The sequence below is a fragment of the Chrysemys picta genome, chromosome 6 (genome assembly GCF_011386835.1).
Source record: "Chrysemys picta bellii isolate R12L10 chromosome 6, ASM1138683v2, whole genome shotgun sequence".
NCBI classification, from domain to species: Eukaryota; Metazoa; Chordata; order Testudines; family Emydidae; genus Chrysemys; species Chrysemys picta.
The window spans coordinates 84,118,818-84,190,906 of NC_088796.1; the positions used below are offsets into that span (position 1 = coordinate 84,118,818).

The following is a 72,089-nucleotide window of genomic DNA, read 5'->3' on the forward strand; positions in this document are numbered from 1 at the left end:
AGTCAGTGAGAGTTCAGGGTGCTCAAAACCTTAAATGATTGAGCTCTGGATTTTCAGCCACTGAAACAGTAAATATGGAACCATGCTATTTCAATTTTTCAGAGTAATTCTTTAGAATTCATTCATTCTTTAGAGCAGAATGATTTACAATCGGGCTTAGACTAGACTGTCAGGCACCCAGAAATTTGCCTTTGAGATGGGCACTAGCACGGACTGAAGGACCATATGGTTACTGCTGATTCCTCAGCAGCACCAACAGACACATTGTGTGAAGTGGTTCCTTTGGCAAATCACAGTGTAAGGAAGAAAAAGTGAGTGAAGACAGGGAAACAGGAAGGAGAAGGAAAAACAAAATCAAAGAAGACATTTTTTTAAGTGTATGGGCCTGATTTTCAGAGCTATTAAGCCTTTCTAATTTTCAGGCCTGGTCTACACTATGAGTTTAGGTCGGATTTAGCAGCGTTAAATCGAATTAAGCCTGGACACGTCCACACGACAAAGCCCTTTTTTTCGACTTAAAGGGCCCTTTAAACCGGTTTCTTTACTCCACCTCCGACGAGGGGATTAGCGCTGAAATTGGCCTTTGCGGGTCGGATTTGGGGTAGTGTGGATGGAATTCAACGTTATTGGCCTCCGGGAGCTATCCCACAGTGCTTCATTGTGACCACTCTGGACAGCACTCTCAACTCAGATTCACTGACCAGGTAGACAGGAAAAGCCCCGCGAACTTTTGAATTTCATTTCCTATTTGCCCAGCGTGGAGAGCACAGGTGACCATGCAGAGCTCATCAGCACAGGTAACCATGATGGAGTCCCAGGATCGCAAAAGAGCTCCAGCATGGACCGAACGGGAGGTACGGGATCTGCTCGCCATATGGGGAGACGAATGAGTGCTAGCTGAACTCCGTAGCAGTAAAGGAAATGGCAAAATATTAGAAAAAGTCTCAAAGGCCATGAAGGACAGAGGCCATAACAGGGACGCACAGCAGTGCCACATGAAAATTAAGGAGCTAAGGCAAGCCTACCACAAAGCCATAGAGGCAAACAGAAGGTCCGGGGCAGAGCCGCAAACATGCCACTTCTACATGGAGCTGCATGCCATGCTAAGGGGTGCAGCCACCACTACCCCAACCATGTGCTTTGACTCCATCAATGGAGAGTCACGCAACAGGGAAGCGGGTTCGGGATACGAGGAAGATGATGATGAAGACAATGAAGATAGCTCACAGCAAGGAAGCGGAGAAACTGGTTTCCCCAACAGCCAGGATATGTTTATCACTCTGGACCTGGAACCAGTAACCCCCGAACTCACCCAAGGCGTGCTCCCAGACCCTGAGGGCACACAAGGGACCTCTGGTGAGTGTATCTTTGTAAATATTACACATGGTTTAAAAGCAAGTGTGTTTAATGATTACTGATTAATTTGCCCTGGCAATCGCGGCCAGTACAGCTACTGGAAAACTGTTAACGTGTATGGGGATGGAGCGGAAATCCTCCAGGGACATGTCCAGAAAGCTCTCCTTCATGTACTCCCAAAGCCTTTGCAAAAGGATTCTGGGGAGGGCTGCCTTATCCCGTCCGCCATGGTAGGACACTTTACCACGCCAGGCCAGTAGCACGTAGTCTGGAATCATTGCATAACAAAGCATGGCAGCGTATGGTCCCGGTGTTTGCTGGCATGCAGACAACATCCATTCCTTATCTCTCTTTGTTATCCTCAGGAGAGTGATATCATTCACGGTCACCTGGTTGAAATGGGGTGATTTTATTAAGGGGACATTCAGAGGTGCCCGTTCCTGCTCGGCTGAACAGAAATGTTCCCAGCTGTTAGCCACGCAGTGGGAGGGAGGTTGGGTTTGTGCTGCATGTTAACCCGGAAACTGCAGCCCCTCCTTTTACATTGCAAACCCATTTTAAATGGCCAACCCAAGGGGTGCTTGGTATGGGAAATGAGGGCGCTACTGTTTGAAACCATTCCCACATGTTAAGAAGGTTAAAAAAGCCAAAAGACTGTGGCTTACCATGGCTGCCTGCAAGCTGAAATCTGTTGCCTGGCACGGCATGAGTGATCTCTCACACCAAACCAGCAGGCCCTCAATATAAGAGGAGAAATGTGACCTTGTAACGAAAGCACATGTGCTGTGTAATGTGAACAGCAAAATTTAACGTGAAAGAGTGTACCCATTGTTCTCTAAAATGTGTCTTTTTTCACCACCTCTCCCTTCTCCTCCACCAGCTGCAAATGTTTCTCCTTCACAGAGGCTAGTGAAGATTAGAAGGAGAAAACGGCGGACTCAGGATGATATGTTCTTGGAGCTCCAGATGTCCTCCCATGCTGACAGAACACAGCAGAATGCGTGGAGGCAGTCAATGTTAGAGTGCAAAAAAGCACAATATGAACGAGAGGAGAGGTGGTGGGATGAATCGCCCGCTGACGAGAGCAAGTGGCGGGCTGAAGAGGATAGGTGGCGTCAGCTTGCTGACAGAAGGCAAGAGTCGATGCTCCGGCTGCTGGAGCATCAAACTGATATGCTCCAGCGTATGGTTGAGCTGCAGGAAAGGCAGCAGAAGCAGAATCCGCCGCTACAGCCCCTGTGTAACCAACGGCCCTCCTCCCCAAGTTCCATAGCCTCCTGACCCAGATGCCCAAGAACGCGGTGGGGGGGCCTCCGGCCATCCAGTCACTCCACCCCAGATGATTGCCCAAGCATCAGAAGGCTGGCCTTCAATAAAGTTAAAGTTTTAAAGTTTTAAACTGCAGTGTGTCCTTTTCCTTCCCTCCTCCCCCACCCCTTCCAGGCTACCTTGGCAGTTATCTCCCTAGTTGTGTGATGAATTAATAAAGAATGCATGAATGTGAAGTAACAATGACTTTATTGCCTCTGCAAGTGGTGCTTGAGGGGGGGAGGGGAGGGGGGGTTGGTTTACAGGGAAGTAGAGTGAACCGGGGGGGGCGCGGAGGGTTCATCAAGGAGAAACAAACAGAAGTTTCACACTGTAGCCTGGCCAGTCACAAAACTGGTTTTCAAAGCTACTCTGATGCGCACCGCACCCTGCTGTACTCTTCTAACCGCCCTGGTGTCTGGCTGTGTGTAATCAGCAGCCAGGCGATTTGCCTCAACCTCCCACCCCGCCGTAAATGTCTCTCCCTTACTCTCACAGATATTGTGGAGCGCACAGCAAGCAGCAATAACAATTGGAATATTGGCTTCGCTGAGGTCTATCCAAGTCAGTAAACTGCGCCAGCGCGCTTTTAAACATCCAAATGCACATTCTACCACCATTCGGCACTTGCTCAGCCTATAGTTGAACAGGTCCTGACTACTGTCCAGGCTGCCTGTGTACGGCTTCATGAGCCATGGCATTAAGGGGTAGGCTGGGTCCCCAAGGATAACGATAGGCATTTCAACATCCCCAACGATTATTTTCTGGTCCGGGAAGAAAGTCCCTTCCTCCAGCTTTTGAAACAGACCAGAGTTCCTGAAGACGCGAGCATCATGTACCTTTCCCGGCCATCCCACGCTGATGTTAGTGAAACGTCCCTTGTGATCCATCAGGGCTTGCAGCAGCATTGTAAAGTACCCCTTGCGGTTTATGTACTCGGTGGCTTGGTGCTCTGGTGCCAAGATAGGGATATGGGTTCCGTCTATCGCCCCACCACAGTTTGGGAATCCCATTCCAGCAAAGCCATCCACTATGACCTGCACGTTTCCCAGAGTCACTACCCTTGATATCAGCAAGTCTTTGATTGCGTTGGCTACTTGGATCACAGCAGCCCCTACAGTAGATTTGCCCACTCCAAATTGATTCCCGACTGACCGGTAGCTGTCTGGCGGTGCAAGCTTCCACAGGGCTATCACCACTCGCCTCTCAACTGTGAGGGCTGCTCTCATCCTGGTATTATGGCGCTTCAGGGCAGGGGAAAGCAAGTCACAAAGTTCCATGAAAGTGCCCTTACGCATGCGAAAGTTTCGCAGCCACTGGGAATCGTCCCACACCTGCAACACGATGCGGTCCCACCAGTCTGTGCTTGTTTCCTGGGCCCAGAATCGGCGTTCCATGCCATGAACCTGCCCCAGTAACACCATGATTTGCACATTGCTGGGGCCTGTACTTTGTGAGAGATCTATGTCTATGTCAATTTCTTCATCACTCTCGTCGCTGCGCTGCAATCGCCTCCTCGCCTGGTTTTGCTTTGGCATGTTCTGGCTGTGCATATACTCCAGAACAATGCGTGTGGTGTTCATAGTGCTCATAATTGCCGCGGTGATCTGAGCGGGCTCCATGATCCCAGTGCTATGGCGTCTGGGCTGAAAAAAGGCGCGAAACTATTGTCTGACGGAGGTTGGGAGGGAGAGAGGGAGGGGTGAGTGACGACATGGCTTACAGGGAATTAAAATCAACAAAGGTGGCTGTGCATCAGGGAGAAACACAAACAACTGTCACATAGAATGGCCCCCCCAAAGACTGAACTCAAAACCCTGGGTTTAGCAGACCGTTGATTTCACGGAGGGAGGGGGAAGCAAATGAATACAGAACAAATCTGGTCCATCTATTTTTTACATCGTAAGCTGGCAGCAGACGGTGCAGCATGACTGATAGCCATCGGCATCTTCTGGGTGCTTGGCAGAAAATGCTGTATTACAACTGCTAGCCATCATCGTCAAGACGGTTCAATAGGACTGCCGGCAGGACTGAGTCTCCAGGAGACAAAACATGTCTGCCCAGGTGCCTCTGACTGAACTCACTGAGGAGTATGACGACGACGGATACCAGTCATATCAAGCTGCTGCTGTGTAGCAATGCATCCCCACGTCTGCCAGCACCCAGATAGCCGATGGCGGCTACCAGTCATACTGCACCGTCTACTGCCAAAAGGCAATTAGCTGCTGCTGTTTAGCAATGCAGTACCACATCTGCCGGCACCCAGATGACATATGGTGATGGTGAGCTGAGCTGAGCGGGCTCCATGCTTGCCGTGGTATGTTGTCTGCACAGGTAACCCAGGTAAAAAGGCGCGAATCGATTGTTTGCCGTTGCTCTGACGGAGGGGAAGTGGCCTGATGACATGTACCCAGAATCCCCCGCGACACTGTTTTTGCATCATTAGGCATTGGGATCTCAACCCAGAATTCCAATGGGCCGCGGAGACTGTGGGAACTGTGGGATAGCTACCCACAGTGCAACGCTCCGGAAGTCGACGCTAGCCTCGGTACTGTGGACGCAGTCCGCCAACTTAATGCACGTAGAGCATTTTATGTGGGGACACACACAATCGACTGTATAAAACTAATTTCTATAAAACTGGCTTATATAAATTCGACCTAATTTCGTAGTGTAGACATATCCTCAGTGAAGTTAATGGGAGTTGTGGGTGCTCAGCGGCTTTGAAAATTAGGCATCTTTATTGATTTTTAAAATACATGAGTAACACAAAACAAGCACCTGTTGGAGTACAATTAAAAACAACTAAATATCAAGGTCCTAAAACTGAGACACACCCTCAAAATGCATTCACAGGAAAATTTATAATTAAGTTTTTTTGTAGTGATTCACAAACAAAACTGGACTTTGAACAAAAACCCCATGTTTACAGAAGATAAGAAGTGTTGACATTAAAGAATCGTCGTGGTTTTCACAACTCTCCTTCACTTTCCAACAGTTTAAAGAGTAGAAGGGAGTAACATATATTGATTTATAGCACTGAAATATAAAATGAAGAATTGTTAATTGTAAAATTAAGAGCTTTGACATCTATATTTTTAATTATGGATAGTGAATGAGTACAGATGAGGTAACACTTAGGCCAAGGCCTTGCTGGCATAAGTGTGGTTTTGCCAATTTTTCTTTTACGTAGAATTGCTAATCTGCTTGAAGTGATGTTATTGCAGATAGAACAAAGATAATGGTTTCCTGGAAGTTTAGGGGTGAAAATAAACAAATCTGTAACAAGAAGCCTCTTTTTAACTGAGAAGACCCAGGACAGGATGACACAAAAAACCAACATGACACTGAAACTGCAAAATCAGCAGACAAAATGCAGAAGTTGGATAACTGACTCTTGCCCATGCCTAATGTATGGGTTAGCTAAAAAGCCAAAGGGTTGATGAGTTAAAAGCCAACTGGATAAAAATTAAGTAATCTGTAATGTAGAAATGAATAAAAGACCTAAGTTAACATGGGCCTAAATTGGAGAAACACCAGACCAGAAACTGAAGGATGGAACTGAAGATCAGACAAAGAGATCAGGGGAGACAACAACCATCAAGAAGTATAGGAAGACTTCCAGATGCCTTGGAATATGGTAACTTGGGCCCTTTACTAATTCTGTCTTGTCTGTTATTATTTGTCTGGCATAAATGTATGTCCAGATACTATAGCTGATAAATAATCTTTCTGAAATTGCATAAATAAAGGCAAAATTGATTAAGCCTAAATTGGCTGGATTTGTGACTCAGTTTCCCAACTTTTACCCTAACACACTATACAAAAAACAGCCCCCTGATCTGCTACATAACTTCCTAAGTGAACTCATGTCCAGGGCCCTTGCACATCTGTTTTTCTTTATATAAGTGAAAAATTCTTCCCATAACACGACATTCTTTATTGTCATTACACAGAAACAAGATGCTCATGCCGAGCAACTTCTGCCAATTCAGTGCATCAATCTTTTAAAACATCTAAGCACTTATTCAATGTTTGTTATTTTATAGAAAAATCAATGCCAAAATGTAATGATAAAAATACATGTAAATAACACACTGCTTATAATATGGCCCAGTTCTGATGTCCTTAGTCACATTTAGTAACAACTTACTCCCTAACTAGTGCCATTGAAACCAATGAGATGCTTATGGGGAAGGTACTAATCAAGGAGAGCAAGGGTGTTACAACTTAAAGGTTCAGCTGCCCACTGAACAGCTTGAGTCATGGCCCCCTACCCACAGGCAGCCTCCCCCCTTACCTTCAGTGTCCACTTGCGGAAGCAGCAGTCCCTCTCTGCAGTGCCCAGCTGTTGCTCCTGCCTCTCTCTGAGGGGCGCAACTCGCAGTGCAGCTCACTCAGCCTCCAAGGTCACTTGACTGGCTTGGCTCTGCCAGCTGCCATGCAGGGAGGGGGCCTGGTGACATCATGTGACCGAGCGGGGCTGGCTGTTAGTCAACAGGAAGCTCACACATGGGTGTAGAGCAGCCCTGCCCCAAGCCCCTGGAGGCTGTGTGATTTCTAGCTGTGGCTTCCAAGGCCCCCCTGGCTGGGGTCTCCTGAACATTAGCCACTCCATGCCCTGGTTAAATTCCCCAGGGTCTCTGTGTCAGACTCGAATGAACCCCGGGGCAGGTACCTGGCCCCATGGGCCAGTTGTGACCCCACAGTGGGTCCAGCCCTGTAAGCCTTAGGCAGGTGCAGAATTTGCCCCCAACGTGCGGCCCTGTTGGCCTGTCTCAGTGCTTAATTTATGCCAGGGCTGAGCCCGGGCACCTCTAGGCATGGTAGTTCATAGCTCCAGCACCTCTGGGCTTGCTGCATCAGTTATGAATGTAATATAATTGCTTGAGCCCTGGGGCCTCTTTAATTACAAATTAAGCACTGGCCTGCCTGGAGGGTTGCTGTGGGTCAGACATGAAGGGAAAAGTAGGTGGGGGTTGAGTGGGGAGAAAGTAGATTGACAACCTCCCATACGCTAACCAGTGTGACGGTGGCGTTATATGTTGCTGGTATAAACAAGTAGCAAATTATTGCCCCTTCGCCCAAGCAAAGGGGGAAAAGGTAGGAAATTGTATGTCTTTGGGCACAATGTCTTTTGGCGTCGTGTAATTTAGATCCCGCCTCTTGTTCCAGGCTGTGTCTAAAAGGCACAGTCGAGGCTTAACTGAGCTTAAATGCAGAGATCTGTGGTTCTGGAACAGAAAAACTCTTCAGTTGTCTCTTCACTGATAGTCACATAACCCATGCAGCCATAGAACTGGTACAATTACAAGCTGATTTCCTTAGTTTCTTTTCTTGGCCAGAAAGGGCCATGGAGAGAGAGAGAGAGAGGGAGACAGTAAAAAGATATTATTTATTATTACAGTTTATTTAAAACAAAATACTGTAAAACATACCAAAAATATGTTTAAAAATCCAAACATTTTATGTTTATTTCCCAGTCAGCTGTCAATCATATTTAGATTCAAGTGGACCAGGGAAGAAATTAAAAGCCAAAGCAAAGGGCCCCTCACTGAAAATGTCTTGCCACCAGCCCTCAGATTTACATCAGGAAAATATTGCTGCCTCACGTAGCTCAGATGACCTCAGCTGTTGCAGTTACCCATTACTACACACAAACACACACAGAGGCAATCTCTCAAACAGCGGAACCCTAAGCTCCCAACTCAGTTAAGTCATGTTTCACTGAATTCTTACATTGGCCTAGGTGACCTCAATAACGCATCCCAGGCTTGCTGAAAGGTTTGTAAATCTTGGTGCTTCTGGCATGAGTTTTAGGTGTGGATTGCAACCCTAACAGTAGTATTTGGTGATCTTGCATATGGCATGTCTTTGTCCAACCATCTCATACTGAGCGTTTGCTTACACCATGGGTGGCAGGAGCAACAAAAGAACAGAACCACCTTTATAAGAAACAGAAATAGCAATAAAATCAATAATGCACCTCTTTTTTGTGTATTCAATCCTTAATTCATGCACCTATCTACTCTTAGCACTGGTGGGAACTACACATGCACAAAGAGGGGGTAAGTACCCTAACTCTTCAGATGCAAAAAAATGGTTTACACCCATTCTTTTGCTTCAGCACTTACATTATTATATCATGTGGATCTCCAGACACAGTTCTCCTTGTCCTGCAAAGAAGCACAATGTTACACTGGAAAATAATTTGCATCAGATCTTTGTATTTGGAGATTTGTTTAGATATATTGGAATGCCAGTTTTGTGCAGTGAAATGACTATATGGTTTTTGTTTAATTTCCAAATTCTGTTTGTAGAAACAGAACACAATATGTTTTCCTTTTCAACAACTGATTTGATTATAGTGTACAAATTATAGGCCCTCTGTTTCGTGACCTGGAAAGGACCAAAATTATAGCCAAGACAGCATTCTTCCCTTTTTCCCCAGCCCAACAAATGCACCTTCAGTTCTATTGGGAATCAGGGAACCTGGATTCCACTTCTAGCTCTACCACTGACCTGCGATGTGACCTTAATCTCTGTGTGCATCATTTCTCTACCTGTAAAATCGGGGGGGTGGGGTGGGGGTGGGGAGAAAGTCTTCTATTGTAAAATGCTTTGAAAGGTATAGATGAAAAGTTCTATATGGAAGCTAAATATTAGCATTAGTAGTAGTACTCTGCATATTCAGGGCTGCATGGGTCTTGGAAGGACAGGCCTGGGGTAGGTAATCTTGAGGCAGGAGATGAGGTGCTCTCTGTTGCATGCTTCTTTAAGATCATGTGGATTTCCAAGAAATCTGAGCAGGTGATAATATTGCTAAAACAACATTTCCTCCCACACATAGTCTCCTCAGTAGCTTTCATTGCACATTTGTGCATAGGGGAACATGTTATAAGATCTGTGTTGTTTGGCTCTCTGTTTGGTGTTTCTGATATTTAGTTAAGTGTGAATTCTGGCCATAGGTTTACAAATGTCCATGTTATTATTTTTAATGAAATACTGCCACTATATTGGTTTTTATTGGTATATCTCATCCCTGTATCTCCCTGCCTCATACAGTGGCTATTCCTACTGGCTAATGGATGGGCTGGCATCAAAATAGTGTAGCAGTCTGTTCTCATGTTATTCCCAGGAGTAACTGGACCGGGAACACAAAATGAAAGTGGCCAGGAACTAGTCTATTTTGAAGTGGAGGATATCACATGATCAGGAATGAAATGAGTCTGATTCAAATTCAAAACATTCTCTCCTCTTTACATTATAGTCCAGGCTCCATCAATGTTCATATTCCATATCTGAATTTTCAGGGTTTTACATCTTGTTAATAAACATTTGCTATGAGCTGAAACTTGGATTATTATATGGTCTTTTCAACATGTCATAAAAATCAGAGCAAAGTTGCTTTCTTCACATCAGTGTTATTTAACAAGCACTACTAACATAACTTTGAGTTTCCTGACTTTGTTGGTTCTTGTCACAACTCTAATGTTATTTCAAAGCAGTTTGAAATGGTGCAAAACCTTCCTGTCTGCTTCTCCTTTATAATAATTTTCTGAAAGATCTTATAAAAATAAAGAATTGTACATGAAGGCTTTTTGCCTGACAAAGGAATTCTGAATGCTACATAATTATTTGGAAGCTAAAATTGATTGAACTACCAGGTATTTAGATTTTCCAAACAAAGACTGGAGTGCAGCACTAGGAGTTCCTGGCTCTATTCCCCACTGCTCTAACTGCTCTACTGTTGCCTGTCTCAGGCACAGCACTAAAAATGTGAGATCATTGTTTTTATGACACTGTAAAAGCAACATGCTGTCTCAACAGTGCTCTAAGAATTTAGCAGCAGTGCATGCTCATGTGAAAGCAAACTAGTACTGTAAAAATATAAGCCTATGTACTTAGCTAGGTCCTCACTCTAGCATCATTCATGTCAACGGATTTACATCAGCTGAAGATTTGTAGCATATATTTTATTTAAAAAAAAGAAAAATACATTGTTTTTCTTAGGAACTGTCACCCTCAGCTCTTGTGACCTTTGCCCAGGAAAGTTACAATGGATTCTTTTAGGTCTTACTTGATGTACATACCATATGAGAAGTAGTGGAAAGTGATGCATAATAATGAATGACAGACATATATGAAATGGGGCAACACAATTACCTAATGTTATCTGACCCGAAATCCTTTATTATTTTAGTTTAAAAGCTGAGTTGTATGATCACAATTGTTATCCTTCACTAGCTAATTGTTCCCTCAAGCAGCGAAGCTTTCTACATTCCCTCAGTGATAAGAAGTTTGTAAAGGCTCATTTCTTGAACATTCTGTTAAACTTTTGACCTCATCATATCAGTTAAAGCTCTGTAATGTGTGGGCAATGCTTGTTTGGTGTATCTTAAAATAGGTTCTGTTTGAATCAAGTTCCTCATGGTATCTGAATGGAAAACCAAAAATGATCTGCTAGTGCCAAAGAAAAGGAAATGATGCCCTGATTTAAAAGCTGCTGTTTAATGTGGCAACACTCCAGATAGATCCATTTAGCAGCTATTTAAAGAAAAATGAGTCTGAACATCTGTTTAGGTGAATGCTGTATTGTAGATGCTGTGAAGCTGCAGAAGTATCATCCCTTTACACTTCATATATAAATATTTTTCCCTCTAGGAGATTTAGGAAAATGTACCTCCCCTACTCAATTTCATTTTACCATAGAATCATAGAACATCAGGGTTGGAAGGGACCTCAGGAGGTCATCTAGTTCAACCCCCTGCTCAAAGCAGGACCTAATCCCAACTAAATCATCCCAGCCAGGGCTTTGTCAAGCCTGACCTTAAAAACCTCTAAGGAAGGAGATTCCACCACCTCCCTAGGTAACCCATTCCAGTGCTTCACCACACTCCTAGTGAAAAAGTTTTTCCTAATATCCAAGCTAAACCTCCCCGGCTGCAACTTGAGACCATTACTCCTTGTTCTGTCATCTGCGACCACTGAGAACAGTCTAGATCCATCCTCTTTGGAACCCCCTTTTAGGTAGTTGAAAGCAGCTATCAAATCCCCCCTCATTCTTCTCTTCTGGAGACTAAACAATCCCAGTTCCCTCAGCCTCTCCTCATAAGTCATGTGCTCCAGCCCCCTAATCATTTTTGTTGCCCTCCGCTGGATTCTTTCCAATTTTTCCACATCCTTCTTGCAGTGTGGGGCCCAAAACTGGACACAGTACTTCAGGTGAGGCCTCACCAATGTCGAATAGAGGGGAACGATCACGTCCCTCGATCTGCTAGCAATGCTCCTAATTATACAGCCCAAAATGCCGTTAGCCTTCTTGGCAACGAGGGCACACTGTTGACTCATATCCAGCTTCTCGTCCGCTGTAGCCCCTAGGTCCTTTTCTGCAGAACTGCTGCCTAGCCACTTGGTCCCTAGTCTGTAACAGTGAATGGGATTCTTCTTCCATCCTAAGTGCAGGACTCTGCACTTGTCCTTGTTGAACCTCATCAGGTTTCTTTTGGCCCAATCCTCTAATTTGTCTAGGCCCTTCTTTATCCTATCTCTACCCTCCAGCGTATCTACCACTCCTCCCAGTTTAGTGTCCCTTTCAAAAGCATCCTATGCAATGTCTCCATTCTCCTAATGGGGCTGGTGTGGCATGTAAAATGAGGACAAAAGTATCCATGGGGAGGATAGAACCATTTTGGGAGGGAGGAGGGAGGACTGAGGCAGTAAGCTGCATAATTGTAGCTGTATCATGAAATAATTACAGGATGCACAAGGGAATATCTGTCCAATGACCATCACTCAAAAGAATGATCTGAATAACAGTACTACAACTGTGAGGGAACTGGATGGCTTAAGGTGGTTGACAATGGGGTGAAAGAGACTGTGCTGCAGTGAGTTACCAGCAGACATGTACATCTGTCTCTATATATACATCTGGTGGACAGCAGAGTGCCTCAAAGCATGGTGCTTGGAGGAGATTGTGTAGCTATTTTTTCTCTGTTTTCTGTCCCTTTCTCATACTCTTTTACAGAAAAGGCCCAGCAGGCTTTGCTGGTGGGAATTGTCTTTTGATTTTCTCTCCCTTCCAGATGGTTCACTATCCTCAACACCTATTCTGGTTCTGTAGAATTGTGTTGGTTTTCCTGTTCAAACTTCCATTCTTTTTTAGGATCTTCCTTATTCATTAGTAGTGTTGCTGAAGCTCCTGAATGCTTCTAACTGAATTCAAAGCCCCTTCATGCTAAGCATTCTACACACACATAGTAAGGCAGTTCTTGCCCTGAAGAGTTTGTGGTGCTAATCTAATAGAAAAACTAATGCTGAATAAAAAATAATGTGATAAGTAGAGTATAAAAGAGAGAGAGAGAGAGTGTAGTTTCAATTATTATTGTTTTTTAGAATGTTTAGCGTATGTGTCACAAAAGACAATACAAATAGATACCATGAGCCAGATTCTAATAAGTGCAAATCAGTGTAGCTGAACTGATTTCAGGGAAGCTACGGCCATTTACACTAGATGAGGACTTGACTTTATATCATGAGAGATTTGAAATGCATCTTACACTAAAGTTTCTTTTGGTTAGTGTATGAACACTGGGGGCTGTTGTTCCAACTTAATTGTTCATTTGAAAGCCAAAACGGTCTGAAGATTTTAAAAAGGTGACACTTTATTCCCCTCAGTCTATTTTGTTATTTGTACTAAACAATTGGAGGGTCACAAAGTGTTTCATTGCCTTTCTGTTGTTTCCTATAGGATCCTGTTAGATCTCTACTGTTTACTAAAAAAGCCAAAGACCAGTTCCGGTGAGAGTTTCAGGTCTATTTAGAGCAAATGACTTATATACCGGTTTGCAAGTTGGCTGAGGTGATAGAAATTTTCAACATAATATGACATGAAAAATTAACTTACCTTAGTTCTCCTAGCATAGATTTTAAAAAGTGATACAAACAAAGTCAAACCATCATAATAAATGATAAACATCTAGGTCTGAATATCTTTCACAATTACAAGAAGCCCTATACAAATAATTGGAATTAGGCATACTCCAATTCCGGGGCTGGCCCAGTATCCTGTGGGGAGTGCTGCATACTGCCATATGAGAGAGACCTTTGTTCAGTTCTTGGATCTGGTTTACTGGTCCCTAAACTGTTGGGGATGTGAACTTGCCATAAAGGTAACTTGGTCAGCCTTTGCAGAGGAAATGCACGGTGCTACATGCAATGAACCACCTTTCTGGCCAAAATAGGAGTGATCTACATTAATGTTGATATCCCTTCCAACCCAGCCCTCTTCACTTCCCTGCAGGATCAGATAGCATGGGAAAATGGACTGTGAGGAAGCAAAGCAAAGCCTAGATCAAACACAAATATATTCAGAAGTTAGCAAATGTGGCATCCTGTGTAAAAGGTGTGAAAGGTAAATAAAATTAAGTGAGTTACTTTAAAGTTCTCCTCAGCATAACAATTACTCTTCAATTCTGTGTACTTCATAACCTGCCCTTCGAATAGCAGAGATGACTGAATGGGCACATGGTGGCACCATGTTGTTTATCACAATGATCTGCACACAGCTCTGGAGCAGGAGAGAGTTTTGCCCTGGGAACTGTTAATTCTGACTTTTTGTTTGTGGAATTGGTGATCATTTTTATACAGCTTAGATATAAAGAGAAACGACTCCTCAAAAACATGGACCTTCGAATTTGATTTCATTTTAATACAATAGAAGGGGAGGTTTGATTTAACAATAGGTATAGTCTTCATGTCTTAAACTCTGTTATTTGGGCGATAAATTTTGCCCTCTTGAAGGGTGTGTGGAATGTGGTTTGGAAGAATGCCTCTTCTCAGATGAACTCTGGACTCAGGCATTCAAATGTCTACATAAATGCCAATCTACAATAAATTTCAGCCAGAATGCAATTACGTCTGAACCTCTTTCTTCCTGGGAATGTGCTTGTGTTAAATATTTATGGAATTTGATCTCAATGAATCACAGATGTTACAGATTTACCCTTTGCCTTAGATCCAGTGCTGGATGGGAACTAACAGGTTTGAATAACTCTCAAAAGCTCTTTTTATGTATGATGAGGACAATGGAATAAATGGCAAAGAAGAATATAAATCTCTTACGTATTACAAATACTTACTGCAATGTACTTCATTATGACCAAGCAAAAAATTAATGGAAAGCATCAACAGCTTTCCAGGGAGTCCTGGCAAGAATTTCCTTCCATGTTTTTGTAAGCTGACCTGGTTCTCACATAAATGAAACCAAAGTAGGCTTCTTTCCTGGTCATTTGGGGATTCATTTGGGAAAATTTGGAATTGATTTGATTTGAAACAAATACAGATGGGACTGTTGCCTTTCAATCTTCAGAGATCCACAAAGAAATGATTGTGCTGATCAGTGCCATGTAAAAGAATGCAACTGGAAAAGTTTCTTTTACATTTTTAATGTATTATGGATTTTAAAATGTATTATGGATTTAAGCTTGTAAATATCCACCAGCTTTCAGACATATTTGCAATAATGTTAAACAGTACAGTTCCTAAATAATTCATATCTTGTTTTACTCACCAGGACATACTACAGAAAGGGCATGTCTTGACTAGGAAAATTGGTCATGTTTAAAAATGGGCTGGTTAACTCATTTTAATTAACATGTTTTCACTACTAGTGAAGAGAACAGCAGTTCTCTTTAACACCTTTAAAACATGTTAGCTGGTCTTAGTTAACCTTAGACTCACACATTTTTAAGTTGCTGAACCCTGTCTACCAGAAAAGGGGGAACCAAGGCCATGGCCTCACCACTTTTAAAAATGGGTGGCACAGGGGGCGGGGTCACAGTTCTGGGGCCGGTAGCCCCCTCCACTTTTAGGAAGCCTCCGCTGCTCCTGCTTGTCTATACAAGTGTTTAAAAACATATTAGTTTAAATGAGTTAGCCAGGAGTGGCGCCAGAGTTTTTGCCGCCCTAGGCAGCAGCGCTCCTCCTCTGAGCATTCGGCAGCGGGGGTCCTTCCGCTCCGCGGCACTCTGGAGGCGGGTCCTGGAGCGGAAGGACCCCCCGCCGCCGAATTTCCGCTGAGGGCAGCAAAATGCTGCCCCCCCCCCAAATCCTGCCGCCCTAGGCGACCGCCTAGGGTCGCCTAGTGGAAGCGCCAGCCCTGGAGTTAGCTAACATATTTTTAAAGATGACCTATTTTAGACAGGGACCAACAGAACAGCAGTTGTCCTAGTAATCAAGCAAACAGTATGTGTTTTAATACAACTAAATGTAAATGTATTCATCTAGGAACAAAAGAGCATAGGCCATACTTACAGAATGAGGGACTCTATATTGGGAAGCAGTGACTCTGAAAAAGATTTTGGGATCATAGTGGATAATCAGTTGAACATGCGCTCCCAATGCGATGTTATGGCCAAAAGAGCTAATGCGATCCTGGGATGAATAAATAGGGGTGTGATGGTTGGTTCACAGAAACTCCCTCAAGACTGTCACTAGATGTGCTGGGATACCACTGAGAACAAACCCCCCTGCCAGAGAAGGCTTCCCTCCACTCCCGACTTGCTGAGTTAGACACTTCAGTCAGCTACAGCACAGACCAAGAGGTTGGGCCACGCCCCTCTACAGTTCACATAACCTAATATTCACTTAGCCCAGAGGCTTCTCAGTTAACAAGGACTTTCCCAGCATCCAGTATTCTGTCTTTCTGGGAGCCTAAACCCCAAATTAATCCATTTTACTCTGTATAAAGCTTATACAGGGTAAACTCATAAAATTGTCCACCCTCTATAACACTGACAGATATGCACAGCTGTTTGCTCCCCCCAGGTATTACTTACTTACTCTGGGTTAATTAATAAGCAAAAGTGATTTTATTAAGTATAACAAGTAGGATTTAAGTGGTTCCAAGTAATAACAGAAAAAACAAAATAAGTTACAAAACAAAATAAAACAAAACACGCAAGTCTAAGCCTAATACAGTAGGAAACTGAATACAGGTAAATCTCACCCTCAGAAATGTCCCAATAAGCTTCTTTCACAGACTAGACTCCTTCCTAGTCTGGACCAAACCTTTTCAGAACAACGTTGTGGCTTATGGTCTGGGTCCAGCAATCACTCACACCCCCGTAATTACAGACCTTTGTTCCATTTTATCCGAAGCATCTCTGATGTGGAGAGGCCATCTCTTGAGCCAGCTGAAGACAAAATGGAGAGACTTCCAGGGCCTTTTATATTCTCTCTTGTGGGCAGAAACCCCTTTGTCCTTCTGTGCAAAATCACAGCATCAAGATGGAGTTTGTAGCCATCTGGGCAAGTTACATGTCCATGAGTGAGTCAGCTTTTTGCAGGCCGATGCCATTGAATGTTAGTTTGAACATTCTCAGGAAAGCTCAGATGTGGATTGGCATCTCCCAGAGTCCATTGTCAGTTAAGTGTTTCTTGATTGGGCACTTACTCAGAATAGTCCTTTCTCAAGAAGCTGACCAAATGCTTCACTGAGGCTACTTAAAATCAAACAAATACATAGCTAATATTCATAACTTCAAATACAAAAATGATACACACAGCATAATCATAACTAGCAAATTACAACCTTTCCATAGACACCTTACTTGACCTCCTTTGTACAAGATTTGGTGCAACTGTAGGACCTTGGTTGCAACAATGATCTATATGGTCACAGTTCATGTCACTAACATCACAAGAGGAACCTTAAGTAGGAGTAGAGAAGTTACTTTATCTCTGTATTTGGACTGATGTGACTACCCCTGGAATACAATGTCCATTCCAGTGCCCACAATTCAAGAAGGATGTTGATAAATTGGAGAGTGTTCAGAGAAGAGCTACAAGAATGATTAAAGAATTAGAAAACATGCCTTATAGTGATAGACTCAAAGAGATCAATCAATTTAACTTAACAAAGGGGTGACTTGATTACAATCTATAAATATCTACACAGGGAACAAATATTTAATAATGGGTTCTTCAATCTATCAGAGAGAGGTATAACAATCCAATGGCTGGAAGTTGAAGTTAGACAATTTCAAACTGGAAATAAGGTGTAATTTTTTGATAGTGAAGGTAACTAACCATTGGAACAATTTACCAAGTGTTGCAGTAAGTTCTCCATCAAACAGTCAAACATCAATCAAGATTGGATGTTGAAAAATGTGCTCTAGGAATTATTTTGGAGAAATTCTATAGCCTGTATTATACAGGAGATCAGGCTAGATATCACAATGGTCCCTTCTGCCTTGAAATCTATGAATCTATGTGATGCAGTTGCAAAAAAAGGCAAATATGATTTGTGTGTGTGTGTGTGTGTGTGTGTGTGTGTGTGTGTGTATTTTAACACTACAGTTATATGCAAGACATGGGAGGTAATTGTCCCACTCTATTTGGCCTCAGTAAGACCTCAGCTGGAGAACTGTGTCCATTTCTGGGCACCACACTTTCAGAAAGATGTGGACAAATTAGAGAGAATCCAGAGGGCAGCAAGAAAAACGATAAAAGTTTTAGAAAACCTGACTCATGAGGAAAAACTGGGCAGGGTTAGTCTTGAAAAAAGGAGGCTAAGGGAGGACCTGATGACAGTCTTCAAATATGGTAAGGGCTGTTATAAAAAGAGTGGTGATCAATTGTTTTCCATGCCCTCTGAAGTTAGGATAAGAAGTAATGGGCTTAATCTGCAGAAATGAGATTCAGTGTAGGTATTAGGAAAAAAATTTAACTATATGGGTAGTTAAGTTGTGGAATAGGCTTCCAAGGAAGGTTGTGGAATCCCCATCATTGGAGGTTTTTAAAAATCAGATTGGACAAACACCTGTCAAGGATGGTCTAGATTTACTTGGTCCTGCTACAGTGCAGGAGGCTGGACGAGATGACCTTTCAAGGTCCCTTCCAGCCCTACATTTCTTTCACGGTACATAAGAAATATTTATAAAAGTAAAATGTTTAACAAATATCAGTCATAACTAAAAAGACCATAAATTCTACACTGTGACCTACAAAATGTATCAGTTTCTGCATTTTGGACATGCCTAGCTAGTAGTTTGAAATTAGAAGTAGTCACTAAGCAGTGATTTTAAGAGTACACCTCTACCCTGATATAATGCGACCCGATATAACATGAATTTGGATATAACACAGTAAAGCAGCACTCCAGGGGGGCAGGGCTGCGCGCTCCAGTGGATCAAAGCAAGTTCAATATAATGCGGTTTCACCTATAATGCGGTAAGATTTTTTGGCTCCTGAGGACAGCATTATATCGGGGTAGAGGTGTAATAGTATTGCTAAAAAATCTTGGATACACATCTCTTCGATCTTTTATAGCTCTCCATCCTTGCTCACCACTTTTTAACAAGACTGGGTAGGAATGGATTCATTTATCTAGCAAATACATCCTCAATGGATATTTTAAAATACATCAGGCCACATTTTCCTCTGTTTCCCCATTAAAGTCAATGGGATTATTTTGGCACTGAGAGGATAATTTGACCCATCCTGATCATGTTAGGTTGAACTGGCAGTTTTTTGTCCTTCTCAGTTGCATATATTTGGATAGCATCTGAACACCACGAATGTGCAGCACAATTCATCTACCTTAACAGCAGGGGATATGAGGATATGCATGATGTACTGATACATGAAAATTGCTTTGTTTTTCTGCTCTTAGATTCCACTGTATGAATTCTTACCTGTCTGCCTTTTGGTATTCAGTAATTGGCTCCAGCCAAACTACTTTGAAAGGTGAACTTTAACAACATACCACTGTGTATATCTCCCATAACCATCAGAAGCTTACATGAAGGCCAGAATGTGATGCAGTAAGACTACAAATCCAGAATTAATCCACCAGAAAACCATCAGAATTGAGTAAATTTCTAGGTTTCTTTTAAGATCTATCTTAACTGCCAAAAATCTGCCCTCCCTCTATCTCTGCTATACTGATTCTCTTGCCCACTCTTTCACTCTCCTCCACTCTTTATGCCTCCTTCCATTACTTTCCCTGTTTGAGATTCCTGTCAAAGCATTGTCAGAGGTCTACAGAGGGACTTGTTAATCCTATGCAGGAGAGTCATGTCCACAAGCACCATGGAGATAAGGGTGGATCAGAATCAAGACAGCTAACTCAACAGAAGGCTGTTGCTGTCCCTACTGCCATGGTACTGCAGCACAGGATAGCCAGAAAGCAAGATCTGCCTTTCTTGGTTTAATTTGATATAATACTACTTCAATCAAAGAGAAAAGATATAAAAGTGCCTAACACGTCACAAATCCACAGCATTATCCACTTTGCTCTACATATGAGCATTTTCTCACTGCTCTCTCAAGTTCAGAAATATTAAACTGTCTATAGTAATACTTTTGTTTGTTTTTCTTCAAATGAAAATAGTAACACAAAATCAATAATTTTAGGGAATCAAAAAAACCCCTTTAATTTTGCCAGAAATAATTGTAAATGGAAAATGGGTCCCAAGATAGTCTTATGTAATTAATGCAGGTTACATGTCCTATTTGCAAAAAGCAGTCTGAATTACTTTTCAGAATCGTAGGGGGTTTATTGATGCTTCAAATGCTCTGCATACAAAATGCTAAATGAATGGATAGCAATATGAAAAAAGAAAAATGCTAACTGCATTTTAATTTTGATTCTTGACATAAGATCTCACTCTCACAGCCCTGGGTGTCAGAGGCAAAGATTAACATTTTCATAACCATCAAAATAACAGGACCTTAAATCCCATTTTCCAAAGTGACTTAGACACTGACTCAGGCCCTCAAAGGGATTTAGGTGCCTTACTGAATGAAGTGCCTAATCCCCTTTGAGGATCTGGGCATTGGGCCCAGATTTTTAAAGGTATTTAGACATCTAACTCTGATTGTTTTCAATGGGAGTTAGGTGCCTTAATACCTTTAAAATTCTGGTTCTTATGAACCTACATCTCATTGAAGGACAATGAGATGTAGGTTCCTATGTGCCTAAGTCTCTTTTGAAAATGAACTTAGGTTCCCAAGTCACTGAAGTGCTCTTGAAAACTTTACCCCAAAACAGTTTCAGTAACAGAGCCCCATTCTCCCCACCTGCTTGTTTTATATAAACTATAAGGGGTCACTTCCTATGAAATTATAATGTACCATGTATCAGTCTAACAGTTTTCTTCTACCTTTCCACAATGGGTAAGATATTACTTGTTGGAGGAGGTATCAATAACTTTATATGTCTATGGTAAACCACAATGGCAGACTAATTTTAATTATCAGAGTTAGATTCTGGAACAGGGACTACGCCATTATGAGAGGCGCCGATTATGGAGCAAGACTCCAGACAGTGGGGCAAGACACCTGGTCAGTGTCATAGTGACTGCTGGCCAATGGCAGCCCTCCTTTATTAAAAGGTCTGCTATTGACCAATCCCAGCACTCTTGACATGGCATGATAGGCAGTGCTGGGTGGCCTCTTCCTACTTCACCCTCCATGCTGCTCTGGACAGAGTTGTTTAAATAAAAGCTTTGATAAAGTTGCAGTCATTTGGCCAAAAGTCTTGTCTTCATTCTCACTGGCCCCTTGCCATTTGCAAACAGACATCAGGATTATGGGAGTTAGCAGTCATATAAGGAAATCATAGCTGCTCTCCATTGCAGAGATGTTTATAAAAAACTATAATGCTTGAGCCATAGACCTTAAGCCATGGCTGAGTTCATCTGAGAACTGCAACAGATACTGAACAGTCTATTTCTTTAGTTTTAACAATTGGTTTTAATCATGGAGTGGCAGGAAAGCTATAGATCTAGATAGTGATACTTTTCTGTTCTTTCAGTTCATAAAATCCTCCGAATGCTCATCCCACAAGGCTTTGGTCACCCTGACATCAATTCTACACCCTTCACAGTATAAGTCACATGTCATACAATGGACTCACTCTCCAGCCGCAAAAACCAACAAACTCCTTCCCACAGAAGTGAAATCCATAAACCCACCAAAAGCCTTCCAAAAGCCACACAGCCATCTGTCCAAAAGTACAGAAAACAAAGATGGGGTTACAAGGTTAATGAAATCAGTCTTGTCAGATAAAGAGAGGAGCTGATCTCAGCTGAGGCCTGGTCTACATTACTGATTAAGTCGATGTAACTTATGGGGCTCAGGGGTGTGAAAAAGACACCCCCTGAGAAAGGCACGTTACAGCAACCTAAGTGCTGTCCACACCGGCGCTATGCCGATGGGAGACGCTCTCCCCCTGACATAACTTCTGCCTCTCGCGGAGGTGGAGTAATCATGCCGAGGGGAAAGCACTCTCCCAGATGCGCTACAGTGGCACAGCTGCATTGGTGCAGCTGTGCTGATGTAGCACTGTAGTCTAGACTTCCTCTGAGGCAGTAGGGCGTATGAAGATCTCTAAAGCAGCCTGATTCCAAACCAATTTAAGCCTTGATAGATCACAATCAACACCTTGGATACCATTGGCAGCCAGGGCACTAGAGTTATGTGCTTTTGGCATAAGCGATCACTTAATTGTCAGAGTGAAACTGTATTATGATGAAGTTAAAGTTGTGAGTACATATCTTTAATTTAGGGTAAAATGTACTATAGGAATGTTGTATTATCCAAAAACAAAGCATCATAAAGCCAGGGAATTCAGAGTCAAGATTAAATTTAAAAGAAATCCAAACATGGAGCACCTAAACAACCTTAAATCTGCCCTGTAGTGATCTAATACCATGAACATATAATTATCATTAATGAATAATAGTGTTTGTAGTCCCAAATTATATGAAGCAGATATTTAAAGACACATTTGATTTTTTTCATTTTTACCCTTGATGTCATTATAGGGCAGAGCTAAGACTGCTAGTTTGCTCCAGAATCCTCTGCAGCACTTTGGAGGGCATATCCCATAGTCATTAGTTACTAAGTTTCTCTGCTTGAATCAATATTTCCCAAGCAACTTTACTGGGAGATTATTTTTTTCTTCAGAAGGGAATGGAGTGGGTGGATGCCAAATTTATTTAATTATTCCACATAAACAATCCTTCACCCCACCCAAAACAACTAAATAAAACATTAATCTGATATTAAACATGAAGGTTCCTCAATTATTCATTAAAGGTTAAGCTTGTGATAAATATGCAGAGTCTGTAATGAAGTGTACTTCCTCTGGGTATGTCTTAAAATGATGCAGATTGAGGGGTGATGACCACATCCTCTCTGTGACAGTCCTTAGGTCATTTGAGGGTTGTTTGTGACTCTGCATTGTGTATATATCTTTTCAAAATGAAACTCTTCTGGCTTCCTTGCTTTGCTTAATGTTTACAAAAGTTGCAATTGTGTGACAACGAGGGAAGTCATTCATAAACAATGTATCTGCATTGAAACTGAGCCAATACCTTTAATAAAGTTCTTGCAGAAAATGAGTAGAGCCATGTTGGTATGCAGCCCACTCAAATTAGCTGCATATAGTTCACCAAGTCTCACATTCTTTCACACCTCTTTCTCAGTCTTTGTTTTAGCTGTCATAATTTCCCTGCTGTATAGGTCTACCTGGGTACTTCATATGTAGCTATCAATGTACATTACAATATACAGCAATATGTGGTTTGCATTGCACTGTCCATCCCTCATTTGTAGTGGTTTCTCGTATTTGTTTTCTGGTATTTGCATCATTTCTGGTTTTTATGTTCCAGGATGGGTTGCAGTCCCATTCTGTGAGGGCTGCCACTGGGGAAAGACATGCAAATAGATGGGTGTGTAAACTGATGGAATGACTTGGCAAACAAACAAAAACAAATAAAAACCAACCAAACAAAAAGGTTCGATAGGATCTTTGTCTTCAAGAGTTAATGTTTATAGCAATAAAATAAAATAATTTAACATAATCAGAAAGTAAATAAAAAAACACTCAAGTTTATAGCACAAGCCAGTCATCTGACCCTGGGTGTGGACTGTTGTGAGAATTGGGTATGTCTTTGGGATGTTACTTTTGTACTGTCACAACATTAATAGTATTTTGGGTTAAGGGTTTGGTTGAGAGGGACTTGGATATTCTTGTTATACATCAGCTAACAAAAACTCTTCAACATTCATTCAGCTCACATACAGAGAAAATAAAAAGTAAACACTTAAGCAGTTCAAAATGAAAAAATCAAGTAAATCAGAGTTTTAACCATTTCCCTTACTTCCTCACTCTATACTTCTATAGTCTTTCAGCTGGAAAATCTCCTGCTTAACAGTCTCTCAGAGGATATTAAATCTCCATCTTGGAAAAAAGAGAGGGTCCATTTTATGTGGTTGCTTTTGGCTTTCAGATTTTATTATTACTGTTTAATATTTATATTACAATAGTGACTAGGGACCCGAAGGAAATTCAGGGGCCTACTGTGCTAGGCACAGAACAAACACAAACAGTCCCAGGCCCTGGTGATTGAGGCTTTTGTTTGTTCTGTTTCACCTTAAAACAAAACAAGACCATTGCAGACAAAGAGGGAGAGAGAAAAGACTAGAGGAAAATGCAGCTTCTGTCTCTAATGCTTGCAGTTCATTTGCTGGATGAACACAGACCCAGCTTACGGGAAAGGCCCAATTAGTCACTCTCAGAACTAGCATGGGGAAATTCTGGGCAAGGTTGCTCTTATTTTCCTGTGGTCAATCTGTGGGAGGTAACATTTTTTTAAAACCAAGCCTAGCTGCTCAGAATGGCTTTTGGTTTGCTAAATGGGCCACAGCAAAGTGTTGCAAGTCGAACTCCCTAATGAACAGTTCAGACAACCTCGGCGGATGCTATTCTTGGACCCCATGCTGGGCTTTCTTTCAACAAGATTTTTACATTACATGCTTATATGATTAAAAGACTTCCTGTCATCTTTCACCCAGCTGGGACAATTGAAGATTTTAACTATGGCAGAGTTCAGCACAACAGGAGCCCCTCTTGCCTTCCCAAAGGCAATTCTCCTCCTTCCCCCATATCTCCCAAGCAGCCATTCTTCTAGCCCTTCCCCTGAACACCATGCAAAGGGAGAGGGAAGCTCATCTTGAGTTAACCCTGTGTTCACCAGTAACTCCTTCACCCTGTCACTGGGTCCTGCCTGTAGCTCTGAAGAGGGTGATATTCAGATCATCCCAATATCTGTGAAGGGAATTCATAGTCAAGAATCTGCTGCTGAGGAAACCCTGCCTTATCCCTGAGAGCTTCATCATATCAGTTTTAGAATCCTCAGCAAATTCACCTGTTAAGGTAAGTTGCAGACAAAGAAGTGAACTTTGAGATAGCCAAGGGCCCTTTCCAAAGAGGCCTGCACAGGTTAGAAATCCTTCCATTTATCTTCAGGCTGCTTCTTCCTCCTCTTCCTGCACTGCTCAACCTTGACTGGTGACCAGTCATCATCTCTAGGATGTGGCTTTTGGGTTAGCCTCTCATGTTTATGGAAAAAAACAACGAAAAGAAAACATGGAATTGCATGATGAAGTTTTGGCTGAGTAGACAATAATTTAAAAAGTAGAATTTGCTTTCAAATGATCTTGTAGTACAGTAGCTCACTTTGTCATCCGTCATTGAGCAAACTGCCTTTACATTGAAATTGTAGCAGATCAGAAGCAGACTTGAATCATGAAGAAGCCTGTGGGATGACGTAAGCTATGGTCAACTAAAATATGTGTGGCTCCTCATTTATGGACTTGTGTGACTCTAAACTTTTTAGAATGGCCTGAAATATGTCTGCTAATGATTTCTTATATATGCATGTCTAATATTAGATCTGAGTCCTCAGTGATGAATAGGTTATATATACATATAAATAAATAGCGGGATGGTGGGACTTAAAATTCTCCTCTAGCTTGCACCAATGCAACACCAATGAAATGGGATTTCCCTTTATATTGATACGGAAGCCAATGGACTTGCATTGGTGTAACTGAGAGCAGAATCTGGTCACCAAAATGGAGAGAAAGATAGAGATAAATATTAATGAAGAATGAGGAAAGGATCCGGATGGATAATGAGTGTGAAAGTCAGATAAATTAAAGTTGATTAAATGGAAATTGCTCCACAGAGCACCTCCAATAATTGTGTGTCTCTATCTAAGGCTTTTTTACAGCCCCATTGCCATAAAAGCTGAATGACTAATTCCCAAGGGAATATGTCAGGTGAATGCAGACTCTTTAATGCAAGTGAAAATATCGAACGAGGGATTGTGTAATAGCACCGGCCTTGTGACTGTGGAAGTTCAAAGCAGCATCAGAACTCATCAAGGAAGAGATAGGACATCATTCTGTGTGGACCAATCCCAAAATACAGGATATTCTCCTAAATGCTAACACTGACTGTAGTAAGATATTACAAAGCCTCTGAAATTCCCCTGTGGGTGACTGCATGTTAATATTGACAGACATATCCAACAAGGAACTTGGTTTACACCACATACAGGAACTAACAAGATGTGCAAAAAGGGAACAGGTTATCTATGCTGTGTGAAATGTGTCTTAGAGTATAACTTCTCTAGATCATAGCTACAAAAAAGGATAAAAATGGAAAACAAAGTACTATCCCAACAGCACCTTTTTTGGCTTAAAATCTGCAATTCTGGAATGTTTTTCTAAATCAATAGAGCTCAGAATGGAGCTTTAAACATTGTCTGAAAAGGAGCTGAATTATGTGTGACCAATAATTTGATTTTACATAGAAAAACACGTGAGCCCTAGTTCAAAGCCAGCAATAAGCAGGCCTCAATCAAAATATCTCTGTATGGCCAAAAGTGACAGAAAATTCCATGCAGTTGCTTTGCGTTAGATGAAATCTATTCAAAACAAACTTTACTAACATGCACCCAACCACAACTTTATTACAAACTTTAATACCTACGTGTTGGGTTCCTGGTGCTAGGAGTTCTAGTGGAGGAGGATTCTGAGGGATCATCAGATGAGCTAATCAGGACTGGAGACTACAGAAAAAAAGAAACAGAAGGTCCTGTGGCACCTTTAAGACTAACAGAAGTATTGGGAGCATAAGCTTTCGTGGGTAAGAACCTCACTTCTTCAGATGCAAGAAGGTTTGCTGTTCCTTATGTGCTTGGGAGACTTGGACTTTGTTAAAATATAAAAACATGGGAAATTTAGATGGGAGTTGGATTGACAGGAGCTGCCAAACCAGACCCCCATTACATTGAACCACAAATGACCAGAATGCCAGTCATTTTATGACTACGCAGGGCACAACAAACCTTATGCCTCATTTCATTGTTACACAACAATTCAAATGTTATGCGTAGTTTTCTTTATGTTCAGACGTTATCACTTTATCACTTGGCCAGAAGCATGATAAAATTCCTTTGTTTCAAACCTTCATAACTTAAATAGTTACAGTAGTTGCTAAAACCCAGAACACAACTTGAGCCAGGAGTTAAAAGCATATATAGTTTATTCACATTCCTTAAAATATAGGCAATTATAATTTTTATTATGAATTAATTATTAATTATTATTATTATAAACAGCCCAGGCTCATGCTCAGTGGTAGCTCTATGAATATTTGCCTGCACAATGAGATTAGTTCTTCTTTTCTCTGAACTTCCCTTATCATATTCCATATAGGACATAAACTTCAGTGTTGATAGCTCTTGCAATTTTGGTGTTTTTTGTAAAGCCTTAGCTCCTGAAGACATGCAATCTCAGCTTTTATTTTTTTTAAAAGGACATTTTATCCCTCATAGTTGCAGAAGAAAGTTTGAAAACACCACCTAATTGTATGTGAAAGGTTTCAAAAAACAGAAGGTAAATAATAAGAACCCAAAAGGTATTATATTTTTAAAATCTCATGATTTTTAAGTCAATCTCATGACTACTGAGGGCCTAACTCATGAGTTTTGAATGCTTGGGGCTGGGAATGCTGCTTTTTGATTTACTGCTCTCTCTGAATAGGTATGTCTACACTACACTCTTGTACTGCGAGTTAATTGTTAATCATTTCACTTGAAGTACTTAACATGTTTGTAAAGGCTAGTGTGGATCACCTCACTCTTGTTTTGTTTTCACTAGAGATTTAACTCATTGTGCACCAGGAGTTTTCTTTTTAACATGTTCCACTTTTAGCCACGAATCCATCTCGGTCAAGCTATAGTTGTGCCGCACCACAAGGCAGCTGAGATGGTCTGAGGTGGAAGACAAACCACGAGTTAGCTCGTCTCACTTTTTGTTAACTCGAGGTGTCTGAAATGTTTTGCTAACTCAAGGTGCCTGCAGTGAAAACACAGAGCCACAACCAATCACAACAATTGATGGATGATGGTCCTCCAGTCCCTTCCCACAAGCATCCAAGCACCCAGTCATGTGTCCTAACTTGCCATCTACCTGTGCTCTGTCCCTTAACTGGAAGTTGCTTACCTTCATATGCTTCTTCTCAGAGTCCTTGGTCCCACACTGCTTGCAGAACCTTCAGTTTTAGTCATCTCTGGTCTCCAATACAGCCATGAGATGCGTGTCTAGCTAGAAGCCCATATATCATGTGGCAGAGCTCTGACTTTGCCCCCGTGGGTTCTGCGCTTCTAGGCGGTTTATGCTAGCCTCAGTGGCTCACTGTGACCCTCCACATAGCCCTTCTCTCTCTGGGGCCCGGGTTACAGTCTACTGAGCCCTTTTCATCATCGGCCAGCAAGGAGGTTGGTGAGAGAACTCCCACAGTCTCTGTTGTCCCTGGGGGCTTATTTCAGAACAGTTTAGCCTCCTGTCCTGGCAGGGGCCTGACTTCCCCTCCCAGGAGATGTTCCTGTAGTGGTGGGTTGGGGGAAATCCAGGCCCGCCCTCTACTCTGGGTTCTGGCCCAGGGACCCCAATGGTAGCAGCTGTTGGTAGCCACCTTTCACTGCCAGAGTTGTTACATTCCCCTGGGCCACTTCCCCCACAGCTCTCTTGTTTCTCCTTTACTGATGGTTTGGGGGTGTTATCATTAACCAGCCCTTCAGCCACCCTTCTTCTCCCTTGGCTCTCCTCTGCCTGACTGGAGTGAGCCCTTTTTATACTATCAGCGGGGCCTTAATTAGAGTCAGGTGGTCACATTAGCTTAATAGCCTCACCTGACTCTTTGCAGGTTAATTAGAGTCAGGTGTTCTCATTAGCCTGGAGCCACCCCTGCTCTGGTCAGTCAGGGAACAGAAAACTGTTAATCCAGTGGCCAGTATATCTGCCTTCTGCTATACCCAACTGGCCTGGGTCTATCACAGTCAGTATGGAGCCACTGGGCTGGAGGCTGATACCAAAGCCTTGGACAACCTTTTAGGCTGAAGTGAGCTAAGCCTATGACTTTGGGACCCGGAGAAGGCATGCCCAGTACTATGATGATACTGCAGACTGATCCTGGGATCAACCAGACTGGACAACAGTGTAGGTGAAGCTATAAAGGGCCTCAAGGTAAGCCACTGGAGGGCTGAGAATAACAATTCAAAGTCCGATGCTGCCCCAAAAGAGCTGTCCGTTTTACAGAGAGCTGGACCATATGCTTAACAGCACCCCAAGCCTGGATCCCAGTTTCAGCCTGGAATAATCTGTGGAGGCAGGCTGAGGGTGGATTCAGAGCTTGGATGTCTGTGAGGACTTGGAGCCCACCCACTCAGCTGTGGATAGCTAGGTGGAGAGGACCTTTGTCCCATGTCACAGGATTCCCTTTGGTGAAATGCTTCCAGGACTCCAGGGAGCACAATGAGGTGGAGGAGCCCCACATAGAAGAATGAGAAGAGGTCACAGCAACTCACCCAGGTTAACTTGGTGCAGCAATTATTGTTGTTATTATTATAAAGGATATTATGAAATGTGTGACTGGGTTTTAACCTCTAATCTCAGCTCTCATTTAAGTTTTAGGTGGATGCAGTATAATTACGTAATTCCTCCTGACTGACCATGCTATTCAATATGGCAGACAAGCAGGGGGGGAAACTGTAAAGGAGTAACTTACAGCAGCTGATGAACAAAGCAGTTATTAATAGAAAAGCACTGCATGGGTGTGACTCACTAAAGTTAAAAGCTTTGCAGCCATTACCCTGGCAAAATATAGTCTAACCAAATACAGCCCTCAAAGACTCTACCAAGAATATTCCAGGACTGGACAGCATGTTAATGGAACATGAGGTATTGCCCGCTCATTAGTGCTGCAGCTGGTTGATTGCAGATTTCATTTTGCTTCAGTCCTGAGAAGTGATAAATTAAAATTTTTCACTCTGTGGAAGTCCCAGGAGTCTATCAGATTTCAGTGCAATGCAAGTCTCCCTCTGCCTCCCCTGTAACTCACAACCACCTCCAGTTCATCTGGTACAAGACACAAAAGATTTCCCTGGCATAACCAGGTCTCCATTCTGAGGTCTGGAATAACTGCTCTTTCTTCCATTCTGGGATCTTCACCCAGGATTACAATTGTCGAAAGCTACTAACAGCAGCCTGGAATAAGTTTGAAATAGTCACCAATGCTGCCCTATTTCATCCCTTCCACACCTTTAAAAAAAGTCTCGTCTGTGAAAATAAATATTTTGGGGAGTGCAAAGGTTCTTGTTACACACCATTCTTTTCCTGGAAATACTCTGCAACTGAACTTGGAATCCAGGAGAAGCTATAGGAATGGTATTTGAAATATAAGATACAATTTTTTCTTTCTGGCCACGTGGAGAAAATATATAACCATATGGGACTAACAGACATTCACAAACTGTTTTTATTTGTTAGGCAGCTCTGAGTCAGTTTCAGATTCAATGAGGGAAGGAAGGATGCCACAGAGACTGCTCTTTGTGACCCAAAGGTTGCATGTTGTGAGGGCCAAGTGACAGAGGACCGGGAACAATCTGCTGCTGGAGGTGCAAAAGGGCTGTTCCAGGAAGTCAGACCAGTTCCACGAAATAGAGCTCAGGCAGCAGCTGGAGGATATCCAGATGGCTGCAAAGTGAAGAAAGGTGGCCCTGGAGCTGGAGACGTGAACCTGAGATGAAAGGGAGGTTGTCAGAGTAGCTTTGATATGATCGGCAGATGTGGGAGTGAGACACGATGTTTCAGAAATACAAGTTCAGAAGACTTTTTGAGATCTTGAGCCAGTTGGCACAAAGCTCTTCTACCTAAACCCACCCATGTTCTGCCCACCCATGCCCTGTCCTGTTGCATCGCCTCCTCAGAACCAGGTCCTCCAATCTATGGAAAACTGTTGGAGGGAGCCAGTCAATGAGCCCTCGAACCTTACACCACTAGCAATATCTGCTGCATACTATTCCTGGTTTAATGAAGGGGAAAGAAAACGTATTCCTAATGATGAGCAGCTCCATTATATGTAACACCACATGTCATATTTTATTTTAGTTTGCTCTTTAGTGTTTGGAATGTTTTGCACTCTTAGACACTTGTGTGCATCTGTTGCTGTTTTGCACTTGTTTGTTTTACACACCTGTTCAACTTTGTAATGGTGATTGGGCTGCCCAAATATGTTTACTTTATGTAAAGCTTTATTTGGTCTCAGACTGAGGTCTGGAGTTACAGCAAATGGAAAATGACAAGTCCACCATAGAGACAAGGTGGGTGAAACAGAACCTAATGTTAAGCACCTAAATCCATATTCTGAGGCACTGAAATAAATGGCCTGATTTTCACAGATACTAAGCATCCACAGCTCCCACTATTGGTGCTTAAATATAGATTTAGATGCCTATATGTAGGCACCCAATTTTGTAAATGTTTGCCAAAGTTTCCTTTTGATTACCTTTAACCAGCATACAGATAACACAGCTATCATGAATCAAGGTTCCTTCAAACTGTGTTTCAGTACAAACATATTCATTGCTTTTTGTTATACCTTCTGTGGGCTAAACCATGAAGAATGTACTGAATTATTTGTTACTCAGATAGAACTCTCACTTAGGCCAATAAGGACATCAGGATTTGGCCCTAAAGGTTTTATTAAGCTAATATTTAACTTAAAACTATTTTTAACACGTGTGATTTTTACATTTTGGGGGGGAAGGGCATTGCTCATATTTTAGTGATAAAAATAAATTAAAAATCTACCTCCAGTGTCTGTTCCTATATTCTAGAGCATTTGGGAGCTTTTCACCCAACAAGCCTTCCTTCGTGTTAGTGGTATGGGGGGGGGGGGGGGAGGGAGGGGGAGGGGAAATCCTTAGCTTTTCACCCAACAAGCCTTCCTTCGTGTTAGTGGTATTGGGGGGTGGGGGGGGGAAGAGGGAGGGGGAGAGGAAATCCTTACACAAGCCCGGTTCTGCAGTGGTAATTCCTGCAGTGTCATACAAATCAACATGCTAGTTCAAAGACAGGTTAGGTGGTCAATATATGACACCTTCTCACAGATGTCTGTGCTGGGTTGAGAGGTAGCCATTGTTCTGATTTTTTTTTTATTACCAAACTATAGTCGTCGTCAAATTACATTAACATAATTTTCTTTTGCATAACACACTGTGGTAACATGGTATCCAGAGATTTGCACTGGCCACATATTATTTCATATCAGATATCATCTGCAGAGTTATGCCTTGACAGATAACCCTGGGACCACGCTAAGATTTACTCAGACTAGGGTTGTCGATTAATTGCAGTTAACTCATGCAATTAACTCAAAAAATTAACTGTGATTAAAAAAATTAATCACAATTAATCACACTGATAAACAATAGAATACCAATTGAAATTTCTTAAATATTTTTGGAAGTTTTTCTATATTTTCAAATATATTGATTTCTATTACAACACAGAATACAAAGTGTACAGTGCTCACTTTATATTATTTTTATTACAAATATTTGCACTGTAAAAATGATAAAACAGTATTTTTCAATTCACCTCATACAAGTACTGTAGTGCAATCTCTTTGTTAAAGTGTAAACTACAAATGTAGATTTTTTTTTTGTATCATAACTGCAATCAAAAACAAAACAATATAAAATAGCCTGCAAGTCTACACAGTCCTACTTCTTGTTCAGTCAATTGCTAAGACAAACAAGTTTCTTTACATTTACGGGAGATATTGCTGACTGCTTCTTATTTACAATGTCACCTGAAAGTAAGAACAGGCGTTCGCATGGCACTTTTGTAGCCAGCATTGCAAGGTAACTATATGCCAGATATGCTAAACATTCATATGCCCCTTCATGCTTCGGCCACCATTCAGGAGCGCCTGCTTCGATGCTAATGATGGCTCGTTTAAAAAAAATGCGTTAATTAAATTTGTGACTGAACTCCTTGGGGGAGAATTGCATGTCCCCTGCTCTGTTTTACCCACATTCTGCCATATATTTCATGTTACAGCAGTCTCGGATGATGACTCAGCACGTTTGTTTTAAGAACACTTTCACAGCAGATTTGACAAAATGCAAAGAAGGTACCAATGTGAGATTTCTCATAATAGCTACAGAACTCAACCCAAGGTTTAAGAATATGAAGTGCCTTCCAAAATCTGAGAGGAATGAGGTGTGGAACGTGCTTTCAGAAGTCTTAAAAGAGCAACACTCTGATGCGGAAACTACAGAACCCGAACCACCAAAAAAGAAAATCAACCTTCTGCTGGTGGCATCTGACTCAGATGATGAAAATGAACATGCATCAGTCTGTTCTGCTTTGGATCGTTATCGAGCAGAACCCATCATCAGTATGGAGACGTCTTCTGGAAAGGTAGTTGAAGCGTGACGGCACATATGAATCTTTAGCACATCTGGCATGTAAATATCTTGTGATGCCGGCTACAATAGTGCCATGCGAATGCCTGGTCTCACTTTCAGGTGACATTGTAAATAAGACGTGGGCAGCATTATCTCCTGCAAATTATAACCAAACTTATTTGTTTGAGTGATTAGCTGAAGTAGGACTGAGTGGACTTGTAGGTTCTAAAATTTTATTTTTGAATGCAGTTATTTTTTGTACATAATTCTACATTTATAAGTTCAACTTTCATTATAAAGAGATTGCACTACAGTACTTGAATTAGGTTGTAATAAAAAATAAATATAAAATGAGCACTGTACACTTTATATTCTGTGTTCTAATTGAAATCAGTATATTTGAAAATGTAGAAAACCCAAAAATATTTAAATAAATGGTATTCTATTATTGTTTAACAGTGCGATTAATTGCGATTCATTTTTTTAAATTGCTTGACAGCCTTAACTCAGTCAAATAGTAAACTTGTCAAAACACACAACTACTCTTCTCAGTAGTTGAATCTCAGCTAGACTGATTGTTTAGAAGCAGTTTTGGTTTGATTCTCAAAACACTTACACGCACACACAAGTAATTTTATGCAAGTGATTACACCCAATACATTCAATGGGATTACTCACATATGCACAATTATTCATGTGTATAAGTGTTTGCAGGATCATGATCATAGTCCATACAGTACCATAAGATACTTTTCCGTTATAAAGACTACATTATAAAGACTTTTATTTAACAATAAGAAATGTATGGTGTCAAGTTATGGTGGAAAGAAGCATCTGATGCTGCAAGTCCAGTTTCCATCCATTTTTTTGCAGCACTGAAAACAACAAAATACACTTCAACCGTATCTTATAAAACCATAGCCTCTCTCTCTCCCAGAACAAAACAAACCAAATTACAACTACCGGCAACATTTCTTCCCACTGGACCTGAGTAAAGACTCAGGTAAAGCTTTCACTGAAGTCGATGAAAGTTTGACCTGAGTTAAATATATTCAGTATCATTCCTTGTGCTATTTGAAATGGCTCAGGAATTAAATCTTGCAAAGCAGGTTTAGTAATGAAAGTCAGTTCAACCTTAACTCTCGAAAGGTGTTATCATCAGAAGAGGGAAAAGTTAGCATCTCTCAGGTAGGTTATTCTTAAAGTGTATGACATTGCTAATGAATATAAATCAAACACGTAAAACTCTGACCGTTAATGCTTTAGCTAATGGCTACAATGAGCTGTGCAAATCCTGGGGTTTGTAAGCAAAACCTTGGGAGTTCTGTCAACAACGATGGCAGCAAAACATTCCCCCTAGATTTGCTTGGAAGTTCAAAGAATTGACTCTAACCTGTCCTCTGCTGCCCTCTCTGCCAACACATCCCACGAGAGTCCAACCTTAGAATTGGGGGGCCTAACAGCCAGCTCTTATTCACTCTGGTCCTGGGGACAAGTGGCCTTTGCCACGCTCCAGAGTTTTTATGAGACATTGGGTGGCCACTCCCTCTTCCTACCAGGCTAACTGTCAATCAAGCATAGGCCACTTCTCTTCTATGAGGGTCTTCTGGAAGTAGAGTGCAGGCAAGCAGCAGCAAATAGGCTCCTCTTGTCGTCTCTGTCTCAGGAACTGACTACAGAGACAGAGATGCCATATTATTTCTAGCTCAATAGCTAGGAAACCTCAGGGGATTCCTTAGCAACCTTCCAGTGGGGATTATGGGCCATCTCTCAGTCCCAGATCGCCCATAATTATGTGTGTCATTTTCAGTGAGCATGCAGGGGTCCCCTGCTTAACAAGGTTGTGAAGCTCCATCAAGTGCACAGGGTTGTCAAGCTTTATTAATGGAAGGTTGAGAAAAAAAGCCTCATTGAAATACAGCAAAATCTTTCTTCATAAGAGGGAGACCAGCAAATGACCAAATGACTTCATTAACTAACCATTAAATGGTTCTGTGCCCCTTTTGCTTCTTTATAGTGTATAAAGCAGGCCTGAAAGGTTCCTCCCTCTCAATTCTGATGGTAGATGCTGCTCCTTCTGTACTACGACACTGTAGCTGAGAAAGTAGAGTCCAGTAATCCTTTCTTTTTGCCCCCCAAAAGCTTGGTTTAGGATAGGAGGGGCATGAATTTGTACCAAGTCCACTCCTGCAAACAGCATCATAATAGGAGAGGACAGCCACCTGGAATCCCTGATACATCAAAGATAAGAATGTAGGATCTTGGGTCTAGTAGGAGCCGGAGGGAGGCCAGCTGTGGGTAGAGAGGTTGTGTGAATTTGAACTTCAGCCCACATTCATAAACTTTTTGAGAACATGAGCTAAGGTTTGCAAACACAGGAAACCCAGCACTCCAGGCTAAAGTAGAGTGGGTCTTGGAATCATTGTGAATGAGTCACACAGTCCTAATTGTAGCAAAAAAGAGAAACTGCATATGGAGCATGTATGAAAGGGGAAGAGAGTGAAAACAGAGGAACTTCCATACTGGATCAGATCAGTGGTCTATCCACTGTAGTATCCTGTCTCCAGCAATGGCCAATATGTCAGGTAACTCAGTTTCCCAACTGAGTTCAAACTCAATAAGATTTTCTAATCAAGACAAGTCATGCAATAAGCTGCTTGGCATGCTTTGGAGTGTGGAGGAAAGGGGTTTGTACAAGTGATTGCCATCAGCTTGACTTCGTTTGATGTTGCCATGAAATATAAAGCTGTACACTTACAGCTCACCTTTTACCAGCGTATATAATAGAGTTCTATTCACAGTTAACTGACTGGATACTGAACGTACCTGACTGCTAAGTAATGCTTAGCATTGTGGCAGCTAACTCAGTTGTTCACAACTACAGAGTTTGTAGTGTTCACCAGGCCTCAGTGTCTTCTTGCTGGGTTTTGATCAAGGCTACTGTGTAGGAGAATGGGATCATCAACAGTTTGATGGTATTTACTGACCTGCAAGAATGTCACCTCCTTTTAAAGACAAAGGTCTCAAATACCTGTACTTTAAGAACAGGCCTACCTTGGGCCCTGGCCTTCACTAATTCAGATATAAAACATGATATCATAAGTCAATCAATTTTGCTACTTCTGTGTAAAGTAGAATGCAATATCTTTGCCCCTTCTTAGATGAACTTTATGGCTGTTCCAGATTTTCTTTCCTATCTTCTACTTTTCTCCCCACCTCCATCCCATTACATAGTTATCTGCAATTCCCATCTGTCAGTATTTTAACAGCTTGCAGAGCCTCTCTCTCTGTTATGCATCCTCACTTACAAGACTCACAATGGTAAGACCAGTAGCAAGAGGGAAGTAACTACTCCTTGCAAGTGCCATTACAAGCTGTGCTTTCAAACCTAGATTGTTTGAGCAATGAAATGTGAAAAATTGCACCTAGATTTAGTCATAGTACAAGAAGGAGAAAATAACATGAAACCTGACAATAGTAAAAGCACTAAATCCACTAGAAGTCAGATAAGAGATACCATGCATCAAAATGCCAAAAGAATTTCAGAGACAAGGTATGTGAGGTAATAGCTTTCAAACTCGCAAGCTTGACTCTTTCACCAACAGTTGGTCCAATAAAAAATATTACCTCACCCACCTTGTCTCTCTAATATCCTGGAACCGACATGGCTACAACAACACTGCATAAAAGAATTTGACACTGAGTGCTGTCTACTAATGCTACATTTTCCTCTACTGTCTCTCTACAGGAAAGATGCATTCAGGCTGGATGGCTGTAGCTTTATGACTTCAAAACAATGATATCCTGTTCTCATAAAAGATATTGCAACCCTTTCACCCTTAGGAAAATTCATATTGTATTTTTTTCTTCTTAAAAGAGAAATCAGTGAGAGATTTATTATATCAGCCTTACAAATACTGACACCCTCTACTCGTGTCAGTTTAAAAAAAAAGGCAAATTTATCTCCTTTTTACTAAAATGGTTTATTCCACTACACTTCTCTGTTGGGTTTTCATCTGCCCAGGGCCTTATTTGGGATCATTTATCATTCATAGCAAGTTGATTGAATGTATAATTTAGGAAATTACTCGCTCATGATATATCCTAGAAAGAATCACATAAGAATTTAATGAAGGAAAAAATAATGCTGTTAGAGATATAGAGCCTGACCCACCACAGTTCCTCACTTTGTGCAGTCTTTTGCCCCAGTGCAAAGTTGGTGTAACTCATTACCATTCTGATGTAGTAGTATTTTATACACACTTTACACTGGTGACTTTGCACATGGTATCCTAAAATAATGCTGGTTGAGAACACAGGTGTTCTCTAGCTTGGAAGCAAGGCCAATAGTTCAACCTTTACATGGTGTCGAGACAGAAGCAATTAGTGGCTGCATCTACTGTCTGCTGTGCCCATAACAGCTCAATGTCATGGAAATAGGGAAGTTTGCTGGATTTCACTTCTACATAGATACTTTGTACAGTAGACCGCTGTCTTGGGTTTCTGTATTATATGTGTCTGTCTTGCTTTACGGTTCTGCTTTAAAGCAGTCTAAGAGACTTGCCTCAGCACTGGAGTCAAGTCAATAAATAAATACAATCAATTAATACTAAACAATTTAATGTGGAAAAACGCTTTTAGTCACTTTGTTGATTATTCTCACTAACAATGACATTCACGTTAAGCCCCAGTTCAACTGAATAGCATTTCACAGAATGTATTCCAAAAGAACTTCATTATATATGTGCAACACTACTGCCATTGATGGGGTTGCACTGGTATAATTTAACCCCAAAATACAGCTCCATAGAGTAGACTCTATAGACTGTGACTCAAATGTGGTTGCATGCTGTGTTGTCTGCTCCTCATGGTAGAAAAGAGAAAGGACTCAGTTGTAAGGAATATAAAAGGGATTCTTTATTGAAACCGCGAGTCTTAGGAAAGACCTTGTAATTTTCCCTGTATCTCTAAGTTCCAAGCTAACTAAAAAAAAGAACAGGAGTACTTGTGGCACCTTAGGGACTAACAAATTTATTAGAGCATAAGCTTTCGTGGACTACAGCCCACTTCTTTGGATGCATATATATGTGGGCTGTAGTCCACGAAAGCTTATGCTCTAATAAATTTGTTAGTCCCTAAGGTGCCACAAGTACTCCTGATCTTTTTGCGGATACAGACTAACACGGCTGCTGCTCTGAAAGCTAACTAAAGACAGCCTATGGTTCCAACTGTCATCACAAAGGCTCTTCTAAATCCTGGCTTGGACTGAACAGGAAAGGAAAGGACTGTTTACTACACTTCATACATGTCTAATTGAAAGCAGAATATAAAAAAAAACCCTTTGAAATCTACTTTCAAATGCCTATAAATATACATACACATTTAGAATATACCCCATTTGCAGTGGCTTAAGTACATTTTATAATGTATTTGCAACATATTTGTTCATATTATAACTATTTAGTTACCTGATTTGTAATGGATTACAACGCCTGTCACTGGTGTCATTTATAGCTGTCTAGCATCAGAGTCTGGAGCTGGTTATGGCTTCCTGACATGCTGCTCCTATCCTCTCACTCTCTCCTGAGCCAAGTGGAGCTCTAGAGAAGGAGAGAATCTGGCTGACTGCGTGTCTGTGGCATTCAGGAAGCTGCATTCAAACGCTCTCACAGCTTATTTAATACCTGCACATTATTAGTAATGGAAGATTCTGAAAGATGCTAGGTTCCCCTCATTAGGGCCGGCTCTAGGTTTTTTGCCACCCCAAACAAAAAAATTTTTGGCTGCCCCCCACCCCAGCCCTGGGCTCCCCCCCTGCACCGCCCTGCTGCCCCAGTCTTGGACTCTTCCCCCCACACCCGCACCCCCTGCCACCCCAGCTCTGGGTTCCCCCCGTCTCCCTCCACCAGTGCCCTCCCCACCACCCGCACCCCCTGCTGCCCCAGCCCTGGGTCACTGGTAACTCGCTCCCAGGGTGGGTCATCAGCATCCCGCTCATGACACAAGCAGGGCCGGAGGCTGCATCCACCCGGCGCCCAGGGGGGCCCTGACTCCCCTCTCACCTCCAACCAGTCTAGCGGTGGCAGGGTCAGGGTAAGCAGCGGGGCTCCAGGGCCGCGCCTCAGCCCAGAGTCCCTCCAGCTGGGACTCCTGCCTCCAGGACCGGCCGGGAATGGGGAGGGCAGAGCTGGGGGAACCGCCCCGGCAGGGGGCTGAGGAGCCTGGGCAGGGCAGCCTCAGAGGGAGCGGTCGACAGGAAACGGAGCCCCAGAGAGTGGGATGTGGGCCCCGCATGGCAGCGCCCTGGGCACCAGTCCCCTCTATGGCCCCGCTGCTGCTCCTGGCCTCCCTGCCGCAGCCCCTGGGCGGCTCGGGCCACTTCGCCCAGCCCTGGCTGCGGCGCTGGGGGGCGGCCGCCCTGCGGCACTTGCAGGTGGCTCCATGAGCCCCGCAGGGCGGCCCCCAGCCCAAGTATCCCGCGCTCCACGTGTCGAAGCCCTCGGATGGCTCGGCTGTGGCTGGCGGCATGAACCACGGTGGCCCCAGGGCGCCTCCCGCGCACGACGTGCTGCTGCTGCTGGACCCCACTCCCGGGGCCAGCTTTGGCCACCCGCTGTGGCTCTTCCACCTGGATGTCTGCGTCAGCTTGGGGACCGGGACAGCGTCTACCTAGGTCAGCGCCCGCAGGGCCGCCCCCCCCCCACCACACACACACACACACACACACACACAAAAGGATGGCCCGAATGCCGCCACTGCAAATGTGCCACCCCAAGCACCTGCTTGCTTTGCTGGTGCATAGAGCCAGCCCTGCCCCTCATACAAAAATGTTCTTTAAACATTCTATTTTTCCCCCACCCCGCATCAGACTGATTATAGATTTAGGCTCAAAAGCACCTAAGTGATCTAGAAGCCTAAATCCCATTTTCAGATGTGACTTAGGCTCAGATCCTTAAAAGTATTAATAGATTCATAAATTCCAAGGCCAGAAAGACCATTGTGATCATGGACTCTGACCTTCTGCATAACACAGGCCATAGAACTTCCCCAAAATAATTCCTAGGGTCAGATCCCTGTTCAAATCCCTTCTTCTCATCAGGCAGAAAGAGGATATGAACTAGGGGTCTCCCTAGCATATCCTAACAACTGGCTAAAGGATATAAGGGATGACCTCTTCCTCCTCCTCCCCCCACCCCCATGCACCATTTTGTGTGGACTTAGGCAGCCTCTGAGCATGTATACTGGATTGGGCCCTGTCTGTGATTTAGGAGGGTGAACACCTATCTTCCCCTGGTTCATAAATCACAAGCAGAGCTAGGCATCTCCCTATAGCTTGGACTTAGACACCAAACTCTGAAAGAAGGGTGGGGTTTAGCCCACATCCCTCTTGTCAATATCTCCCATTGTCTAGTGTAGGTGGCTCCCTGCCTAGCAGGCTGGCTTTGTAGATCTCATTCTAGGACACCATTCACTGTATAGGAACCTAGGCACCTAACTCAGGCTTTGTGTGTCACAGTATTGTTCCTGTGATTTCCTAGGTGCCTGAGGTGATGCATTGCAACACCTAAGTCCCTTTGTGAATCTGGGTCCTTAAAAGGAACTTCCACTTTCAAGCTTATCTGCACAGTGAAAATGCTGGAGATGATTGTGCAAGACGCAATCTTAAATTATATTTAAGCATAGTTGGCTATAAAGAAACAGAGAAGATAGGATGAGATTTTTCCAAACATTAAAAGAAGATCTGTTTTGCCTCTCTTTTGGTCAGCAGCTCCAACTGGCCTTGGGAGAATGCATTAATTTGAAGCAGCTGTGGTCAGTTATATAAACATAAGATGTTAATAGGAGAGCATGGTCAAAGTTAATAGATCTGACCCACCCTGAATCCATAAGACATTTTAGATACAAACTGTAATGTAGCATCCAGAGGTTCAAGAAACAATAATTGAGAATTTGATGAAATGTAGATGAGCGGTGGCTGTTTGCTAGTTTGTGGCATATTTGATCCAACTGTGGTTTTTTTGTTCACTTAGGGTGAAATTCACCCTGTTAAGAGAGTCAGGGCAGGGGTTACACACAACTTAACAAGGAAACCTCCTCATTCCGCATGAACTTCAGGTTCTGAGTAGATATAATGGGTCATCTCATATAAAGCACATTGCGGTAATCTAATCTCAGTGTGATAAGGCATGGGTCATGTGAAATGGTCACAGACTTCTGGCCAGACAGATGAAAAAACTATTCTGGGCTTTGCTGTTATGTGACTATCTAAACAGCATCAGAGCTCTCCAGATGCAACAGTATCCCCAGACTTCGAAATATCATAACAAAAAATAAGCACACAACCTCAATTAAAGGGGGCAAATATCATTTTCACTGCATAGTGCTTTTCTCTTTTTATATTAGCCCTGTGTTATATGCATAGAGTTCAAAGTGAAAAAAAAATTGCTGAACACTTAAGTTGTTCATAAGACTTGTGTTGGCCCAGACACTATAGTGAATTTCATCCTTTGAACATTGAGAAGGATCCATGGAATATATTTACTATACTCAACAAGCCAGGTCAGTATTAACTGTGAGGAAAAGGCTTGTATACAAATATCAGTGAAAGGTTCTTCTTGGAAGGTTTAAAGAAAGTGATTCCAGCTGAGTTCCCTTTAATAAATCTTCAAGTTCTTTTTTAGGGCAAACACACACCACTGGAAAGCACTTGAGCAGAGCCGATCATTTTGTTTTTTCTTTCAATGGTGGCTATCTAGTACATCATGTAGAAGCCTTAAAATAAATCAGTCTTGTGCAAAAAGAATTGCCTTTCAAGTGGCAAAGATGAACAACCCCATTAAAATCCGAAGTGGGAGGAAAACATTCATTCATCAACATTTCATCAAACACTTGGTTAATATTGGGAACGGAAACTGCCACAGACGGCAAAGTGTAAGGAATTGGAGCACTCCTTATAGATATGTGATACAGTAACTCCTCACTTAATGTTGTAGTTATGTTCCTGAAAAATGCAACTTTAAGTGAAACAATGTTAAGCGAATCCAATTTCCCCATAAGAATTAATGTAAATGGGGGGGTTAGGTTCCAGGGAATTTTTTTTTTTTGCCAGACAAAAGGCATTATATACATTTTAAACAATTTTAAACAAGCAATTTAATACTACAATCATAACTGCTGAGTATGAAGCTTGGTTGAGGTGGTGGAGTCAGAGAGTGGAAGAGGTTGGATTGTCCGGCTGCTCCTCTTGCTGTTCTTGCAAGCACAGGCACAGACTTTGCTGGGGGTGAGGGGACTCAACCTGCGGCGTCCACTCCACCCCTTCCCCCAAGCCCTCACCCTTAACCCACCTCTTCTCCTCCCCTCCACCTCCTCCCCCTTTACTCCACACACCACGTCCTCGCTCCTCCCCCCTCCCCCCAGCCTCCTGCCTGCGGCAATCAGCTGGTTGGTGGCATTCAGGAGGCTGGGGAGGGAAGGGGGAGGCTGCGTGCCACATCCTTCCCGCTCCCCCCTCAGCAAGACGCTGTGGGCAGTAGGTGGGGGGGGAAGCAGGGGAAAGGTGCTGATCCATGGGGTCCACCAGAAGGCAGGAGGTGCTGGGGGTGGGGGCGTAGGGGAGCTGATAGGGAGGCTGCCAGCCGTGGACAAAGCAGGTGGCCAAACTACGTTATAGGGGAGCATTGCACAACTTTAAACGAGCATGTTCTGTAATGGAGCAGGGACGTAACATCGAAACAACATTAAGCGAGAGGACGTTAAGTGGGGAGTTACTGTACATGCTGTACAGGACACAACTGGAGATGGGAAATGTAATTGCAATCCAATAATCTTATTCCACCTGGAAATAAAATATTTATTATGGGCTCAGTTCTATGAAAACCACGTCCACAATTCCCACTGAAAATAATGGGAGCTGACAGCTCTAAACAACTTGCAAGCTAGGGCCCTATTGGAGGAGTTTCCTCCAAATACAATGTTGGCAGTTTAACCAGCTATCCTTTGTTCATATTTGTCAAATGCTAAATAACTTTATCTAATACTTCAGGATGGGGTGAAGACTCAATGACACGTGCTGAAATGACATACTTCCAGTAGGATGAGAGTTAGCACCTTTCATAAGGTGTTAGTAGCACCTCCTTTCAGACCTGTGCAATTTATTAGGAGAATGCTGATTCTACTTCTCATATTCTTTCACTAAATGACCCCTTTATACTGTATTTTCCCCCCTTTCCAATATAGGGTACATGTTTCTTTATTTCTTGTTCTTTGTTTTTCTCTTAATGACACTGCACCCATTCTGTGTATAGTTGCTCAGAACAGTCTTCATTTGCTGAATGTATCCCACCTTATTCCTCATTCAATAACTAGAACACAGTTTTGGTTCTTGATGGTTGCATCTTTTCAGTCCAACACCTCTTCCTGCACCACCCATCTCTTTTTACTCTTCCACAGCAAATTGAAACACTCTGTCTATTTTACATTTTTTAATGCAATGCAGAGTTAATCATTATGTGGTTCATCCAAGCTGTGAGGTACTGTATAGAGTATAATCTTACCTTGGTCCAAACGAGACACACTAATTTATGGTCCTCATTTTGCCAAGACTTATGCATAGGACCTATGTTTGTAGATAATCAGATGAAGATACAGTTAGAATGGACATAGAATCAGAAATCATTGCTGGTTATTGTGCACCAGTTTCTTAAACCTTAACTTCCTGTGGGAAAAGATCCATTCTTTTTAATAAAAAGACCTATTCCTTCTGTGCAATATTTTCATTATTTAGTTTTATGAGGCTAATTCTTTCTTGAGGTCTTGAACACCATCATTCCATAAAAGAGCAATAACTGTTTTTACAGCCTATAAAAGTTAACATTTCAGTGTGTAGACACATCCGCTGTTTGCAGTCTCTGGCAATTTATATTTCCCATGTGTGTCACATTGTTGCTTGAAGGCAGAAAGGAATTATAAGTGGGGGAAGAGTTATAAAGCTGCATTAATTTCTTAATAGGGTCCCACTTAGTAGACTGTAAAATATTCATGCAGGAAGTGTTAATCTTTGATTTACAGTGGCTCCTGCAATGCTAAGAATATTTACTGAAACAGTACTAAAGACAAAAAGGAGTTGTTTTTCTGAAAAGCTAGGACAAAAATTCTTATGTGTACATTTCTCTGTGCCCTGACTCTTCCCCTCAAAGTGAGCACACATACAGGTACAACAAAATACATGGTCTGGGGACGGGGTTTGCTTGAGGTTTTTTGATTGACATCTGCACATGATATTCCTAGTAAATGTCAGAAAAAGATTTTTTTAGGGGCGATCTAATTACTACATTTCAGATTGTCTCAATAAAAAATCCAGAAGATGTCAGTTACCTGGAAATTGACTATTTCATTAGCAAAGACATCTGTGTCTAATGAGGTGACAAGTCAGACTGTTTACCAGCTGCCTGTTGAATGCTACCTGCATTTTTCCTCTTGTGCCCTGACCTTACAATTGACTCCGCATGTACAGACTGCTGCATCCCCATGGAGTCAATTGCAGAATCAGGGCCTTAATTTGTACCATGGATTCTTAGTTTCATGTTTCAGTAATAAAAAGAACATAATAAACAGTAAGTGTTTAATACTGATCTAATAAAAAAGAAAAAAACACTCCAAACATTCACACCCTTATTTGGAGCTGCTTTATTTTCTCTCTCTGCCTCCTGTTCACTCACTCACCCCTCCCACCAATTCCTTGAGTTCCATGTGGTATATATAAAATGGGAAACAAGTTTGTCGGATAACATCCTGCTGCTGTTGCACAATCTTGAACACAGCCCCTCCTGGAATTGTTACTCTTGTTAGGCCCATAATGCATGTTCTTTGGCACGTAGTTTAGATTACTTATTGTATGATGCAAATGTGCCTGGAGGGAAAGAGTGACATAAAGGACTATTTTGAATTTGTAACCTTGTCTAGCTTTATCTTTACGAAATTAACAGAAAAGTTAATCACTTGCAAGATGAAATCACGTTACATACTGCTGAGTCTTTGCCTCTGATTCTGTTTACATGAGAGCATTGCATCTTGATTTACTCCTTCTGAACTATTTCTTTTGTGTTACTCTATACTCAGCATCAATAAAAGAATAATGTGTATGTCTACATTTTAAGAGCAGTTTATGAGTTTAAATACATTCCCACCTACCTTATCAATCCTAAATCCCCAGCTGCTCACTTACAGACTACCAGGAATAGATGTTTCCCAGTACCATGAAACTTCCTTCCTGCAAACATCTTTAATGAAATTAGTCTGCACAAAAATGAATTTGAGAGGGTTGTTTAGTGGTTAGAGAAAGGAATGAGGATTCCTAGGTTTTAATCCCAGCTCTGCTCATGGTAGGTGAAAGTCACTCCGGCACAAAGCCTATGCATTACTCAAGTCCAGCTCAAGCCCTCCATATTTTACCCTGTGTGACTATCACTGTCTCTTTTGACTTTCTGTGCCTCAGTTTCCCCCAAATGATTACAATTACATTTACTTAAAACAGTACCTCACCTGGATGTTGTAAGGCTTAATAGATGAAGATTTGTAAAGCTCCCTTAGAACTCCTTGGATGAAAAGAACAGTAGAAGTGGAAAGCTTTTCAAGTTTTAGCTTTTTAATAAAGTTGCTCAGATGAGTAATTATAGTGAATGAAATGAAGAATGATATTATGGTAAATGAAAACTGCTGGTGCAATAGGTATTTTAATAAGATCCTAGCATTTTGCAGCTACTCAGTAGTGCTATAAAACTCCAGGTAATTAGTATTAGTTTGCAGAAAATGACTGGAAGTTTACGTGAATGTAACATTAAATGTGATGAAGCAGAAAGTCAACAGGCACGTATTTTAAAAAGCACAGCCAGAACACAGAAAAGCAAATGCAAAGGTTACCACAGAATTTTTAGTGGTGAATGAGAGGAAGTCTTTCTTCTTCAGGGTGCTGCTACTGCTTCTTTTGCAGCCTCTAATTAGCTGTTGTCATGACAGTAGTAACTATTTTTGTATTCTAAATACAATTGCCCTGATTCTCATCTCAAATACACTCGTGTAAAGGAGGCATAAAGCCACTGCAGCCAATAGTTACATCAGGGTAAAACTTTGGTGAGATCAGACTTAGGCCCAGTATAATACTTTCATAACTCTGTGTGTCGCAGTCTGATGCTATAAGGCCAAATTCTGCCACCTTTACTCATACTGAGTAATCTCTTACTCCTCCAAGAGTCCCATTGTGGCTCTCCTATGATTAAAAGTTGAATGATTTTGCACTTGAGAAATTATAATGTACTCTTAACAATCCTTCTGATGAGGATAGCGTAGATGTGAAAAGCATTGAATGTGGTATAGGTACTTTTTCTCTTCATACCCACTGTACCTCATAACAAGCTTGTTCCCCAGGAGCTCAATCTTGTAAATGCTGAGCACGCTGACCTTAATCCATCAAGGCACTTAAGCACATGCTTAACTGTAAGCATGTGAATTGTCTCATTCCTCTGCGACTAGGCAGAGGACTTTACTGTCCCGAGACATCAAACCAGCACCTTTCATGAGCACTACACTCTGACGAGCATTTCTGACAATTTGTTTAAAAGAAATATTTAATTTTGCCTCTTTAACAGTTCAGTCTCACAAGATCCACTGACGGTGCTGGAGATTTAGGGCTGGCCAGTCAGCACCTTTCCAGAGCTGCTCAGCACCTCTAATATCAGGCCCTAAGTGGGAGGAAAGAAAAGAACTAAATGTTCACTGGTGGGTAAAATGTGTTGGAATTAATTAATCTGCTTAGCAATACCACCTCCTCCCTAAGCAAATCAACAGATTCCAAACGGCCAGATCATCATTTACCGGGCCAGCTGGATCTTATCCTGTGTCTGAGAAAAGTTCACTCCAACAAACAGCACAACTTCTTAGGGCCTAAAGCCTTGTTCAAAGAAAACTCCCACTGATCTCAATGGGGTTGTGCCTGCATGATGAGGAATCAGAATACAGTACTTGACTCTTTATGTGGGTGGCACGTAGATTACAGAAAGAATAAAAAAACCCCTCATAATTCAAAGTACTTTTCACATTCCTGCTGTAACAGTTCTTGAGGTGGCCATCTTGTTACCCCCCTGGCTCCCATGAGAGGGAGATTGGGTGTCAGCTCCATGACATTACTGCCTGTTAGCCACCCAAACAATCTTGTCTGGATTATGCATTCCCCGGTAATGACGGTTCCTTCTCCACTGAACACTCAGAGAAATATCAGTTCTGTTGCCCCCAAGGGAACAGCATACACACCATCTTTTATGATTCAGCAAAGGATCAGCACCTAGCTTAATACCACAGCACTGAGATAGATTTATAGTGAACACAACAATAAGTTTATTATCAAAGATTCAAGAGATAGTAAGTAGGGATAATGAAAACAAATGGATTATGTATGAAACAGAATCATAATATGCTTTCAAGAGACTAAACTTAACTCATCAAGCTAACCATCTATCTAAAGAAGTTTATTTCACCTTAAACCTCCTCTGTAGTGTTTCAACCAAGGCTGGTTGAGATCTCATTTTCATAAGTGTAAAATACTGCCTGTTTACTTCTAGGTGCAGGATAAAGGGATGTCTTTTTGCCTTCTTAAATCCCAAAAAATCATTGTCTGTCCTCTGAGTCAGGATAACCTTGTCTTATTTTCCTGTGTGCTGCTGCCCTGTTGATTTCACAACCCCCATGTGACTTCATATGTAGATGGATAGCCATTGTGTTGCCTTGCAATTTACACTAATTTACACATTGACAGTGGGACAGGTGAATAAACATCTTTTGTCTAAAAGAAAACCTGTGTGTTGACTCTGTCTTTACACAGGCTTTAAAACACATTTTAGTATATATACATAACTCCTTACATAGTATCTGTACATACATTTCACAATGATACTAATGAACAGTGTGACCCTGGCTTCCTTTTAAGATAAGATTGTTTGGAGAACCTGAATGTACATACTAGGACCAGGATATTCTTGTAATCCCCTTGTCAGTTGGCACTGAGTGGTTTTTGGGTCACATCTGCACAGTCACATGCCCTCTGCAGTCAATGTATGCAAGTGTTCTCATTGAATTGTCTTGTTTTCATTTATCAATTATTCAATTGCTTCTGTATTTCCTGAAAAGCTTTTCACTGCAGGTCAGCAACTATTCTCTTAGGTTATTCACCAAGATTTTTGCTAATTTGAACAGAAAAAAAATGTTTTTTTACAATGGGATTGGAAAATTGCCACCAATTTGTATGAGAAATTATTTTAAACTAACAGGCTTTAGGAGAGTAGGTGGGACCAGTGGGTAATACATTCAAATACTCAATACGTAACCCAATACATCAATTACCATGTAATAATAAATAAATAACAACAACAACAACAAAATGGGCTGTGCAATCTTGAAAGGCGTTAAACATTGTAAATAGACTATTACATGTCTTTAGAGTTACTATTCTTAATTAATAACTTACTTCTGTAGTGCAGTCTTGATGATCAAAACTACAATAGTCCTCAGCTTCCTATTATTGAAAACAGAGTTATGTTTCCGAGTGTCCATTAATTAGATTGAACATGTTGATTATCTGTTATAAAAGCAAATTCAGAGTCCCCAATGTTGATAATTAGAGTTTTACTGTATATAGCAACTTGAATCCTACAAATTCCCAAAGTGCTTCATAGACTTAACAGATGACAAGAACTGGCTGGAACACAGAAAAAAAATGTTCACCATGTTGATGTAAAGAGAATAGATGGGAATTTTAAAAAATCAGATAATTATAGTGAAAATGATTGCAAAACAGATCAGTATTGGTGGAGTCTGTGTCAAAATATTACAAAGCCCTTCGAACCCACTTCATAGTTCTTTGGACTGTCAGGGTCAACAACAATAACAGGTTAGCTGTGTCCAAGTGTTTCTCACTTGACTGAGATCATCTTTAGACTGTTCTTTTCTCTCTGAGATTCTTTCAAGTATGAGGGAGGAATATAAAGAGAATATGTGGCAAGTAGTCATAGAATTTTAGATGTTAAAAATTAAAATGACCTATTAGGTCATTTCTGGTACACCTCCCAAAAGCCATATTAGAAATGTTCTTTACAGCTTATTCTCCAGTGTGTTTCCATTCCAGGTTTAAATGACTCAAACGATGAGGTTCCTATTCCTTCCCTTGAGATTGTTTTTCACCATGGTCTTATAGGCTTCACTAATAGGTTTTTCAATGTAACATTTTCCTGTCTTTTTTCATCCCATTTATTTTAGTAATGCCCCACACTAAACAATTCCTCTTGCTGTTACACCCTTCAGACACTATTCTTGTAGGCAGTTGTCATGTCCCCTCTTAGCTGTCATTTAGCCAAGCTATACATATTGAATTATTTCAATCTTTCCTCATAAGTTGATAATAATATATAATTTCTTCCAAAATGAACCAAACTGAAAACTAAATTATTATCCCTAGTATGGACACCACACAGTTAACCTGTTATTGTTGTTGACCCTGACAGTCCAAAGAGGAGACAAAGAAATAAATGAATCTAAATGTCTGTAAGAATATTAGCTGTACTTAGTCCTGGATTTATATGTGAATGGGAGGCAGATTTACATTCAGACTGCTGGATTTCTGTGAGAAATGTCTCTTACTCACCGAATCCCTATGATTTCCCTGACTCATAGTTAATGAATAGAATGATAGACTAAATGTCAATGGTAACAAATGAAGATGTTGGTAGCTTCAGGATAATGGGAAGCAGGAAACACTAGTTCTACACTATTTCCATCAATGAAAATATACTGTTGCAACAAAAGTGTTCACATTTCTTTTTGGAAACAGGAAACACTGGAGACCTGTAACCTTAAAAGTTGTTGAATTGTCCCTTCTAAAAGTACAGTAGACTAGTTCTTGGATCCACCACTGATCAGAAAAACAGAAATGGATAAAAATAGGCCAAATACTCTAGTAATTCATATTGTATTATACAGTGTAATAACTGTGCATGCACTTTGCAGCCTCTACTATTTCTGGGTGTCTTTTGATAAATAATATTATTGTAAGATATGCAAAGAACAACTTTTAGTGTTCTATTTGACCCTAGCTTCTATTTGACTGACCAGAAAAAGTTTCATGTTTGACTCATTGAAAATGCTGTCTTTCAACTATGAGAGTTCTGGCTTGTGTTTCAGTGGTAGTATTGCATAGAGAACACACACACACACACAGAGCAAGACCAGCCACTGATTAGGGCCTAGTTCCTCAAAAAAAAAAAAAAAAAAGACTGGGAGTTAGACACCTAAATACCTTTTAGTATCCAGGCCTGGTGTCTGCTAAGCCATTAGCCCATTGGTAGCCACACATGAAACAGACCTATCAGAACCTGCAGTGGCTTTTTTGACAGGTCAGGCAAAAATCACAAGATAGCTATCCCCACCCCAATGTATTATTTAATAGCTATTAAAAGGTTACTTTATCTGTAGTGAAGAAGCAGCTGAGGAATACAGAAGCTGGAGCCATGGTTGCTACCTGGCTGGTGCAGAGGGTGGAGCATGAGGCAGGCCCGGGGCTCAGCAATGACTCCTCATGCACATACACACGGGGCATGCCCCATGGGGGGAGGGAACTGGGGAGACACAGGGTGCAAGCCCCATCTGTAAACCCTCTGCAGCCCAGGCTTAACAGCTACAATCTTACCCTGGCCTCACCAAGCAGCAATTACCATAGCAACACCTTTAAAAAGTGATTCCTGTGCATAGTTAATTGACATGATTACATGGCAGCTTCTTGAAGCACTATTAGCTATACCAACTTTTGAGCCTCATGCAGCACTACATTCTTCAAATTTTCCAGCATTGCATTTTGCTACTGGAGAGAGCAAGTTGTGACATTGAAATCAAATCACAATTTGTCTTTATATATATATATTAATCAACGAAATAAAAAATAAAAGGCAACATGTATATTGTAGCTTCTGGGAACTCTTGGTTAGGCCGTGCCTCACTCAGCTGGGCTGATGAGCCTCCCAGGATCAAAACAGTTCTGCTAAATTGGCGCTATGTAGAAGGGAGATGGGCATCATTTTATCTGGGTAAAGAAAACAGGACCTAATGGTTGACAGAAAAAAATATTTATTCTGTGAAATGGAATTTGTAGAAAATTACCTAGCACAAGCAATTTATATGGCTCTTTGGCTTATTTTTAAATTTGACCATACTTACTTGCCACCATCATTGGTTGACTTTAGTCTGCATTGCTGGTTCAGTTCTCTTAATTTCTAAAAGTTTTCTTTATAGAGTTAGAGTGTCAAAATCCTCCCTGGTGTAACTCCAGCATTGCTACCCCTATGACTCAGAATTACTCAGAAGACCAAAGTACTTTAGTGGCCACTGAAAAGTTAAAGAATTACGTGTACTTTTATTGTCCTTAGCTATGTCTGTATATATTCCAACTCTGTTGTTTAATATACAGTACATATTGCTCAAGCAGTGCATAAAAATAAGTGAGATAAATTAATTCTGTGACCCAAGGGCTGTATGTTTTAGATGCATCTTATAATCCATGGATGTACTTGTTCAACAATAAATCACACTGGGCTGTTATATAAATGTTCCAGAAATTCTTTCCGTGATTTCCTTATCAGATTTATGAAGATCCTTGGAAAAACAAATTCTATCTGGCAAAGTAGCTTCTTCAACAAAGGTTCCTCATGATTTATTTAATTTATTTCCCTATTGTTTTAAAGCCAGGGGACATTTTTTATTGTCATTATTACCATTGTATGTTGACTGTAATTGCTGGGTGGTGCTAATATACAAAAAAGTCAAAGACCACAGGGTTTGCTTGTATTTATCCATGTCACAGATGCATTGTTTGGTGTTTGTGATATCTTCATTAATGCTGACATAGGAAACAGAAAACCTCATATTCAGGACTTGGCAGCTAGCTGTTTTGAAGTGCACTATGCATTAATCCTAACCCTAAAATCAATGATGATGCACAAGTTTTTATATTATTGTCCGGTTAAAGGCCCAAATTAACCAAAAGTTCAGCATCACTATGTTCCAGCTGCTGTCAATACTGGTCAATTTATTTCCAAACAGAAATGAGTTTCTGTTACTTTAGCTTTTAAGACTTTGAATGGATGCACTCAACATGATGCTATTGTCTTCCACCATCATTTTTAATGGTATATGTATGTTCTGCTAAGGACTGATGTTGCATTTCTTATTCAAGCAAAATTCCAGTTGACTTCAATAGGAAATTTATCTAAAGACAACAGGATAGAACCCTTAAGGATTTTTAATCTTATATACCCTTTTTAAAAAAAGCTTTTTCCACTACCTTTATAGGGCATGACTTTTCAATATAAACCCTTTCCCAGGAGTTCCTTTTAAAACTGGAAAAATATCATCTGTAGCAGAGTACGCATTCACCATAGAGCATTAGCCTCATTTTTGCCATCTCACTTATGAGAAGTGGTGGGGAAGAGAAGCTACTAGAAAGAAAGAATATTAATAGAACTTCTCAGATATGACTGTACCTTGCTGAAACTATTTATGATCATCATTTCTTATGTCATGTCAAAGGTAGGCCCCAATCCTGCATTTGGATCTGTGTGGGCACATGGGTCTGCCTGTACAGATCAATTGGCAGGAATGGGTTCTGTGGCTGTAAGCTCTTTGGGGGCCTCAGTTCAGCAAAACTCTTAAGCACCTGATTAACTTTAAGCACTTGGAAAAGGTTCCACTCATTCCCTGGCCGCCTGCTCTAGGAAGACAATAAGTGGGTGATCCTAGACACCTGGACCCAAAGACTGAGTAGCTGTGTAGGAGGTTGTAAGGTGGGGTGGTTCTTGCTCTCTCATATGGGCATGTAATCTGAATCACAATTTAGCCGAACAAGATTTAAGGCTAAATCAGCCAAAACGAAGGAGGTGGTTGTTGGGTTTTTTTGTTTATTTGTTTGTTTTACAAAACGTATAATTGAAATTCAGACAGCATTTAATTTGATTTTGGAAAAATGACAGCCTTGGTTTGTAGAAAGAGTCAGTATATATTTTATCTGGGAAAACAGTGATTTACAAATTTAGAAAACAGGAAAGCAAGCATGAGTGTGAGACACTGGGTTGATGTAAGATAGTTACGGGATCTTCCCAGGCTTTTGGAATGAAAACTGCAAGCAAGCCAAGCAACCTGAGACATGTAGTTAGCAATGAAGCAGAAAATTGTGAGAAAGATCTTTTTTTGTGGGGTGAGGAATAGGCTCACTGAACCTTTAAGGGGTGAATTCTGGATAATCTGACCCACACAACTACTGTAATTTTACACCTAGAGAAGGCACTTAAAAACCAGAAAGTAGAGAAAAATGAAAGACCGGTATTTGGAATGAGTATATATAATTTGTAAATTATAGAAAAGAAATGTTCACCTTGTAGTATCTGTGGCTTTGAGAAAAAGGCAGGTTCCCTTTGGTTTTTTTTAAAGAAACAGTTGTAGGTTTTATAGGCAAATTAAGGACCTCACTTAGTTCTGAGCTGTTAAATAATTTGGGAAACGTGGAGGAGTATAAGCAGGCATTAAGGGCTAGATCCTGCCCCACTGACATCAATGGGAATTTAGCCATTTACTTCAATGGGAGCAGGATCAAACCCTAATTCCTCTGCAAGCCTCTACCTATGGATCTCAGTTCTGACATGGAGCTTCCCAGCTATTTTATTCCTGGCCCTCTCCTAAGTGGCAGTGTTATATGCTTTGTGATGTGAACAATTTCACAACACTGACTATATTAACAAATAATGGTGAAATCCTTGGGGCCATGGAAAGTTTATAATGCAGCAAAACCACTGCAGAATGCAGATGAGATATACTGAAGGACTGACTCTTCAGTGTCTGCTGCACCATGGAGCTAAGCTCCATGTTGACTCCACAAAGATGTGAGACAGGGTGTGGTAAGGTCAGTGGGTCTGTAAACTTCATGGATCCACTAGCCACAGCATTCACTTGGTGAGGAGCAGTAGTTTGAAGATTCTACAACAGTCCATAAACTGTAGCAGTGGCTGGAGACTGACTGCACTGCTGTCCTTTGGCCTGGTTCTGGCTTTGAGGAGGATTTCGTTCTCCTAAATGCCTGCATTGGTCCCCTATGCAAAAACATTCACTCTGGCCTTGTGCAGGGGGAGCAGGATTTCACCCCCTATCCCATTATGTTGCTTGTTGGTATACATGTTTAGATGGACTTTGAAATTTCCTGAAACCTACGAAAAAATAAATAATCTGATAATTTGTGGGATTTAACTGATTTTTTTAAGTCAAGGTGACAATAGTGCAACTTCATGTGAAATTTCTATTCAAGCGTGGAAGTGGAGGTGGCTAAAGGAGAACAGGCATTGCTGTCAATGTTATTATAAAATCAGTCTATTTGTGCTGAATTTAACTTACAGATTGATTGACCTACATTGCTGTAATTCAGAAATGTCAATACAATATAGTACCTCGCTCACTCAGTTAAGCAAGCATTTAACCAAAAGTCAAAGTGACAGGACCAGGTTTGTTGTTTGAAAGGGTTTGGTTTGGTCTTTTGCTTGCCTTATGTTTTCATGGGCTTCTGTGAGAGCTGCCATTTTAGCCAACACCAAAGACTGAATCAGGAACTGCAGGGAGCCAGGGTGGCTGCCCTCCGAGCCTGAGGGTAAAGGGCCGCTTGCTCCGCCTGAGTGGGCGGGGCCAGGCCAAGCTCGCTCCACCCCCCCGGAAGGGGAGGGGTGGAACAGGAAGTATAAAGGGCGGAGCCCTTATCTCAGTGAGGGCAGCACCAGGGAGGGATGCAGACGCAGACCGAGACCGTGGGCTGCTCCCTTCAGACCCTGCTGCCCCGCCAGGAGAGGCCCTGGACCAGTGGAAACTTCACCTGGAGGAAGGACTGGGGCTGCCAGAACTGCCTGCTGCCGAGTACCCAGAGGGACTGGAGGAGCCGGAGGGGGAGCTGGAGCTGCCAGCAGCCGAGAACTGGGAGGAGCTGGAGGAGCCTGAGCCTGAAGGGGAGCTGGAGCTGCCGACAGCGGACTACCCCGATGCACTGGCGGGACCAGAGGGATTCGGACGAGCAATCAAGTAGGAAGTAGCCCAGGGACAGAGCTGTACAGTGGTGAGTCTATATAGTGGAAGGACCCCGCTGACCCAGTGGCGGGACCCTCGCGCTACAGACACTGGCTGGCGTCCTTCCCGCCGCTAATTTCCCCAGTGGCAGAGGCTGACTCATATCCAATTTCTCGTCCACTGTAATCCCCAGGTCCTTTTCTGCAGAACTGCTGCTTAGCCAGTCAGTCAGCCAGCCTGTAGCGGTGCATGGGATTCTTCCGTCCTAAGTGCAGAACTCTGCACTTGTCCTTGTTGAACCTCATCAGATTTCTTTTCAACTTGTCTAGGTCACTCTGGACTCTATCCCTACCCTCCAGCATATCTACCTCACCCCCCAGCTTAGTGTCATTTGCGAACTTCCTGAGGGTGCAATTAATCCCATCATCCAGATCATTAATAAAGATGCTGAACAAAACCGGCCCCAGGACCGACCCCTGGGGCACTCCGCTTGATACCAACTGCCAACTAGACATTGAGCCCATTGACCCAACAATCTAGCCAGCTTTCTATCCACCTTATAGTCCATTCATCCAATCCATACTTTTTTAACTTGCTGGCAAGAATACTGTGGGAGACTGTACCAAAAGCTTTGCTAAAGTCAAGATATATCACATCCACCACTTTCCCCATATCCACAGAGCCAGTTATCTCATCATAGAAGGCAATCAGATTGGTCAGGCATGACTTGCCCTTGGTGAATCCATGTTGACTGTTCCTGATTACCTTCCTCTCCTCCAAGTGCTTCAAAATGGATTCCTTGAGGACCTGCTCCATGATTTTGCTGGGGACTGAAGTGAGGCTGACCGGTCTGTAGTTCCCCAGGTTCTCTTTCTTCCCTTTTTTAAATATGGGCACTATATTTCCCTTTTTCCAATCATCCGGGATCTCCGCAGATCACCACGAATTTTCAAAGATAATGGCCAATGGCTCTGCAATCACGTCAGCCAACTCCCTCAGCACCCTCGGATGCATTAGGTCTGGACCCATGGACTTGTGCATGTCCAGCTTTTCTAACTAGTCCTTAACCTGTTCTTTCACCACTGAGATCTGCTCACCTCCTCCCCATACTGTGTTGCCCAATGCAGCAGTCTGGGAGCTGAACTTGTCTGTGAAGATCGAGGCACAAAAAGCATAATCTGTCACTCTGTTGCCTCCCCCATTCAGTAAGGGTCCCACACTTTCCCTGACCTTCTTCTTGTTGCTAACATTCCTGTAGAAACCCTTCCTGTTACCCTACACATCCCTTGCTAGCTGCAACTCCAATTGTGCCTTGGCCTTCTTGATTACACCCTTGCATGGTCTAGAAATATTTTTATACTCCTCCCTAGTCATCTGTCCTAATTTCCACTTCTTGTAAGCTTTCTTTTTGAGTTTAAGCTCACTGAAGATTTCACTGTTAAGCCAAGCTGGTCGCCTGCCATATTTGCTATTCTTTCTGCACATCGGGATGGTTTGTTCTTGTGCCCTCAATAAGGCTTCTTTAAAATACAGCCAGCTCTCCTGGACTCCTTGCCCCCTCATATTAGCCTCCTCAGGGATCCTGCCCATCAGTTCCCTAAGGAAGTCTAAGTCTGCTTTTCTGAAGTCCAGGGTCTGTATTTTGCTACTCTCCTTTCTTCTTTTTGTCAGTATCCTGAACTCAACCATCTCATGGTCACTGCTGCCTAGGTTGCCACCCACTTCTACTTCCCCTACCAATTCTCCCCCGTTTGTAAGCAGCAGGTCAAGAGGAGCACAGCCCCTAGTCGGTTCCTCCAGCACTTGTACCAGGAAGTTGACCCCAACAGTCTCCAAAAACTTCCTGGATTGTCTGTGCATTGCTGTATTGCTCTCCCAGCAGATGTCAGAAGTCCCCCATTAGAACCATCTATGTCCTCCTTCTGATCTGGTGGTCTATAGCACACGCCCACCACAACATCACCCTTGTTGTTCTCACCTCTAAACTTAACCCAAAGATTCTCAACAAGCTTTTCTCCAGTTTCAAACTGGAGCTCTGAGCAATCATACCGCTCTCTTACATACAATGCAACTCCTCCACCTTTCCTCCCGTACCTGTCCTTCCTGAACAGTTTATACCCATCCATGACAGTCATGTGAATTGCCCCACCAAGTTTCTGTTATTCTAATCACATCATAGTTCCTTGCCAGGACTTCCAATTCTTCTTGCTTGTTTCCCAGGCTTCTTGCGTACGTGTACATGCACCTAAGATAACTAGCCAATTGCCCTACTTTCTCAGTATGAATCAGGAGGCTTCCCAACTTGTACCCTCCTCCTTGTGTTTCCTCCCGGTATCCCACTGCCCCACTTACCTCTGGGCTTAGGTCACCATACCCTGACGAACCTAGTTTAAAGCTCTCCTCACTAGGTTAGCCAGCCTGCCTGCGAAGATGCTCTTCCCTCTCTTCGTTAGGTGGATCCCATCTCTTCCTAGCAATCCTTCTTTCCAGAGCAACATCCCATGGTCGAAGAATCTAAAGCCCTCTCTCCGACACCACCTGCGTAACCCGCATTCACCTCCACAATTTGATGGTCCCTACCTGGGCCTTTTCTTAACATGCTCTTCTTAACCGGAAATGTATGTTGGTATGAACCACTAAAAGGGAGTGAGGAGAATCTTTCTAAAGGCCAGATTTTGCCTTTTGATTTGCACACAACTCACATCAAGGTCAACAGGAGTCATGGTTTATAGTGTGGTCTGTAATCTAATTTCATAGATGCTAGGAACTATAAGCACCTCGCCAGCAGAGTTTTCTGCTGATACATTGCATACGAGCTGGGCATGAAAGCTTTATTAATTGTTTAGTATTATCTTGCAAGGATTGAACAAATAAAAATATTAAAAGTATGTGGTAAAACTTTCAGAACAAAACAAAAGCTTCAGTACTACCATAATTAGACAAAAAAGAGTACACTTATGTTTTCAGTCATTAATTGAGCCTTTTGCCATAAGCATGGGAAATGCTTAAGAATGGAATCATAATACCCTTTGATAATGCAATTCAGCGGAAGCTGTGGTTGCATTTTAACTTCTTTTCTGGTGAATTATTATACCCAGAAAGCAGTTACATTGCTTTGTGTTTACGAAGTGTCTACAGCATGTAAAATTTCAGTGTTTATGTGGATTTCTGAAATAAATCACTTGATTCCTTGATATGTAAACTTGGAAAGCTTGAAAATTTGCAATAGTTTACGTATGTTTCCAGCTGCTTGAATCACACTAGTGTACTTAGGGCATGATCGAAAGCACATTTAAATGAGTCAGAGCCTTTCCACTGATTTCAATGGGCTTTGGATCAGGCCTTCAGAGATCACAGATCAGCAAACAGTGAGGGAGACTAAGGAAATCAGTGAATGGGGAGTAGCTAATTATATACAAACATATCATTCATCCCAGGCAGAGTTCAAACCCTGGTCTTTTAGTTATTAGCTTACCTATGAGAGTGTTGTGTTTGAAATGTTTAGCGACTCGGTGTATTTCAATTCTCTTGTGGTAAATGATGAGCTAGAAGTATAGGGATTTTCAAAATCACTCTGTTGCACAACCGCTCTCATTCAAGTCAATGAGAGTTTTGTTACTGACTCCACTGAGGCAGAATGGAGTCGCCACTGAGTGCTTTGGAAAATTCCACTCACACAGACTAATGTAGTATTTCCTCTAAACAAAACCTACAATTCTTTCAGGAAACTATAAACAGAAACCAAGACACACAGAAACAGTACATATCCTGGACATTCAGAGGGATTGAACTAGATGACTATCTAAATGAGATAGTCTGAAGCTTCAGCATGAGGCCCAGTACTGTATTCCTTGCACATCCATCTCTCCAATTGAACACAACATACCTCTTCTTCTTCCTTGGTTTTTCCTAGTTCTTCTTTTACCTTTCTGGCCATTTCTTTAGCATCATTTTGGAGAGGTCTTCTATGGGATCCTGATCTCAGGCCTGAGCTCTCTCTACAACCTCTCTTTGGGTGACTTCATCTGCTTACATGGCTGTAACTACACTATCTATGCCAAGAACTCATAAATCTACGTTTTCACTCCCACTCTGTCTCCCTCCATCTAATCCCATATCTCAGCCTCCCTCTGACTTTTTCTCCTGGATGTCTTGCCACTAGCTTAAACTTAACATAACCTAAAAAAAACAAAAACGCCCTGCACTCATCTTTCTTCCCAAGCCCTCCTTATCCCCCCTCACACCCAAATTATCTCTCATATTTGACACCACCACCATAACCCTGGCCACTTTCTTATATCACCAAATTATTCCATGCCCTCAGAAAGCACAATCTCTCCCAGGTCTGCTTAGTGTGCATGAGGGAGGGAAGGGTGGTCATGGGGGTGGGGGGTTGCACTCTGCATCATCTATAAGGATGGAGCAAATTGCTCCTTTTAGTCAGGCTTCATGGGCCAATGCAAAATGGGACAGAATAACAGCATCACCACCTCCTCAGCCCTTTCTGGGAAATTTGTTCTTATGCTCACATTGTTTGCTATTGTGATCTTACTTTGCTGAGCAGGCACAAATATGGGGAGGCTGGACGAGCACAAGTCCATGGGGCTGGATGCACTGCATCCGAGGGTGCTAAAGGAGTTGGCGGATGTGATTGCAGAGCCATTGGCTGAAAACTCATGGTGATCGGGGGAGGTCCCGGATAACTGGGGGGAAAAAAAGGGAAGAAGGAGTTAGTGACAGAACAAGGACTAATGGTCTCAAGTTGCAGTGGGGGAGGTTTAGGTTGGATATTAGGAAAAACTTTTTCACTAGGAGGGTGGTGAAGCACTGGAATGGGTTACCTAGGGAGGTGGTGGAATCTCCTTCCTTGGAGGTTTTTAAGGTCAGGCTTGATAAAGCCCTTGCTGGGATGAGTTCGTTGGTATTCCCCCTGCTTTGAGCAGAGGGTTGGATTAGATGACCTCCTGAGGTCCCTTTTTTGTGATTCTATGATTCTTGTGTGCTCACTCTTTTCCCGCCTTCCCCTCCATCCTACTGCACAGCATGCAAAGGTAGATTACATATGATTTTGAGAAAACTAGAGGGATGCAGAAATGAATCGTTGGAGAGATGACCAGCCTGGAGTTACGGGCAGACAGACAATTAAAACCTGGTCTGAAAAGGCAGGCCAATCCTGCGATGGGATATTCAGAGACACAATGCAGTAAGAGTAGCTATTTTTTACTGGTCTCACATCCCTATCCCCACAGTATGAGAGAAATGTCATAAGAATACATTTTATGACAAAGTAAAGGAACGTGTAATTACTCCATCACCATTCCCACAGAGCGAAGGAGCATGGGATGAGGTATACACAGTTATAACCATACATTGCACTACTCTGGAATCTGAAAATTACTACTACCCAGAGCATAAGGTGTGAAGGCTTATTCACCACACACTTCGTGAAAGTGCAATCTACTTGAAGGTGAGAGTAGAATACGGAGAGCCAAATTAAACTGTTTCACCAGTGCCAGCCTAGTGACTTTAAATGAGCTGCAATGATAGCTGAATTTGGCCATTTAAGAGCAAATTCAGAGATGAAGTAAGTGGTAGTGTGAGATGTCAGGTGTAAGCTAATCAGAAAATGTATATGAATAGGCCAGATTGCATCCTTCAGGCACAACGGTGAAAATCTAAACTCCTCTAATTTCAGTAAAACTACTCTGGATTTACACCTAGAAAGCTGAGAGCAGAATCTACCCCTATTCTTTCACCACTGCAAGTAGAGTAACTTGCAACTTAGTGTTGTGGGTGTGCAAAATGAGTGTCTCTTACACTATTATTTATATTTCTATTAAATTTAGCCCAGAAATGTCCATGAGAGTTGTATATGATTTGAAATTGTCCCTTTATGATTTGTACATTTAAATCAGTTAAAAAGAAAAAAAAGATAGTAGAAAGCAATGTCTAACAAAAATGACTGACTGAATTCCTTAAAAGTTACACATTAATCATTATAAATAGATAAAATGTATATGAATTAAGGTATATAATACATGCAATGTGTGGATTTACATATCTCTGGGGTGAATATTCTATGGCACATTAATTACAACAGTAAAGGCTCAGTGCCAACTTTTGAACATCAAACGTGATTTACATGCATGTTTCCTTTAATCGGCTATATCTGGAATGTGAAATACAAACAGCTCTTCTTTAATATATTAATTGCCCGGATATTACAAAGGACCTGGTGAGTAGGATGCACTGTGGTAAATTACATGACACCTCTTTATCAGTTGTTAATATTATGCTGCATTTAATATTTGATAAGTTCTAGTATTTTTTCATCACTTCCTAAACTGTCATAGTAATATTGCAAGTGATTGTGTAAGGAGGGACACTACTAGGGAATTGTAGACCCAAATGTGCCATATAATGTTCATTTGTGAAGTTTACACTACTTACCTCACTTTCTTTAAATATGTCTTTAACATACGTCAGAATCAACAGACACATAACTAAGAAAACTATTCTCAGCCGCCGACACGTTGTCATAATGGAAAGTTCATGACCATTGTAACACCTGTGGTAGGTGAATAGATCAATAGATATGTGTATGTATGTGCCCTCTTCTCTCTAACAATACCCATAGTGTACAGCGATTGCTCATATGCTCCCAGAGCTCTCTCATGCGGTGTACTGGAGGGCTCTATTATGTTGTCTTTCTTGTTTAATTTGTATGTGAGGCTACGTAATTGATCAGACAGCTGCCATCAACTCTCCTTCCCTTTCCAGTTATGATAACATAATAATCTGATGAATATCAAACCCTGCAAGCTCAAATTTTCCAAAATGGCCTCTGAGTTTGGTTACCTCAGTTTTTTGGGTGACAAATTTTAGATACCAACAGGAGTCTTAGATGAAGCCCTGCAAATTGGAGATCACTTTGAAAACCTGGCCACAGTATTTGATAAAAATAATTGCAAATGTAGATTTTTAACAAGATTTAATTTGATGTTGTCAACACTGTGCTATTCTGATATGAAGAGTAGAGGAAAGGAAACATTCTTCTCAGCCTGAAATTGACCTAAGCTACAGCATCTGTTGTGCACTTAATGTGAATTTCACTGAGACATATGGTAAGGAAGTAGCCTTTTATAATTTAAACTGCTTCCACACCAATCTCATATCTTGAAAGGTAAAGAGGGACAACAAGAGAGGGATTACAATTTTCCTCTAAGCCTTCTGTGATATATGTATTTGCACAATATGGAGTCTATTAAAGACTTTGCATGAAAAGCATATTGTATTCTAGCCAACAGAGCTATTTCATTCTTGGATGTAGTGCCAGACAAGCCTACATAAAGTGCTTTTGCAGAAGTTGGAACATGCTATGGGAATGTGATCCTAGTCAATGAAGGATTCAAGACTTCCTCAAAAATATTAATAGAAATAGCTATCCAAAGCTTCCCTAAAGAATTGAGGACATTTCCTCTCCCCGTCACCCCAGCCATCTAGTAAAATTGCCATTGAAAAATTGCAGACTTTGCAGTATTTAGCATTAGCAAAATACTCCACAGATGTTTTCACTGTCCCAGAGCGACAAGCATTTGGCTTGCTTTTTTTTTTTGTTTGGCACCACCACTGCTGTGTTGGTGGAGTTCACATAGCATTTCTTACCAGACACTCTGAGATACAGTGGGTTTCACAGGAAGTATGCGTCACAAGAAATGACACATTCGATCTCTGAGAGAGTTGAATTGCCCTGCTGTTTAACATATCCTGCTGGATGACACATTGAGCACCATTGTGCTGGCTTCATGGACAAATGCTGACTTGTTTTTCTGAAAGAAATTAACTATCCTAATTGTCAGTCAGGGTTAGAGCGAAGCTTTCTGTAAAGAATGAAATTGAACAAGACTGCCGATAATGCTGTACTAAGCTCTCTCTGTTAGTGTCCCCTGGGTATGTCAGACCTTGGAGGAGGGAGGCGGGGAGAAATTGAAAACCAAAGCTTTTGGCAGGTATCAGGTACTAAGATAAGAAACAATTGGTAATGTTTGTATTCATGGAGTGACGACTAGGAGCATTGGTTGGTTGGAGGAATAATGCAGATTGAAGTCCTCCACACTGACGCATTCAACTCTGCAAATAGACCTCTGTTCTGACACATAGTATCCCATTATCTAGGGCTGGTTAAAGTTCTTTTGATGGAACAGTTTCCAGTGGAAAATGCCGTTTTGTCAAAATCTAAATGTTTGGTAAGAACATTAAAGAGACACGGTGGGCGAGGTAATATCTTTTATTGGACCAACTTTTGTTGGAGAGAGAGACAAGCTTCAGAGCTTACAAAGAGCTCTTCTTCAGGACTGGGAAATATATGCAGAGTGTACATGTCTATTTCGATGTACAAATTTCAAAACAATTCAAAATTGAAGTGAAGTTTTTGTTTTGACTTTCTTCTTTAGTTTCATTCCAGGTTTCTCATTTCATTTCAATTTGACTTTGTGGTATAATTTATATGATCATGTTTCATCATTACTGAAACAGAACATTTTGATAAGGTCATTCCAATGTTTCCAAATCAAAAATTTGGAATTTCCATTCCATTAAATATTTTGAGGTCTTGACTTGATTTGGAACAAAAACAAATTTCCAGATATCAGAGTTCCCCATGGGACAGATATTCTGTTTTCCAACCAGCTCTCCCATTATCTTTCTGTTGCAGTACATTTTTTAATTTAAAAAAATCATTAATACTGTATGTGATGTTGCACTCCATATGATTTATGAAAATATGCTTGGAATGTGAATATAATGTAACTGGAATATGCTTTATTCAAAAGGTCTCTTGTAAGGTATCATTACAAAGCTTATAAACTACTGAGTGTGCTAATCCTATTTGTATGAATGTATAATTCTTATAGCTAAAGCTAGAAATATGAAGTATTACTCTGAAGTCCTATTGTAATTATGCAAAGTGTGGGCCATTAATGGTGGTTTAGAATCTTGATGGCTCCCATTGACCAGGACAATTGGTTGTAAATGGCTCTGTTTACCTGTAAGCATTCCTGTGTTCCTGTGAGTCAGGCCAGAAAGAATGGAGGCTTGGGGTCTCACAGGACATGTGACATTGCACTCCATATAGGGGGTGGGACCAGAGAGACAAAAAGATTCCTGCCTTATGCTAAAGATATAAAAGGGAGTGGAACAGAACAAAGGAGGTCCCAGTCATGTGAAATCCCCTGATTTTAACCTAAGATGCTTGCTGGAACTAAAAAAAAACTGTACCAGGGGAAAAGATTGGGCCCAGACTAGGAAGGAGTCTAGTCTGTGAAAGAAGCTTATTGGAACATCTCTGAGGGGTGAGATTTACCTCTATTCAGTTTCTTAATGTATTAGGCTTAGACATGTGTGTTTTGTTTTATTTTGCTTGGTAACTTACTTTGTTCTGTCTGTTATTACTTGAAACCACTTAAATCCTACTTTTTATACTTAATAAAATGACTTGTTTATTAATTAACCCAGAGTAAGTGATTAATACCTGGGGGAGCAAACAGCTGTGCATATCTCTCTATCAGTGTTATAGAGGGCAGAAAATTTATGAGTTTACCCTGTATACGCTTTATACAGAGGAAAATGGATTTATTTGGGGTTTGGATCCCACTGGGAACTGGGTGTCTGGGGGCTGGAAATAAGTGATTTGCTGAGCAGTTTTTGGTTAAAGTCCGCAGCTTTGGGGGCGTGGACCAGACCTGGGTTTGTGTTGCAGCAGAGTAGTGTGTCTGGCTCAATGAGGCAGGGTTCTGGAGTCCCAAGTTGGCAGTAGAAAACAGGCTCAGAGGTAATTCCAGCACGTCAGGTGACAGTCCCAAAGGGGTCTCTGTAACTGAACCCATCACACTGTACTTAGGACTTTCACAGTCCAGCAATTTGCATACATGAATCTCAGAGTGCTTAAAAAAAAGATATGTAGGTATCCTTATTCCCATTAATACAAATGCGGGGAGGGGGAAGAGGAGGTGGGGACTTCAGACAAGTTAAGAGACTTACACAGGGTTAGACAATAACCCCAGATTGCCTGTCTCCAAGTCTAGTGGCCTATCTGCCACGTCATCATGGAGCCCCTTTTCCATTGGCCCGCCCCATGTAGCAAGCTCATTCTCTTCTGCTCATTCTGTTCTGGGGATTGTTTTAAACTTTGTTTCAAATATGTTTTGGTTTAGGAGTATAAGAAGGTTATACTATTTAAGCTTTTATGAGACCACTAAAAGCTCGATGCGACATTCTGCTTTAGGGATGACTGCCATCATATCTGACCACCAAAGCGAAAAACAGAATCTCAACCACTTGAGCTAAAGAGCCTGACTCTGTGGTGGAAAGCTGTAACAGACTCCATACTCCATGGAAGAGAGAAACATATAATGCCTCTAACCAGTGAGTTACACTTTCATTTACATTAATGTAAATCCAGACTAATTCCATTGAAGTTGTTGGAGTTAGTCTGGATTTCCACTAGTGTAAATGAGGGCAGGATTTGTGCCCCTACTTTACTTTTTAATCTTATCCACATCTCAATTTCGAGTATGGAAAGGCCTTTATCAATTGGCCAAGTTAAAATTGCTTAAGTTTCTAACACTTGCTCATGCACAACGATATTTTATTTTTAAATTTTTCAGTTTTCCTTAATAGCATTTTTAAATGAATTCCTATTCTTACAGCTTATCCTGTACTGTGATATAGCATCAGTAGTGGAGGAAGAGTAAAAGTATGTTACTGTACTTATTTTGTATGAAACTGTTGTTCAATCCTGAGGGCAAAATTCTGCTCTCATTTGCACCTGTGGAAATCTAGAATAACTCCATTGAAGTCAATTTATTTTAGCATAAATGACAGCAAAATCTTGCTCCATTACTCTAGAGGCAGGTAGCTAGCAACTGGTGCCACCCAGGCCTCTTCGCCTCTCCCCTTTCCTGCCCCCCACCACAGACATTTTCTATAAGCAAATTTCCAGACACAAATACCCAGTTGCAAATGGCTGTGCATGCAAACTTGCAAGTACAAATTTTAAGGTGACTTCTGAAAATTTGGCCTAAAATACTGCTTGAAAGAAATAATAAAAATCAACAATAACTGATAGGTAAGTCCCCATTTTATTTGATAAGGAAATAATCCAACTGACGACTCTTGTGATTTCTCCCAGAACAATAAATACGTATGTGTTTTTATATATTGCCTTTTTTGTAAAAAGGACGATATAGTGTAAAAAAAAAACTCTTTTGAAGTATTCAATAAAATATGAAGTCACAGTAGGTCTGTATTGAAAAAAGAAAATGAAAGGGCTAATTCAAGGGCTCTGACCTTACTCCCCCTTTGTTTGCACCACCACCGAGACAGTACAAGTGTACACTATAATTCTCAGTGTAAGTAGAGAGAAGGGGTTCAGAACTATATCATTTAGTGAGAGGAAAATGGCCAGGCACATAGTGCAATCTGGTATACATTGTCTTTAAAGCTGCTTACAAATCATACATTTTCAAATAGTTATGTGCTGTTTGCTAGTGGTTCATGTGGTCTGGAATAAAACAAAGTTGCATACATCTGCATTTTATCAGTCTCTTTTGATCTAACATATGGGAACACAAAAATGTTTTTGCTGAACTTTTCAAACCATTAGGGAAGAAACACAAAGTGTGCAGAGAGATTTAATTTGGTGCAGTATTGATTTATTAATCTAACTTTCCAGGCACAGAGTCCCCTAGAGACACAAATAACCAGAGGAAGAAATATTCTTTGAATTTGATATAGAAATCAATTACAGTACAGAGTAGTCACACAAAAAAAAGCAGAAATAAAATGCATTTTATTTTTTCCCAAAAAATATTTTTGATGGCTGTTACATTTCACATTGATCTTTGGGCATGTCTACACTGGAACTGGAGGTGTCATTTCCATCTTGGGTAGACATAAGTTTCTAGCTCTGATCAAGTTAACATGATAAAAACAGAAGTATAGCTGCAGTGGCATGAGTGGCCGGATGAGTTAGCCATCCAAATAGGTACCACCCCTCCCCCCCAGGGCTTCAGACAGAACTTTATTTGGGGTGGCCAGCCTGTCCTGCCACTCGTGGCATTGTGGCTATGCATCTATTTTAGCACCCCAGCTCTGCCAGAACTGGAAATTACAACCATCTCCAGTGCAGACATAGCCTTATACGCAATACGCAGGGTTTTTCATAACTGACTACACTATTAGAAATGTGAGCAAATTTGTATTTTGTGTCACTTTCTTTTCTGCATTGCTGACACAGCGCTTGGCCATGCACTCATTGAACTCACTGAAACTCTTTTGCTTCCCTTCTGTTCTGAAACTGCAACTTCTTGACAAATATAAAACTTCAAAGGTTTTGTGAATTCCTTAAAACTAAGTAGTACTTTGCTGAAAGCTATGGGCTGTATGTAGCTCTTAACTAGCTTTAATTTTGTATTTTCAAGTCACTGCAAAAGACTTCCATTGACTTGAATGGCAGTAGAAATGGGCCCACAGAATTTTTAACATGGAATATTTGGTCTCTTTCCACTGACTTAGACAAGACAAAGGGACTGCAGAACAGCTGTAAGGCCTCAATCAGTGAACATCCCCAGTGAACAAGAGGGATCTAGTGCAGAGGGTGTGCTAGGATATGAGGAAACACATTTGGGACATTCCTTTGCTTCTGTTATTCCCTGGCGGCCACACCACCCATGGGGGCTATATGCCAGCCAGGGCATAAATTAAAACAACCCTCAGGGTTCTAAATGTACTTCTTGAATCCCAGTGCAGTGTAACCTTGGTTATCTGGATATCCTGGAGACAAGGAATACTTTGGATAATTGGGGATTTAGAAAATTGAATGAATTTCCAGTACATGTATTCCTGCTTTGGAAAATTGAGGGCATAGCATGTATAGGTCATTCAGAAGAGCTATAAACAAAATCATTTCACATAGTACTGCAGAAGTCAGAACACTATAAAGTAATACCTGCGAGAGTTTATACAGCTATCCACTCCATCCATTAGTCAAACTCTCGTTACATTTTTAGATTACACTTCCTCAAATCATCATTTTGCTAAGTTTAACATCCAGTTAAGAAAAAAAAAGCCTAACTCCAGTGAAGTGTGTAAATCCACACAGTGATCCCACAATACCAGTGATACTAAGAGGAATATGTTTTTGGATTGTTGTAATTGTTCATATAACAGCAAGTACAGAAACAGAACATTATGTTTGTGAAACAAGCATGGGAGAGAAGCCAAGATTCTTTTGAAGATTATAGCCCAGATTTTCAAATGTGGGCTGTAATTTAGGATGTCTCCGGTTTTGACTTCTGTGGGCCTGATTTTCAGAAGCATTTTCAACACTCTTTGAGTGTCAGGCCCTAGGAGGCAAATCCTATGTCAAGTGGTGCTCAGTGCAGCTGGAAGGAGGGGTGTGTGTGTGCATTCCCCTGACGCTAGAGCTAATCTGTGCGGGAACAGTCCCCTAGTGCTAGTTAGAGCAGCCTGAAGTCTGCAAGCTGCTCTAACTTAAGCTAGTTGCCTAGGGGCCAGAGAGGTGTTTCCTCTTTCCCCATGAAAATCTGTTCAGATTTGGCCAAATTATAAACTTCAGAAAAATCATTTGCACATTGCTGTATATTTGCTGTTTACACAACAACCCTATTGTGAAAGAACCACCCAGGCCTGACGGGGTCCAAATAACTGTGTTATCTAACTATAGACAACATGCAAGTCTACATATACATACTACTCCTCTGGCAGGCAGCTGGTGACTTCTGAAACATAGAAGACAGGCAGTGAGGGCCACTGGAAGGGTCAAACTAGTTAAAGGAATACTACCCAGTTTCTATACACTACATGCATGCTCAGTAAAAGCTTTTAGATCCTCGGTCTTAACTTTCTCAACATTCCAACTAAACTGAACATGCTCCCAGTACCCACTGATCATCTTGCACTGTTTCTAAACAACTGCACCAACCCACAGCTACAGAGAAGGGCTGCCATTGGAGTAGCAGCAGCAGCAAGTTATCTTTTTGCCTTAGTGAAGGTACAGTGGGCTGGAAGCCAGAAGACCATAGCAAGCAAGATATCCTAACAGCCTCCCTTACTCTAACCACTAGACCATGGGTCGGCAACCTTTCAGAAGTGGTGTGCTGAGTCTTCATTTATTCACTCCGATTTAAGGTTTCGCATGCCAGTAATACATTTTAACGTTTTTAGAAGGTCTCTTTCTATAAGTCTATAACATATAACTAAACTATTGTTGTATGTAAAGTAAATAAGGTTTTTAAAATGTTTAAGAAGTGTCATTTAAAATTAAATTAAAATGCAGAGGCCCCCGGACCTGTGGCCAGGACCCCGGCAGTGTGAGTGCCACTGAAAATCAGCTCGCGTGCTGCCTTCGACACATGTGCCATAGGTTGCCTACCCCTGCACTAGACAATATTTCCTTCCTAGAGCCAGGAAAAGTGCCTGGGAATCCTAATCCCAGTATTCTACTACAGCCTAGGAAATGGCAGCTTACCTCACTGGCCAAGTGTATTTTGCATCCCTTCTAATTGCTATCACATAGTAGATGACAGCTTACTACTGCTATCAGGTAAGAGTTACTCCTTTAGCTAATGTGGCAAAGGTTTGTGGTATGGCTCTGAAGTTTCCAGTTCAAACCCTGCTGACAATCCATGCAGAAATCACTACAGTTGTATGTGACAGATGGGTTTTTTTTCTTTTTCTGCTCTAACTGCCACATATGCTGATGTCTGTTTAAAGTGGATTTTTGCTCGAATTTCCTACATTTCCAACACCACAAGAATCCTAATGAATCTCTATAGAATGCCCCATCGCATCTCGGTGCCTTTTGGAGGAATTCCAAGAAAATCAATTCTCTCTGAAACTTTCAAATTACTTTTACATGGGAAATCACCTTATGAATGGATTCCATAAGAAGCAAGGAGGACTTCTGGAGTCATGGACGTCCATGATTACTCTGCATTTGCAGTTTTGAAAAGACACTACCATTCCTCTCTTATGTTAGTAGTTTGTCTTTTGTTCTTTTAACAATTGTAGATATACTGAACAATAATCACAGTCATTTTTGTATATGTTACTTGAGTAGTCACCAAGATGCTCGGAGCTGGGGATTAAGACAATATGACTGACAGTATCAACAAAGCCTACCCACAAGCAAGCAACCATTTGGAGCCCTCAGATTCTGGGATTATGTGGTCCCATGAAAATTCTGCAACTCAAAGGCAAGCCCTCTCTCCTTGTCTCAGGTACTATTGCCAGAAGTGGAGGAATTTCTTTGTCACCTGTCTCTGAGAGCAGGAAAGGTATAAGGTCCCCACAAATGGTAAGGTGGCCATATGTTCAACTGATAAAAATGATAAGGGGATGTCCCTGTGGCACAAAGACTAGAAAAAGAAAAATGACCTCCCAACACAGACATTGTGTCTCATAACACTCGTACATGTGACGTGATCCTTTATTTATTCACTCTTCCCCCCATAATTCCCTTCCCTTTCATGTTATAGAAGATTCACGGCTGAACCTAAACAGCACCCATGTGTGGTTTCAAAAGCAATTCATCACAAAACAGCTACACCAACATCACACGATTTATCTGCTCTAGGAGCAGAGGTCTAGATTTCTTTCCTCTCATGTGTCCAGTTGTCTATACAATTAAGGGCTGGGCAAAAATCAGTACAGTTAGCAATGCCCAATATACCACCTGAATTCTAGCAAAGGGAGTGCAAGAACTTCTGTTTTTACATCATCTTCCTTGTGTTAATCCCATTAAATGGGGTCCGCTCTACAAGTCCTCTCCCTCCAAAATGCTGTTCAATGTCATATCCTCTATCACACCATATGCTAACATGTTTTGCTTTATGACATCCCACAACTACTTCTTGGGGTGACCTCTCCAACTTTGTCCTTCAATATCAATCTGTTGGCATCTCTTATTCACATAGTTACCAGGACTGTGCTTAACATCGTCAAACTGTCTGAGCCTTCATTCCTTTTGTTTGTTTGTTTATGGAAGTTACTTTGAGCATCTCGCTAACATACACACTTCTCACATGGTCTTTCTTGCTAACACCACTCATCCACCTCAACATTTGCATTTCTCTGAAAAAGATCATTTGCTCCTGTTTCTTCTTTGTTGCCCAACACTCAGCACCATACATTAAAACTGCCAAGCCACTGTTTTGTAAACTTTCTCTTTTAATCTTACCGATATCTCTCTAAAACTTACTAGACCATTTTCTCTCCATTTGAGCTAGACATTTATTATCCTGGCTTTATGTTCCTCCTCCATTTCCCCAGATTCTGGACCCCAAATACTTGAAATTTTGCATTTTCAGTACAGTCTGCCCACCTAATTTCAAGGATAATTCTTCAGTGTTCACATTATTGCAATTACATATCATATACTCCGCTTTTCCTCTGCTTATTTTTAGCCCATGTCTCTCCAACACTTCTCTCCATTTCTCAAGATCCTCTTCTAAACTATATTTCTCCTCACTTCATAGAATGATATTATCTGCAAACAGCATGCACCAAAGTGCCTCCTTCTTTTATGGTCTTTGTGAGGGTATTCAGAACCAGGTTAATCAAGAAAGTGCTGAGTGTTGATCCCTGATGAATCTC

General features: G+C 41.6%; 1 protein-coding gene and 1 long non-coding RNA gene across 2 annotated transcripts; one reads left to right on the plus strand and one right to left on the minus strand.

Moving 5' to 3' along the window:
* The first annotated feature begins 776 nt into the window (after window positions 1-776).
* LOC135972484 (uncharacterized) lies at window positions 777-2,726 on the plus strand. The gene is made up of 2 exons (XM_065550584.1): window positions 777-1,356; window positions 2,237-2,726. The coding sequence occupies exons 1-2, from the start codon at window positions 954-956 to the stop codon at window positions 2,635-2,637; spliced, it is 804 nt and encodes a 267-aa protein (XP_065406656.1). The 5' UTR covers window positions 777-953; the 3' UTR covers window positions 2,638-2,726.
* Window positions 2,727-8,185: 5,459 nt separating this feature from the next.
* Window positions 8,186-28,630, minus strand: LOC135972485 (uncharacterized). The gene is made up of 4 exons (XR_010588943.1): window positions 28,033-28,630; window positions 26,516-26,594; window positions 8,799-8,840; window positions 8,186-8,609 (listed from the first exon to the last, which is right to left on the minus strand). It is a non-coding gene; the product is annotated as an uncharacterized LOC135972485 (long non-coding RNA).
* Window positions 28,631-72,089: the final 43,459 nt, after the last annotated feature.

Coding starts and splice junctions, on each gene's coding strand:
- LOC135972484 (XM_065550584.1), top strand. CDS start 954: ATGAAGGACAGAGGCCATAACAGGGACGCACAGCAGTGCCACATGAAA. Junction 1,357..2,236: donor GGGCACACAAGGGACCTCTG/GTGAGTGTATCT, acceptor CTCCTCCACCAG/CTGCAAATGTTTCTCCTTCA.